General features: G+C 48.4%; 3 protein-coding genes across 8 annotated transcripts in view; 2 read left to right on the top strand and 1 right to left on the bottom strand.

Moving 5' to 3' along the window:
* Positions 1-2,926: 2,926 nt before the first annotated feature.
* ZNF341 (zinc finger protein 341) lies at positions 2,927-28,406 on the bottom strand. 4 transcript variants are annotated; one of them, XM_067554482.1, is made up of 15 exons: positions 28,346-28,406; positions 23,685-23,795; positions 22,526-22,713; positions 19,618-19,770; positions 18,575-18,814; positions 17,133-17,328; positions 16,666-16,750; positions 15,614-15,804; positions 14,979-15,172; positions 12,867-13,075; positions 12,563-12,659; positions 10,346-10,478; positions 9,069-9,180; positions 7,646-7,716; positions 2,927-4,951 (listed from the first exon to the last, which is right to left on the bottom strand). In XM_067554482.1, the coding sequence occupies exons 1-15, from the start codon at positions 28,374-28,376 to the stop codon at positions 4,437-4,439; spliced, it is 2,526 nt and encodes an 841-aa protein (XP_067410583.1). In that variant the 5' UTR covers positions 28,377-28,406; the 3' UTR covers positions 2,927-4,436. The 4 variants fall into 4 exon arrangements, 3 of the variants coding, with proteins under 3 accessions (XP_067410583.1, XP_067410585.1, XP_067410584.1); XM_067554484.1 differs by lacking the exon at positions 2,927-4,951 and adding an exon at positions 5,444-5,539; XR_010921036.1 differs by lacking the exon at positions 2,927-4,951 and having other exon boundaries at positions 7,681-7,716; positions 9,069-9,905.
* Positions 28,407-31,890: 3,484 nt separating this feature from the next.
* On the top strand, positions 31,891-44,744 carry PXMP4 (peroxisomal membrane protein 4). 3 transcript variants are annotated; one of them, XM_067554488.1, is made up of 4 exons: positions 31,891-31,978; positions 36,651-36,713; positions 37,508-37,706; positions 38,574-44,744. In XM_067554488.1, the coding sequence occupies exons 1-4, from the start codon at positions 31,953-31,955 to the stop codon at positions 38,835-38,837; spliced, it is 552 nt and encodes a 183-aa protein (XP_067410589.1). In that variant the 5' UTR covers positions 31,891-31,952; the 3' UTR covers positions 38,838-44,744. The 3 variants fall into 3 exon arrangements, with proteins under 3 accessions (XP_067410589.1, XP_067410586.1, XP_067410587.1); XM_067554485.1 differs by lacking the exon at positions 31,891-31,978 and adding an exon at positions 33,358-33,559; XM_067554486.1 differs by lacking the exon at positions 31,891-31,978 and adding an exon at positions 34,448-34,579.
* Positions 44,745-58,678: 13,934 nt separating this feature from the next.
* E2F1 (E2F transcription factor 1) overlaps positions 58,679-69,819 on the top strand; it is a 20,149-nt gene continuing 9,008 nt past the window's right edge. The window contains exons 1-5 of the mRNA XM_067554489.1: positions 58,679-58,920; positions 64,123-64,213; positions 65,403-65,622; positions 67,808-67,960; positions 69,807-69,819. The exon at positions 69,807-69,819 is cut by the window's right edge and continues 102 nt beyond it. Coding sequence (XP_067410590.1) covers positions 58,681-58,920; positions 64,123-64,213; positions 65,403-65,622; positions 67,808-67,960; positions 69,807-69,819 — 717 coding nt within the window. The 5' untranslated portion in view covers positions 58,679-58,680. The remainder of the gene's footprint in view (positions 58,921-64,122; positions 64,214-65,402; positions 65,623-67,807; positions 67,961-69,806) is intronic.

A 69,819-nucleotide genomic window follows, 5' to 3' on the forward strand; every position in this document is an offset into this window, starting at 1 on the left:
CTTTTCAAAATCATATTACATGAAGCCCTGTTTGTATTATCTCTCTAAAACCTGGATTATTTTCAGTACAGGCAGATTGGACAAAACTGTTTTACTATCTCGCTCAGATATTGAGTGGCTACCCTATGATCGCAATGGATTGAGAACAGATGTTAGAATGGAAGGCCATTTCCTGGATGCCATAATATACACAGGAAGAATGAGACACCCTGTGTCTGAAAACACCATCCTAAAAACCCCACATTCACTAATGTCATCATTATGATATGTTCTGTACAAAGTATGCCTTGTGTGGTATTATTTTAAAAGTCTTGATCAGCTAAACACAATCCAATGGGATATTAATATGTGCTACCTTAGTATGTGAAGTTATAAAATATTGTAAATGCTACTAGAGCGTGGTGAGGGGAGAACCACCTAAACCAGCTTTTCAGGTACGACATTGAAGTGGACAGACATGCTAATGGCCCATCAAGGAACGATTCCACTATCGGGGATTGCTTGCAGCGAGGCTTCACTGTAGGACGCATGTTCACAAGCGGGTTGCTTGACCAATGGGAAGCACCAGCCACATCACATGCATGGAATGTTCTAGCAAATAAGCTGAAAGAGACTATACAAGGGGGTGCATGACATCACTAGTGGGCTCTACTTCCATTCAACTGAACATCTGAAGGGCCGTCTGGAAGACAAAGGACTTTGAAAGGGGGGAAGGGAGTCCCAAACATGGTAGATTGCCCAGCCTGCATGTAAGAAACTGCTTGTACCAGCTAAAAAGGGTGAGACATTGCTAATTCAAGAGCTTGTTAGTGTGTAGAATTTAGACTGCAACCTTATGTTTATTTCATTTAGTAACTTCTTTTAATCTCTTTACATTTGCCACTTATAATCACTTAAAATCTATTTTTCTGTGGTTAATAAACTTGTTTAATGTTTTATCTTAACCAGTGCATCTTTGAGTGAAGTGTTTAGACAAACTGCTCAGTAACAAAAGCTAGTGCACATTCCTTCCACTGTGAGGGAAGGACAGACTGGATAATAATCTCCACTGGTCAGGCTTTTTGACTAGGGTAGACCTGTGCCCCTGCGCTGAAGAGCCAGCTGGAGTTTCACTAATGTTGGTTTGTGAGTGGGTGGAAAGCATTCATTGAACTAAGTTGGATGTCTGGTGCCACCTGCGGCTGGGTTGGGTGACAACAGGGTCTGGAGAGTTTGTCTGTGGGTTACCAGCCAGAGAGAGGTTGAGAGCTCACCCCAAGCTAAATGGTTGATAAGGGTACCCAGCAATTCCATAACTCTTAGGCTGTACCCCAGGGTTCTGCATACCATCACACACCCACATACCAGTTTCAAATCAGGGCTGATTGTAATGCTGCAGTAGGTGCTAGCGGCCACATAATTGCGCCTTACAGTGTGGGTAGATAGAGAGGGAAAGCAGGAGAGGTATATTTAGCAAACCATTTCCTGGGGTTGTTCCTCTGTCTGGAAAGCTGGGTATTTAAAACAAATGTTTAGGCAAATAAAATCTTGCCCTCTGAAATGGATGAAAAGTTTCATTCACAGTGCTTGAAGGGAGCAGGACAGAAGCAGCAGGAAATATTGAAAAGACAGTATGGGAGTACTTCAGGAGGATGGAACTGAGCAAAGGGAACCTGTAGTGTGGGAAGCAGGAAACCTCCTGATAGGGAGAGCCATTAGACTATGCAATAGTCTCCCAAGGGAAGTGGTAGAGGTCTCATCATCCCAGTTACTCACTAGATTGGACGCAGCCCTGGAACATGCGCTGTGAGGGAACCATCTTACACAGCCTGCCCTGGGATGGACAAGACATCTGTGTTCTGCCTCTGTCTGTGCATTACTGCCTCTAGTTTAGCATAATACATCACAAGGAGACAGGAAGGATGCCCCTGAACTACTTGCTGTGAGCAGGCTGCTGCAGAGATGGGACCAGAAACTTGTGGTCAGCCAGGTCCAGAAGTACATTGCACGGTAACATTATTATTACGGCGCTGGTTGCCAGAAACTTGTGCACCATTTCAGCAGATTTTCCACACGCTCTTCTCATGTATTAGACAAGAAGGGGGCAGGGGAAGGAAACTCCACTGCCAGGAGCTTTTCTGAACACTGGCCAATCCCAAAATGAGTATCTGCAACACTAGAGCCTTCCTACAGACAGCGGAACAGTGAGCAGGTCCAGGCAATGCAACATCTTGGGCTCTTGGGCACACTGCAGCGCTAGGGAGGCCAAGCCTGACTGCTGGAAATGCAGATCATTGGCCAGACTTTACTCTGTTTGAATCCGGTGACTAGCACCGAAAAGATATCCAAGAAGGATGCTCCATCGAGGGTAACCTAAAATGGGATTAGACAAAGAACAGGGAAGCTGGAGTAGGACTTAATCCTGCCCTGGCCTCAAGGGAGGACCAGATGGGAAGTGAGTTTTCTCATTCAAGCTCCCCTACCTAATGATTGGGGCCTTGCCTGTGGCAAGTGAAGTATCTGTTTCAGCCATGCTGTGCTGTTATCAAATCAATGGGAGGCTAAACATGGCTGGGCAATGGAAACTCACCTGCAGAAGGGATCCCAGCAAGTCAGGGAGGGAAGAAGTCACAGCCATTGCTGCTCATGTCCTACCTGCTCTGTAGAGGCAGAACTTTGGTCTCCTGCACTCTCAATGTGCAGGAATGCCCCTTTCACCAGCACTAAATGAAGTTCATTTTTAATTAATTTTACACCTGCCTGCACTGAGCTTCTCTGGGTCGGGGAAGGTTCAAAGGGGGGGTCCCTCTTGTGCTTATTAATCCCACTCCATAATCCGTTAGAGCAGCTGAGTGAGGGTCAGGGGACAATCCCTGTGGAGAGGAGTCAGAGGCAACTGCCAGTCTCTGCCATGGTTATACAGAGCACTAACAGGCCTTGCCTCACATTATTCAGAGGTTTGCACCTTCTGCCATAGCCATGTTGCCCCATCAACACCTTGTCACATCAGCTCAAAGCAGTGAAACTAATGCAAAACACAGCAGCCAACCACCACATCTCCCTTTCCCTTCCAAGGTCCTGACAGGAGGAGGAAGATTTCTGGGCTCATTCATTCACCACAGGTGCCAGGCCCCCTACTTTCTTCTCATTGTCGATGGATGTTTTCCTTCAGCAATCACCTGTTTTGGAGGGGGTGGGGAGAGAGATACGTTTGCTAAATCAGGATTATCCCAGTCACATGCAGGGGTTGAGGAAGGGGAATGGGGAAAGATCCTCTGTTCATGCAATCAATGATCATGTGCTGGATTGAAAGCTGAATCACAGTAATATAAAGGACAAACCTGCTCCAGGGCTCACTGGCTGCCACACTGAGCTTCCAACAAGCTGCTCACGGCTTGATGCTGCTTTTGGAGTTTGGCCAGTCTGGCAACACTGGTGAGCCTTGCAATTCTAATCGTTAGCAGGGAACGGAACAAGTGGATGAACATGGGGTAGCACTTAGACCAACGGACGGGAAGCCAGGAAACCTAGGTTCAAGGCCTGGCTCTGCACTGCCTGTGTGAGCTGGGATGCTTCACTTAACTGCCGCACTTTGGTTCCCCTTGCCCTGCTGGGCAGGGGGAGGAGTATTTGGCTGTTGTGAAGATTAACTCATTTGTGTAGAAGGCATATTGAGATTCTTGGATAAAGAGTGACATAGAAGAGTTAAAATACAGGGACAACCATGGAGAGAACTTTCAAACAGAAGAGCAGAACACACGCGGCTGGACACACAATTGTGGGCACAATGCCACAGCAGCTCCACACCCCGATTTCATGTGGAGCAGTTGCAGCATCAGAGCCATTGTGTTTACACACACACACACAATACAGATAATACAGCCTTTCTGCTAACATGCACAGATGAGAACGAGAGATAGGCTGTGTCTATTAGGATATTTATGAGCAATGTTCCCAAAGGATATCAGGATGCACTTGCTTCCAGTAGGAAGGATGATGTGTTTGCACTTGGACACGCCCCCTCTCCATACACTGGCTAATACGAATTTTAGAATAAAAACATGAATGGGGCAGATTGTGAGTTGCAAAGTCTTCTGCTCATGAAAGCATTTACAATTTGTTGTAATGGTCTTTACCGTCCTTCCCATTTGATTCAGGGCTCCATGTCACCCTTCCCCTGGACTGACAGATGCCGAACCGGAACAAGAAAATGTAACCATTCCCCTCTGTGCTTGCTGGCCATCACTGGGTTCTATGGAGCCTGGGTAGGTGGAGATGAAAGCCACTGTCTCCCCCACCCGTCTCCATCCCTAAGCGTTTTGGTCTCTGTATCACGGTGATCCAGAAACTTCAGCCCATCTTACCCTGAGTCTGGCATCACCAGTAGTAAGAACTCTTGGGTGAAGAAAACGTGGGTCTCCCTACCCCTCACCAACCATCCACAGGTCACAGTATTATCAGTCAGTTGTCTGAATGTAAACAGGGACAGCCAGCATGGCGCACGGCCCATCTGTGCCAGTCTGCAACTCTGCCAGGGCAAGACTGGACGCGATGCTGCTGGCCTGGCCAGGGACTACAAGGTCTGAATCTACAGCTTCTGACCCGCCCACCACGATGGACAGGACTGCGTCTGACTCCCGAAACTGTTCTTTGTTGGGGCCACTCTCCTGGGGGTTCTCCTCCTCTGCACTGTCCTTCAGTTCTGCCAGAGCCAGCTGGCTGGGAAGAGGAAGGCCCACCTTCCGCCCCCGAGCTCCCCGCTTCTTCTGGGACTTCCTGAGCTGCAGCTCTTTATCCTTGGGCGAGTTCAGCCGGCACTTGTGATCCTTCATATATTTCTGGCGCGTGAAGCCCTTGCTGCAGGTGGGGCAGCGGTACCTGTAGTTTCCAGTGTGCGAGCGCTGATGTTCCACCATGTGGGCCCGCCGACTGAAGGACTTATTACAGTACTGGCACTTGTGGATCTTCATTCCTGAGCAAAGCACAATATGAGAAAGAGCTTAGTTGCAGGACCCTCCTTACAGGGTGGATGGACCCGTTAATCACACTGCAACGGGGCTCGATAGTCGTGTCTGCTCTTCAAAGCAGAGTAATTTTTTTACTATTGCTTGGCAAAAACAAGAAAAAAAAACCCACCCAAAGCTCCTAAAGCACTTTTTTTTTGGCACCGTTTTACTGCTTTAAACAATCAACCCTCCAAGAGATCAGATATTTTTCATTTTTTATTTTTAAAAAAATGCACGTAAGCAGAGAATGTGTATGGCAGGTTGGAGCCTGAAGTGATTTGGAACCCTAATTTCAGGGTTTATAATAAGGACAGCATTACTCCTGCCCCTAAAGGGAGTTCTTAAAAGTTGAGCAATATATAGTGAAAGGAATTTCAGGAGGGCCCAATGAAAAGTGAAACACATGCTCTTAAACTTAAGATTTTTCTGGTTTAGGAAGCGTAAAGAAAGTGAACTGATTTTTTTGTAACTCAATTTTATTGGAGGAACAAACTGAGGTGCCCCATCAGTTGCATCTTCAATGCATACTCCATCCAGTTGGTCTGTTCAGGGCTCTGGACATGACAGAGACAGGAGAGAGATCTACAGTTGTGCTACTTGTCGGACAAGAATGGCAGAGCTTCTTGGGAGCTTGTTTCTAGGAGTGTGGATGTGGAACTCAGACAAAAACTCATCTGAATTCCAAGAGATTATTTTTTACATAGGGACATTATTGGGTGTGGGGCAGAAAGAGCATTCTGGTTATTAATATGCAAATGAGCACACCTAATATCTTGGCTCTGCTTCAGAATTCCTATATCCCAACCTGGCTATGTTGTTTATTATTTATATAGCCTCAAATAAGCATGGATCTTAGACACAGCTGCAAACTGAATGAGGGCTCTCCCAGGAAGGCCTGCAGTAGCAGAGGTAGAAATCCCAAAGCCAGGGGATGTTTGGAGAGCTAGTGAGTGACACTAACACGTTTAGTTTTACTACACGGGAAACTCCTTATATTAGACTGTGGAAAATCTCCTCCAGGAAATGGTGGATGCCTCATTACTCAAGTCATAGCTGGACAAAGCAGGAGAGAGTATCTTTCAGGGAAGAATCCTGCATTGTCAGGAGAATGGAGCAGATAGGATTTCATAAGGGCTTTGCATCTCTTGCTTTTACGGATTCTAGGACAATGTATTTAGTGGGCAGAAGTAAACGAGTGTTATCCAGCAACAATGCCAATAAGGGTAAGAGTCCTATTCATCATGCTAAAAAGGGGGCTAGTAATCCACTTGTGTAATGCTAAGCCAGCAAGAGTTAAGCAACCAATAGGCTGGTTGAACTAAAGGCAACCTTTAAAGACATATTACAAAAGTATTGAAATGGTAAACAGGGCCATCCCTTGTAGATAGTTATCAAAGCCAAGTTAAATTGACTAGAATATTTGAAATGTGGGCCTGTATTGACAGAAAATCAGAAATAGAAACTAATTGTATTTGTCTGTGTTTACCTATATGTTGTCAGAAGTTTAACAATGGGATCTAATTAGCTTGTAGTTTGCTAAACTTCTGTTCCTATCTGTAAAATTTCATTACTATGTTCTATGAGTTCAGAGACCAAAATGGGATAGTAACATTTAGGTGGACTCTGTGATGTACTAATATTATTTTCTTCATTTCTCCTTGAAAATTGTGATTCCACATTGTAAAATTACCTGTGAGCTGCTTGAATGGCTTAATGTATTGTCTGAAGATCAAACCGTTTGGCCCACTTTCATCAAAACCTGCGTGGTGGAATTACCTGTCAGCACCCAACTTCTATAACCTTCAGCTTTAAAGGAAGTCGGGCCTGACCCTGTTTTATCTGCTTAAACTTTGACAGGGGAAGTTCAAGTTGCAAGACTGAGATCGCCAGGTGTACGTTGGATTATCCCTGCAAATTCTCATGGAAGAATTTGAACAAACTCTACACCTGGGTTGCCTACTGGACTATAACCTATTGAACTGATTCTAGAAGGACTTTTACAAATCAACAGTTTCACCATCTCTACTATGAAACCGACCTAAGAACTTTACTCATAGCTGTATGTATAATGATCTTTAACCACAGTAACTCACTTTCTTTTCTGTTTTAAATAAATCTTAGATTAGTTAATAAGAATTGGCTGTAAGTGAGTATTTGGGTAAGATCTGAAATGTTCATTAACCTGATGGATAATGTGTCTGATCTTTTGGGACTCGCAGAATTTTATATATGGTGAATAAGATTTTAAGTAATCCTCACTACATAGATTTGGCTGTCTGGGTGTGAGCCAAAGACTGGATAAAGGGAACCATGTTTTAACTTCTTGGTGACCAATAAGGTATTATAGAAGCTGTTTGATTAAATCTAATCTGCCTGGTGAAATCTAATTATAGAATAAATCCCCAGTTTTGAACTCTGTCTTACTCTTTGCAGTTTGCCCTGATTGAGCAGTCTCAGTATAGGCTCTCCAGCGATCACGGTCACAAATCGCTTGATGGTTCTTAGGCATCTTACCCTTGCCACTGCTTTGGTTGAAAAATAAAGCCAGGAGATGCATGCTGGCCTGCTGCCTAAAGGGGCTCTCAAAGCACTTATGTTGGATTCAAGCAGCATTTTCATTCAGTGACTGGCAGCAGGGGGACAGCTCCAGTCCCACTTACCCGAATGGGAGAGTATATGAGCTTTCAGCTTGTCTGGCCTGTTGAATTCTTTATTACAGCCGGTGTGGCTTCTGTAAGAATAAAAATCCCAGGAAAACCAGCATGAATCGATTGGGGGATGGTGAGGACAGAAAGAGGTACATATATTAGTTCTCAGACACGATCCCTCTCCACCCTTGAGCCACTGAGATCTCTGGGTGTATCCACTGGGTGCGATGACATGGGGCCCATAATTTCAGCCTTCCAGCTGTGGCACAGGAGAAGTGTGCTGCAATGTGGATGCGCATGGCTTCCACTGGAAAGTCACACGATGCCCGTCACCGGCCCATTCAAAGTGAGCTGCTTCAAAGCAGTTGCAGGCAGAAGCAGTGTCAAGAGTGTTGCAGACTGACAGGGATGGAAGAGGAGTGGAGAGAAGCTCATGTGAATTGAGGCCACTGAAGAAAGACCAGGGTTATGCCAGGGGCCTCTCTCTTGTATCTGAAATGTACCCATTGGTGTTGGAATGTGCAGGGGCCTCTATGACTGGAGTTCTGGCCCCGGCATTAGCAAGGCTCTGATGCTATCTTGCTCCATACTATCTGGGAGACAGAATGTATCTCTGGGTACAGTCTGTTATCATAGTAACTCATGTCTTCTCAACTACCCTTCAGGGTAGGGGATGACTCCAGCCCAAGCAGTATGAGGTGACTGTCCCCACACTTCAAGCTGGATGCCCCCACCCCTAGAGACCTGGACAGCTATTGAGAGGCTCTACATTTTTTAAAAAGATGCATTAAGTGTACACAGTGCCACCAAAAGTTATCAGAATGTGTGCCCCAAGACCTCTATCCATGCAAAAAGCAAGGGATAGCTTCCCCATCCTGTCCTGTCAACACGATGGGTGGGAAGGGCTGTATCTCGGTCAAAGGTTTAAAGACATTTTGAAGTGGAATGAAGAAACCTTTCCAAGTGCTTCACGCACTAGGCAGCGTTGCCTTTGAGGCCGAGTGCATGGGATTTATATACATTCAGGCAACCCCTTGATAAGATACAGCACTTTTAAGTGCTCTACCAGTGTGACCTGATGAAACCTCACAACCTCGCTAGGAGGCAGAGAGGATGATCAGCCCCAGCTTACACAGGGAGAAACTGAGGCAGAGATGAAGGGCCTGTGGCAAGTCAGTGGTAGGAGCTGGGGTTGGAACTCGGGACTTCCTGGTTCTCAGTTCCCTGCTCAAGATCACTAAAGCATGGAGCCTCCCTATGAAGCGGTGGAGTGTCTGGTGACACACGACATGGGCTATCCACGCACCCCGAGAGCCTATAACAGCCCTTTTACGGGGCAGACTGAGCGAGACCTCCCTGCCCAACGCCCAATGAAATCTCAGGAACAACCAAAGCCAGCTCTGCGCCTGGCTGCCAGGGGCCACTTGGTACGTACGAGAAGGGACACTTGTACTTCTTGAAAGGCTCATGGATCAGCATGTGTCGCTTCAATTTATCTTTCCGGTTGAAGGCTGCGTCGCACACAGAGCACTTAAAGGGCTTTTCACCTGCGCAGGAAAGAGAGCCGCAGTCAGGGAGACAGGCTGCACGTGGCTCCAGGGCTTATCATTGTTCTAATAATCCTTTAGTTCCTCCACTTGGGCAGCAGCATCTGTCTCCGCTTTGCTGCTCTACAATGTCCCTTGGTTTCCCTGTTGCCTGCAAGCTGGGTCACCCACTTCAGCCCAGGGACTTGAGAGCCAAACTGTGGAAAGGCCTCTCCATTAGCCATCCCTGGCACAGAGATCTAGTTGCAGGAGGATGCCCTACTGATGATGGAGCCAAGTTTATTTCCTCACTCCCTGAGCTGAAAAGTGTGCTCAGCTTCAAAGTGATTGTGTGAGATTGCCTCTGGCCAGTGCCCAGCATGGCAACAATGGGCTCCAAGGCGATGGCTTTGTGTAAAGCCAGAAGCTGATGGGGAGATAAAACTCAGGGTAGGGGGCAAGGGAGACAATGGCAGATAACCAAATCCCTTCCCAAAGGGCATGTCCGTCTGCCACTTTCCGAAGACAGCGCAATTTCTCCAACCTGCTGGTGTCACTTGCAGCCCAGTCTGTGACAGGGCGGTGAGAGGAATCACAGGAAAACATCACCTTCCAGTAAGGCTTACACCTTGAAGTAAGCCTCAAGAGGCCCATCACCTCCAGCCTGTCCTCGTGTAGCAAGGCTCCCCAGAGAGAGATCCCCCCAAACTCCATCAGTACCAAGCACGTCTGGGTGTGCCCTGATGCTGAAGTAGGACAGGAAGGTCTGAATCACAAGCACAGAAAGGAGCAACTCCTCACTCCCACACCTGTCTCTTTAATTCCTCCCTGAAAGCCCCATATGTCAGCAACGCTCCCTCTGGCCAGTGGTTGGATGGGCACAGCTCCCACTGAGTGCTCCTCCACTGGGGCCAGCTAGCTTCAGCAAGCCTGAGAAGGGAGGAGGCCAACTGTGTGCTGACAGGAGATCGCCAAGCTGGCTCAGCAGCACGATGTTACTCTGAAAAACAGCTGGCACCAAAGATTGTGAAAGACCCTGCTTGACTTCGGTTAGCCTGGAACGGCATCGACAGAGCACTCAACCCTGAGCCTCAGTAAATACCATCCTGACAGTTCTGCCCCAGGGGGTGCTCCCCAGAGAGAGAAAGGAGGCCCGAGAGGAGAGGGCACGTGAGGAAGCACGTACCTGAGTGGATGTGGGCGTGCAGCTTGAGGTAGTGCTCCCGCCGGAAGAATTTCTTACAGATCTGGCATTTGAACTTGCCTCCTCCTCCGTGTGTGTGGAGGTGCCGCCGCAGGTACCTCTCACAGGGGAACACCTGTGAGCACACAAAAGGAGGGGTCTGTTACAGGCTGCTCCGCCCCTTTTAAAGCCTAGGGAGCTTGTGGTCAGCCAGCCCCATTCTGCGGCAGAGCTCCATTAAAAATACGGTGGGGCCTGGGAGTTTGCCAGGGGCTTACTAAAGACTGTCAGTGCAATCAATCAATGGCGCCCTGAAGAAAGGGCCTGACTGGACTGGGCATAGCATTAATCCCTCCTGGGCTGGGGAGACAGGCCAGCAGCTCCCAGAGACTCAGCCGTAGGGGGGGCGAAGCTCTCTCTATGGGCGCACATGCATGCGCAAGGGGTGGGGGATTTTTACCTACATAAAAACCAAGGCGTTCTGCTGCCCCCAGTAATGAAACCCTATGATGAGGCTCTCTGCTCAGGAGAGAAGCTTAGCGGTGCTCTGCAGAACCCGAAGAGGAAACCACAAACACAGCTTTAAGACAGCTTCAGATGCTAAAGCAGCGCAGGCAGCAACCCCTGCAAATACCTTTTATCACAAGTAGAAAATATCTGAGAAGCGCCTCCTCCCTGCCGGAACCCACCCCACCCTTTCCTGGGGTTAAGACTGAGACCAGCCATGGCTGGGACACACCGGCTCTTCGTACTAACAGTGCCATGCCCTTCCCAATCATCTCCCATCACAGATGTCCAAAGGGCTTCTCCATTAACAGGTGACGTCTGCCAGGCCATCACAACTAACAGTTCACTTCACAAATGGGGAAACTAAAACACACAAGTCCAATGATTTGCTGAAGACAAGGCCACCTGTCTGCATGAGAGCTGGGTGGAGAACCCAGGACTCCTAGCTTCCCGGGCTGTGCTCTAACCACTATGCTCTGCTCCCTGCACACAGAAGCAATCTTAGTAACTCACAAACACAGAAGCAAAAAAAGTTGCCTAGCTAAAGGGCTTTTCAACAGCAGGAGTCACAAGCTGCTATCCCTGCGTGTTGTAAAGTCCCACAAGGATGAATGGGAGAGGGGGAATGGACAGTCCTACATGTAGACGTGAAAAGCAGCAAGCTAACCCTAACATGGCCAACACCCTTGTGCAGAGAGCACCTGTCTCATTGGGGGACAAAAGATGACATGTAAAGAAAGATGGGTTACTAACCATGGCGGGTGTGCGTTTCCCCTTCCTGAGCTACCTCAGTACAAAGTGGTCACTCCTCTGAGATTGTTCCTGCCCCCACTGCAGGATTTTCATCTCCTTAGCTATAAACAGAGGAGCAAGGGTCCATATTTTAGTCTAGATTTTCAAACAAAACGTATTAGAATTCAACGCCCACAATTCTGTCCCTCAACCCCCTGTGGTGATGTGCTGATCAGAACGTCCTCAGCCAAAGGCTGTTCCAGGAGTCCAGCTCCAGTTTGTCCTTTCCAAGGACACTCGGCATTCATCCCGAACTGGAGAGGGCAACGGTGGGAGGGGCACAGAGAGGTTTATCTTGATGGGAGACGTGAGAGGGGTTAGCAAAGTTCTACAGGAACCTCGAATTCCTCCTCACAATCCTTCTTCCTGTAGGCAGGACATGCATGCTGGTTCAGTGTGGGAACAGGCTAATGGTCACAGTGAGGCTGAAGGAGAAGGCAAGAAAACACCAAAACCACCTTAAAGCCGGCCTCACTCTTCTTGGCATCCCTGACTCTGGGAAGTGAGGCAGGCCAGCCTGACATCCAATGTTCCAGTGCTGTAAAAGGGCCAGATCCTGCCCTGTACTGAGTGTCCTCCACTGTCAATAGAGAATTGGGGCTCAGGGCGCTCAGCCCTTTGCAGGATTGGGGCTCAGTATGATACAGGGTTGAGGGGACAGCAGGAAATTGGAGAAGAGTTTACTGATCAGTGAATGGGGCGCAGCAGAGAAACTGGCACTGTGGGGAGGAACATACTCTGCTCTAGAGAGACAAGGGAACCAGAGGCCAGAACACGGCCTCCCCCTCTCTTGAGAAGTCCTAGAGGACCTGCCAGTCTGTACTGAGGTAAGAAGGGAGAGGAAAGGGAGACAAATTCCCCACCCCCTCAGACACTCAAACATCTCTCCAGGGTCATCTCATGCAAAAAGCCCCCACCCACCTTCTGGCAGTGAGGGCAGGGGAAGTTGTGCGTTGCCGTCTGCAGATGGTGCTCCAGGGCTTCTGGGGTGGAGTATTTATTTACACACTTGACGCATCTGAATGGGGAGAGACAGGAGAGAGCATGAGAGTGAGGCCCTGCCATGTCAGTCATCTCACGCCCTGCCTCTGCAGTCAGTTATTCACCACGTGCCGTCTGTATTCGGTTTTACCAAGGTTTGGTTAAAAACAGTAACAGAGCACCTGGTATTTTGACAGTAGAAATAACCTCCTCTCCCATCTCAACCACTCTGATTGCTACGTACTTGTACACGGCCACGTCCTTCTTGGGGCTGTGCTGGGGCAGCAGGTTGTGGGAGTACTGGTGGACGCCCAGTTCATACAGGGAAGGGAAATCCTTGGTGCACAGATGGCAGCGATAGCTCAGCTCCTCCTGGTGGTTCTTGATGTGCTCTAGAAAAGACTCCAGCTTCTGGAATGTCTGAGCGCAGCTTTTCACCACACACTTGTATACCTGGAGGAAGAGGTAGGGGGTTATGGGAGGAAGGGAGAGCTATGAGAGTGATACCCATTGGCGATAAAACCAGTGTGATTCCCCTGCCAACAGATGCGGTATACTCCGTAAGACTCAGGACTCCTGTATGCTGTGGTGGGCTCTGATATTGTCTCCGTCACCAAGTCATCTAGGGTGCAATCTGATATTGTCTCCATCACCAAGTCATCTAGGGTGCAATCTGATATTGTCTCCGTCACCAAGTCATCTAGGGTGCAATTTTCCAAAGCGTCTAAGTGATTGAGGAGCTCAAGTGTCGCTGAAAGCTACTAGGAACTGTGCTCCTAAATTACCACAGTTCTTTTGAAAATCCCAACCCTGACCTCTGTGCCTCAACTTTCTCCCCCTGTAAAAGGGGAATGGTGACATTTACCTTACTCGCTGGAACCGGGGGGTTTAATTAAACCACTGCGAGATCCATGAATTAAAGATGCACGGGGAGATTTCAAAGCCACAAATAGTAGTTTGGTGCTGAATTCTCATTGACTTTCATTGGCAGTTTGGTGTCTCACCTCCCTCCATGCCTTTGAAAATCTTCCCCACTCCATACATTTTCAGATTACTATTGCTACTAATTTTGTCCTCTCTTGCTAGACCCATGGATCTTCCCCTATTTTGGATAGTGCTAAATAAGCCTAGCTGTTTTACAAACAAAAGCAGCAATTTGAACCCCCACAGCATCTCACCATGCCACCACTGCTGTTTATGCAGGGTCAGTTATGAGAGCAGCACTCCAAAAGCAGCACCCATTGGATAAACCTTGCCCAGAGCCAGCTGCAGGAGGACATTCCATTGTTAAATGGGTGAGCTTCCTTCAGTTCAGAGTTTCTTGGGGCTAGTGGTGGAAGATTTTAAATAAAACAGCAGGGCACCATAATGGTCAAATGTCCCAATTAGTTACATTGTAACAATGCTGCTGTGGGTCAAATTTTGGGTCTAAAGAAATTCACAGCACCTACTACAGAGCAGCACAAGAATGAAAGTTAATGTCACTCTTCCTTAGAGGTAACCCATGGGGTTGACGCTCCAGTCCCACTGTGCCCACACAGCAGGAAACCCAGCCGTCTCCAAGCCCAGGAAGCCCAAGCGGACTAGAGCTGCTCAGTAACACACATACTGACTGGTGGCCAGCTTCTTCTCCCATCTGGCAGCCAAGACTCTGGGAGTGGGCAGCCTCGACATTACCACAGCCGAGGCTAACAGGGACCCCACAAACAAGGCAACAGCCCCACCAATAAATCCAAAGGGCCCTCCCTCCCACAGAGCTGCCTCTTCTTATGATCAGTTCTATGGATCAGAGCTCCTGCGGGCTAGGTGTTGTAAACAACAAAAGCTGCGGTCATTGCCTAAGACACACAAGAAATGAGCGGGACAGGCCAGAGGAGGGAGGATAAGGGTAACGGAAATAAGATCACGTGGTTCCATAGGCAGCTTCTCCATTACTTGATGGTTACCGACCATTTTAAAGTGTTGTGGGTTTGGTTTCTCCAGCTGTCCCCACTCAGCCCACCCCGTGGCTGATTTCTTACAGGCAGCACAGCAGGGCTGGGGCTCTGCTGGAAGTTGCTCTTTTCCAATCCAAGCCCCCAGAAGAAGAGCCCAGAAGCACAATGCAGCACTGCAGCGGCCGGCTTTATGACATGAATGCACTGGAATATAACAGAGCCACATGCACTCTGTAAAGACAGGCATCTCCTCCTCGTGCTGGGGAGAACCTCACAGCCTCAGAATCTGCCATGCTCATTTCACATCTACCTGACACTCACTGGGAATTGGACCAGGGTCACATGGAGCCAAAGTAACGCCTCAGTCCGAGTATCGACTGCGGCCCAACAAACACAAGTGTCCACAATGTGTCACCCACCTGCTCATTCTTGTGCTGTGTCATGTGCGATTTGAGCTGGAAGTAGGTGTTGAACTTGCTGGGGCAGAACTGGCACTGGTAAGAGCTATCAATCAGGACAACCTGCTTGGCTTCCAGTTTGCCAACCTCGCTCTCTTCTGCAGGGGCCATGGGCTGAGGCTGCTGGGGAGGGTTCCCGGTGGCCTGGCTTAAGCCTGGAGGAACGGGCAGAGGGCACGGAGAGAAAGACAAATTGAAGCATCCTTGAGGTCAGTTTTTGAACAACTTTGAAAACTAACCAAGGCCCAGGCCCTCCATGTTGAGGCAAGCATCAGCTACACCAATGGATGCCAGCTGGAAACTCCCTGCACACGAAGGGAATTCTGAACTGGCCAGCTGGATCAGACTTCACCAGCCTGAGCAGTGCAGAGCAGCCAGAGCTCACAGGGTTACATTAGCCCACATCTGATCTGTGCATTAGTCTGTTAGATGCTGCTAAATGCTCAGTCTCCAGGTGGTGGCAGCGCTGGCATTAACGCCAGAGAAAGCTAGGCCAGGACAGGAGAGAGCTATGAGTGGGAAAGGGCCGGGGGATTGAGGAGAGTTCAGAAATTCTGGGAGTGACATTCTGTAGGTCACTCCCAAGGGCACTGCACCTGTGCTCTCCTCGTCCTCCTGCTGGTTGGGGTTCAGTGCCATGACCTGCACAGTGATGGAGTTGCAGGAGATGGTGCACCCGAGGCCCGGCGGCCACACCTTATGGGTCTGCATGTGCTTCTTCACGTTGGACTTCTGTGCAAAGGCTCGACCACACACGATGCACTGGAATGGCTTCTCACCTGTGTGACTGCAGGGCAGACGGCAGCACGTTAGTGACGACCAAAGACAGGAGGTGGTGACCTGCAAGCATGGATCATGGGGGCAACTGTCCCAGGAGTCAACTGAGAACCTTGCTGCTTGGCAGGTAAGCCCCTGGGCATCCCAAGCAAAGGGCGGGGAACCTGATCAGTTGGTTTCAGTGGAATTGGTGGGCAAGGAGGAGAAACGAGTCTTACACACAGAGCACAAAGTCTCAGCCCAGGAGTTATTTGAGGGTGGGAAGGAGCTCTGCAACGGAGCTGGAACATTTATCAGCATGTTTTTCTGCACTGACCCAATAAATCACTTGACTATCATTGCCTGGCTTAGAATAAAACTCCTTTCTTCTGCTCCAGCACCAGGGGGAACTCTTCTTGTCCCACCACTGTGCTTCCAGCCTGTGGAGAGAGGAACCCTGTCCTCTTCTCTCTCTTCCCCTCCCCAAAGCACAGGGAGAGAAATCTTTCTGCCCTTCCTTCCTGTTCCAGGGCTGGAAACCACTTCTGATGCTTAGTGGTCCCCACATGATGAGCCCCAGGATGGGCTTGGCGTTTAAATGACTCCTGCTAGCTGCTCATCAAGCTTTTAAATCTTTGCTCAGAGGCTGAGACTAGAGCTTTCATCCTTCCTCTTCAGGCATCACTCTGGATTTTCGGTCCCACAGGGCAGCTGGAGCACCCAGATAACAGGACCTATAAACGTTCACGTCAGCCAGTGAGGAAAGAGGACTCCAAAACCAGCTCAGGCTCAAAACGTAGAAGATGCATTTATAGCTCACACCTCCTATGAAATCAACAGCCCGCCCTGCTCAGCCATTCCCACCGCGTCTGGGTTAGCATCTCACCGTTACCTTCTGATGTGCTGCTGCAAGTCAAAGTTCTTGGTGAAGGCCTTGTCACAGTAAGTGCACTTCAGTTTGGGGGACTTAGATTTCCCTGAAACAGAGAGAGTGCATAATAGGAATTAGTTACCCCAAGTAACTTGCATTCAGAACCAAAGAACATTTGATGGGATATGACTGGCCACAACACAAGAGTTTGTCCCAATGGGACAATAATAGGTGCCAGTCCTACCATGTGTGCCCATTATGAAGGATTATGGCATAGTACGGGCAAATGGCAATATAACACGTAGGATGTGTGTACATTTCAAATTGCTATCTACCCTGGTCTGGGTGTATTATGTATAGCATCATAAGAGTACACTGTGCTGTACATTTGCTAACAGAGTCGCAAGAGCTTCCGGTCTAAAAGCACAATGCAATGCAGACATTATGGTCCAGAGGTTAGAGCAGAGGCAGGTGGTAAAGAGACCTACCTTCCTGCAGCCCGCCGTCATTTTTGGAACGCCTATTTTTGGAGGTCGAGGTGGAATCAAAACTGGCGACATTTCCGCTGGCTGCATTGGTCAAAGGAGCAGCAGTGTTAGGGCTTTTGGATTTGAAGCCCTGCTTCCCTGGGCTGTACACTGGAGGGGAGGGGTACACGGGACTTTCCACACATTGACTTGGCACCTGGAATAATGCAATCACTGTGAAAATATGCTTGCTAATTCCATGTTAAGGGCAGCCACTTCCATCCTTCACCTTTGACAAAATGGAATACACTAGTCTAACTAGGAGAAGTTGCCATACCAGATCATTGGTTCATCTAGTCCAGGGTCCTGCCTAACTGGATCAAACTTCTGGTCCATCTGGTCCAGTAATCTTTCTCTTTAACCAAAGGGAGGCTAAGCCAATGCACAAAGGGCAGCTCTCAGGCTGAACCTTACCAAGTATTCAGGAGTTATTAGCAAGACCTGGACATCAAAGTATAAACTCTCCAAACAAAGAGCTAGCTAGTCCCCAGTTAGCCCATGGAACTGCATCTCTGCTCTGCAGAGCTGGTCACCCTCAGCCCAGTCTGGATTCAGACTAGTGACCTCAAGTTGGAAAGCTCTATCTCCTGTTACCAACCCCAGGAAGATTTCTGAAGGACGTTTTGCTGTGCAGATTCCGTTTATTCACACTGACGATATTATTGGGAAGCCGAAGAGTGTTGCTAGCAAAGCAAAAGTAACGTAAAACCATATACCTCGGGTGCAGTAACTCACCTTCACTCACCAACACGCCTGGATCAGATGCCAACTGAAAAGGGCATCAGGATAAGTTTGGCATGTCCTCTCCTACTGCATCCTCTCCAGTCCTGTTTCAAGGTCTCATGTAACATGGCTGCCACCACTTCCCCTGGGAGACTATCTAGCTGTCTGATGAATCTCACTCTCAGGGCATTTTTTCTGATATTCAGACTAAGCTGTCCTATGCTCAGCTTCGTCTCACTATTCCTAGCTTGATCCCTTTGCACTGCCACGGCCTCCCCAGCTCGTACCCCTTCCAAAAGTCGCAGGCATTTGTAGGAGATCCACATCTACACGTGTCCTGCTCTTTAAATCTCTCCTCATAAATCAAGCCCTCCAGCCCCTTACTCATTTCTCGAGTTCTTCAAATTCCCTTCAGCTTATTGACATCTTTCTGATCATTATTTTCCCACAGAGGAAATACTCATCGATTACAAGACAACCTAACACATCTTTCCCTGACTCCAACTGCTACGATAAACGGCAGCTCTAATCCAATTGACTCATGAGCAGCATCTTCTCCCCAGCTTGTGAAATGGGCCTGCAGAAGCCATAAGTGTTGTGTGCTGGTCAGAAGGTAGTGCAGCAGCTGAGGGATGACCCATGGCCATGCTTGCAAGACAAGGCCAGGGACACGGCTTTACCTCTATGGGCGGATAGGGTTGCATCCCCAGTGTCTGTATCTCCACTGTGCCGTTTCCTGCCATAGGAGCAGGTGCACTGTACACTTCCACCACCCGGCTGCCGCCGGGGCTGGGCTGTCCGGGTGCTCCCAGGCTCTGAGTGGGAGGAGGCGGTGGCTGAGGTGGGGGAGGTGGTGGAGGTGGCGGTGGAGGTGGGGGCTGGGAAAGGTAGCCGGCTCCACTGTGCATACTCAAGCTGCTCTGAAAAGCAGAACAAGAGACAGACAGAGAAGGCATTGAAAATGCAGCACAGGTCCAGCCGCCTCCCACTAGAGTTGCAGAACCCTCCCTCATGACATCATTCATAATTCACAATCGTATCGGCAGACACAGCAAACTCTGGGCAAAATGCACTTTTTAACACAGATGTGGGCACCTTCCGAATACAGTATCTAGTCTCTAAGGAAGGAATGAGCGATCCGATCACCGACAAACTGCAGGATCAGACTGACAGGGCATGCAGCAGCTCCGTAAACGGGTACTTTTCCCCGTTGACAGACATCTTGTGCTCTAGAATCCAAGCATTTGTTTCATTTTCTTTGTAGCCCTTCAGGGTATAAAGAAACCCCTCCGAATGTGAAAGAGCATAACCAGCGCAGGAACGCCGGCCCAAGTCCTCAGACAGCATTAAACAGCAGCTCCGAGAGAGGCAGCCCATTGATCTCCCTGGTCGATAACTCTGAAACCTGAGAGTTACATTGCAATATAAACATTCTTTCACGACTGATCATAGCACACAAGAAAGAAGCAGGGATGATCATATTATGAAGACCTGCACAATCGACTGTGAGAGGCAGTGTGAGTGAGCAGATCTTGGCATAGGCCCATCACTTTTTTCCAACCTGACCTCTGCTGTTGTTTTTGAGAAGGTGCCCATGCTCCCACATCAAAGCAGCTCTCTGAACTCTGCAGCTGGCACTGCTAGCCAGAACTCTTGGCTCACTCCGCTATTCAGTTGCTGTCTGCTGCGGACTCAGTCTCTTTGGAAAGCACACTCCCCTTACCTGCACGGAGGGCTGCACCGTGGGCATTGGTTGGTCCAGGGACGTAAAAGCGGACATGGCTGACATCAGCACCTCGTCACTGACTAAGATATTCCCCTGCACGAGCGTCTGGATCAGGGGAGACGGGGGAACCGTGATGTACGTGGAAATTTGCTGAAAGAAGGGGGAAAATAGCATTGGGGCTCAACATTAGAACAAGAGAAATAATCTCTGAAATGCCCAGAAATGGAACAAGGATGTGCTCTTTACTAAACCAATGAGTCTCTGCTATCTACGGCTCTCCTCAGCCGATTGGCCACGCTAGAGATCTATTGGTTGCTACTGTTTGTATCTTCACCTTTGGGTCTACCCGCCATCCTTTGACAGGGAGACCCTGTCACAAACAAGGAATCACACTGGAACTATTCACAAAAATGAGGACTAGACCTTTCCATGCTTTCGTTCATAAGGAATTATTGTGGGGAAGCTCTCTGGCCTGTGCTATACAGGAGGTCTGACTAGATGATCACAACGGTACCTTCAGGTCTTGGAATTTATGAATTAATCAATCCTGGGAGAGCCAATGGCTCAGCGGATTGGAGATGGGACAGGGAGGTGGCTATGGGTTTACAATTCAAACCACGTTGGTTATTAAAGGTGACCTGGGGTACAAACTGCATTAAGACCTTCAGCTGTTCTGTGCTGAATGCTCCAGCTAAGCAGCTGATGTGGAGAATTCAGAAAGGTCAGGGACTAGATGGCCAGGAAGACTGTATTTCCTTCTCACCCCTAGAGGTGGTCCTATCAAGTCACAGGCAGGGCACATGGGGTGGGGGGGCAAGACAGGATGGGGAGTGACAGATTCTCCTACTCTCCCTGTTCTGTGGTTAAAGTGAGGACTGATACCTCCAGAGCTGGCAGCGCCTTTCTCCAGCACTAGATTAACTTTAAGGAAAAAACCACAATTTTTTTTAATTACTGGAGAATTTTATCTTTTTGGTGGATTTGAGGTGCAGGAAGTGTGCTGTGTGCATGAGGGCATGCAGGAACACAGTGGCAAGAGAACAGCTGCATGGATTCAGTTCCTGCATAAGGTAGATTTGGGGGAGCAGGAAGATTTGGTTTTTTGAATTCCAGAGAGGATCTTCTCCCCACACACTGTCACACTGTGGTATATGGAGTCGTGTGTGGTGACTGGGAGCTGAAAGAAGCAGGGGGCAGATTCAGCCCCCTCTGACTGTGTGTAGGAGCCAGATGCAGCTAAAGGGTGGGAGTGAAGCCCATCCTCACATGTGGAAAGTGGCAGCCAGCTGTGTAGGAAGCGGAAAACTGAGTGGACCCACGATGCTAGCACCCCAAGCTGGAACTGGAGTCTCACCACAAAAGGAATCCTACAAAAAAGAATCCTACAAAAAGTGGAAACATGGATGAACTGCTAACAAGGAGTACAAAAAAATCAATCAGTTTGTAGCATCTAGAGGATAACAGTGTTATAAGGAATAGCCAGCATGGATTTGTCAAGAACAAATCATGCCAACCAACCTAATTTACTTCTCTGACATGGTTACTGGCTTAGTGGATAGGAGGGAAGCAGTCAACACATCTTGGTTTTAGTAAGGCTTTTGACACAGGTCCACATGACATTCGCATAAGCAAACTACGGAAATGTGGTCTAGATGAATTTACTATAAGGTGGGGCAAAACTGGCTGAAAGAGTAGTTATCAATGGTTTGCTGTCAAACTGGGAGGGTGTATCTGGTGGTTCCCCGAGGAGTCAGTGTTGGGTCCAGTACTATTCAATATTCTTATTAATGACTCAGATAGTGGAATGGAGAGTATGCTTATAAAATTTGTGGATGACACCCAGCTGGGGGGCGTTGTAAGTACTTAGGAGAAGAGGAGGAGAATTCAAAAGGAGCTGGATAAATTAGAGAACAGGTCTGAAATCAATAACATGAAATTCAATAAAAGACAAGTGCAAGGTACCGCACTTAGGAAGGAAAAATTAAATGTACAAGTGCAAAATGGGGAGTAACTGACTAGGTGGTCATAATGTTGAAAAGGATGTAGAGGTTATAGTGGATCAGTATGAGTCAACAATGTGATAAATTTGCTAAAAAGGCTAATATTGTTCTGGGGTTTGTAAGACATAGGAGGTAACTGTCCGGCTCTGCTTGGCTCTGCTGAGGCTCAGCTGCAGTTCTGTGTCCAGTTCTGGGTACCGCACTTTAGGAAAGATGTGGACAAATCGGAGCAAATCCAGAGAACAAGACAGATAAAAGGTTTAGAAAACCTGACCTTTGAGGAAAGGTTTAAAAAACTGGGCAGGTTTAGTCTTGAGAAAAGATGACTGGGGGGGGGGGGCCTGATATCAGTCTTCAAATACATTAAAGGCTGTTATAAAGAATACAGAGATCAATTGTTCTCCATGTGCATTGAGGATAGGACAAGAAATAATTGGTTTAATCTGCAGCAAGGCAGCTTTAGGTTAGATAATAGGAAAAACTGTCCACCAGGAAGGGTAGTTAAACTCTGGAATAAGCTTCCAAGGGAAGCTGTGGAATCCCCATCGTTGGAGGTTTTTAAGAACAGGTTGGACAAACACCTGTCAGGCATGGGCTAGGTTTACTCGGTCCTGCCTCAGCGCGGGGGGCTGCACTTGGTGACTGCTCAAGGACCCTTCCAGCCCTGCATTTCTATGATTCTATACTAAGAGATTAAACTCTTTATTGACCCTCTGTTCAGGAGCACTGAAGCATAGTAAAGAGATTATATGAACTTTGCAAATAGATTCCAAGAAGTAAAAACAAGGCCTCCCAGAGGAGAGATTGCTAGCCAGCGGTAACTAGATTCCATAATCGTTCACCCCAGGGTTCTCTTGCCTCCAAAGTCAATGGCACGGAGACCCCCAACCACGGCGCGTAGCTACCTGCCGATTGGCACTCTGAGCCTGCTGCACTGACGTGATGGACGGAGTGTACACGCTGTTGGTAGCCAATGAGACAGTGGCCAGCGACGGGGTGTTCCCCTGGCATTGCTCCCTCTTATGGTTCATGAACACCGGCAGCGAATTGAACTGCTTTTTACACTTCCCACACAGGAACACGTCCTCATCATCTGCAATCAGAAGGGAACGGATCATTGATCTGGCTTCAGGACCCTTCTCCTCAGACTATGCAGCTACCTTCAAATACAATTAGGGTCAGAAAAGGGATGACACAAATGGGTGCCTGCCTGCTGCTAGTCCCACAGAGCCATCATCGCTAGGAGAGAGTGAGCTGAATTTTATTCTACCTTGTGCAGCTTCAGCTGTTTTGTCAGCTGAGCTCTAGCTGCAGAGTGTCTTACGGAGGATGCAAAATAAGTAACGGAACTTTGCATTCCTCTAGCCCCTTCCATTTGAGTAAGTCAAAAAGGCTTACGTGGATCAGTCTGGGCTCAGTTTTTCGACAGATCAGTTGCAATGCATGAAGGAGGGAGAGGCTGATGAGAGCGTTCATTTGTGTGTGTTTGGGGAAAGGTCACAGAATAATTCTGCATCTTCCAAGTGAGCCATGAGAAAACACTGGCTGGCCTACGCCTTCCAGTGTTGCAGACAGCAGCTCTGGAGATGGGTATTGTTGATAAAGGGCTGAAGTGAAAAGCCAGAATTTCATAAACATTTAAGCCAGCAATTACCATGACTGCTCGCATAAATTAGCTACACAATGATTTGGCTGAAAATCTGTCCCCAAATACCTGACCACTCATTGCAGCAAGAGTTGTCTGTGGCATACAGACACTGCCCCTCCTTTCATGCCTTTACTGAGACCAACCCCAAACCACCCTCTCTTCCCCTGGGCAACTGCACAAAGTCTGTGACAGGCAGCGCATAGGGCGTTCTGCAGCGTCCATCTCCCCTTCCATGCAGTCTCGTTTAGCTAAACAGGCCACGGGACCTTTGGAATTGACACGTAGCAGTGACTCTCCACAGACAAATGCTCTGCCAGACCATTTCTAATGGTCACTGGGACAGAGGGTGCAGCAGGAAATGCAGTCCACCTGGGAGTCTCTTTCTGGTTGCAGGTGCAATGAGGAGTGGGGCTCACCCATGGACTGGATGGTGTTGGAGGTGTTGACATTTTGAGTGGATGGATCTGGAACTGCTCCTTGACCATCCAGCAGGGACTGAACAGCCAGCACTGTCTGATTATCCATTCCTGAAAGAGAGACAGAAGCAAGGGTTAACAGGCCAGCACACCTCTACCTTGGGACATCCAAGCAGGCTCATGGGGACAAGAACTGGTTCACTGAGTTTGAAACCTCACTCTGCACCATCTGAATGTATCCTACAGTAAACACAACTTAGACAAGTAACACTGAAGAGTGGCCCCTCTCAGGAGCACCTTGTCTTCTCTTTAGGGCTGGTCTACACTACAGAGTTTTGTCAACCAAACAGTGGAGGTGTACACACTGAAATGCTCCTCCCATCGATGTAACTCCCCGGCTATGCCGGCATAATAAAACCACTTCAACGAGAGGTGTAGGGCTTATGTCAGTGTAGTTAGGGCAAGGCAGTGTCAGTGTAGACACTACCTTCCTTACACAGGCTGTTGGCTGTCATTCTTGTCAATTTCACAGCTCTGCTGGAGATTGCTGGGATATTGACAAGAAAACTGGGCAGTGAGGGATTGGACCCTGTTCCTGACTGGGAGTGGGGCAAGAAGCCCTGGAGACTTCCCTTGGTTCCTGGCGGGAAATAGGAGGGGAGAAGCCCAGGCAGCTTTTCCACCTGCTCCAGGAGCTGGGGCATCCATGTCAATTTCATGGCTGCCCAGCTCCCAGGGACTTCCCCGGGCTTCTCGCCTCCAGGGAAGCAGGGGGTACGGGGGAGAAGCTGGGGTAGCTGGATCCCGCTCCCCAGGGGCAAAAAGCCCCGGGCGGCTTTCCCCAGCTCCCAGCAGGGAACGGGGAGTTGTGTAGGGCAGCCTACCAGGAGCCGGTGGGACAGCTGGAGTCTCGTCAGGGAACTGCCAGCAGAGCTGAGTCCCTGGTCTCTCAGCTCCCCACACTGCCCCTCTTAGGTTGGTGGAAGCGCTCTTGGTGAGGATGCACTCCATCAACCAAGAATGTTAGTGTGGACATCAGCCACCGCAGTAATTAATGCAGTGTCTGCAAGTTGACCTAAATCTTTGTAGTGTAGATAAGGCCTTAGTTCTTCTTCCTTCACTGAGCCCTCCCCAACACACCTACCTTATGTGCTAATTATCCTGAGAGAGAAGCCAGATACTCGGAGCAGAAAGCCAGTTCATTTTTCTTTATATGTCATGGAAGGAGGGGTAAGAAGAGGCAAGAGAAGATCTGGCAGCTGAAGGAGAGAGTGGGTTTTTGGGGACGCTTGTCCCAGGGAGAGTGAAGGATTTTAGCTGCAGAAGTGGATCAGATCAGTGGCACTTGTCACTTGCAGGAACATTTGGAATTTCATAGATTTTAAACTCAGACTCTTTTAAGGTCACCATGTCATACATAGGGAACTCAAATTGGTACAGTCACTCAAAAGCCATGTGGTGAAGTGGTTGAGACTTGGGGTATATTGCGTTAAGAGATCTGGGCTCTGGACCTGCAGTGAGCTTGCTTAAACTCTTTGCTAACTTATAAGGGACAGCAATGTGCAGCTTTCTTCTGGACAGGGTTCCTTCCTGGCTCTAGTCAATAACAAGGATAGCAAATTACATGGGAATTGAAAGAGCACTTAGAAGAGGTGAAATTTGAACTCCTAATCTCCTCTTTCCAAGCTCACAGAACTTTCCCTTTAGCTACAGGAGGGGTTCTCAAACTGGAGGTCGGGACCTCTGAAGAGGTCACAAGGTTATTACAGGGGCGTCGCAAGCTGTCAGCCACCGCACATGCCATGACAGTGGCTGTCAGCCCCATGCACAGCTGATAGCCAGAGCCCTTCAGAGTTGGGTGGCTGGAGAGCAGCAGCTGCTGACTGGGTGCTTTGAAGACAGCACTGCCCCAAACAGCAGCGCAGAAGTAAGGGTGGCCTAGCATGAGAGAGGGTGGAATGGCATGGGTGGGTCATCCCTTTTTTTGGAGGGGGTCGTCACAGCCTGACATATTTTCAAAGGGGGTCCCAGCAAAAAAAGTTTGAGAACCCCTGAGCTACAGGGACATTTGCAAAGAATCTATCAGTCAGTCTCTCAGTCAGCATCTCTCTCATGTTAGCCTCCCCAGAACCAAGTGATGGCATTCACACTGCAGCAGATTTGTCATCCAATTAAAAATGATAGTAAACAGGGAATCATCACTGAGCAGGTGTGTTTCAAGTGTGATCCTGCAGGTATCAGTTCTTGACCCTACACTATTTAACATTTTTATCAATGGCCTGGAAGAAAACAAAATCAACGCTGATAAAGTTGCAAATGACATAAAAATTGGGGGAGAGGTAAATAATGATGAGGACAGCTCACTGATTCAGTGATCTGGACCATTTGGTAAACTGGACACAAGCACACAATGTGAGTTTTAATACAGCTAAATGTAATATGTACTTCTAGGAACAAAGAATGTAATCCATATTTACAGGATGGTGGACTCTACCCTGGGAAGCAGTAACTCTGAAAAACATTTCAGGATCATGGTGGACACAGCTGAACATGAGCTCCCAATGTGATGAAGTGCCCAAAGAGCTAATGCAATCGTGGAATGCATAAACAGTGGACTCTCAAGTAGGAGTATAGAGGTTCTTTTACCTCTGTACTGGGCACTGATTGGACTGCTGCTGGAATACTGCGTCCAGTTCTGGTGCCCACAATTCAAAGATATAGGTATATTGGAGAAGGTTCAGAGACAAGCCAAGAGAGTGATTAAAGCAGAGGTCTTCAAACTGTGGGGTGCGCCCCCCTACGGGCGCATGCAGGGAGGGAGCGCCACTGAGCACCACTCTGCCCCGAGCTCTGCCCTGAGCCCCTGGCCATAGCTCCCAGCTCAGCCACAGCCTCGGCACCTGACTCACCCCCGGCTTGGCCTCTGGTCGCAGTGCATGGGCTTGGCACGTGGACCCCGCTTCGGCCACTGGCCCCGACCACAGGCCCCCCACCATGGCTCTGCTAACAGTGGCTGCCTCTAGCCCCGACCATGGCCCTGCTCCCAACCCCAAATAGGAGAGGCACAGGGGTGTGGACAGTGATAAGGGGGGGTGCAGGGTAAAAAATCTGGAGACCACTGAATTAAAGGATTAGCAAACCTGCTTTATAGTGATAGACTCAAAGAGATGGTTAAGGGGTGATTTGATTATACAGTAATCTATAAGCGTATTCATGGGGAACAAATGTTTAACAATGGGCTAGCAGAGAAAAATATAACACAATTCAATGACTGGAAGTTGAAGTGAGACAAATTCAGACTGGAAATAAGACATACATTTTTGACAAGGAAGGTAATTAACCATCGGAACAATTTACCCAGTGTCATGGTGGATTCTCCATCCCTGACAATTTTTAAATCAAGATTGGATGTTGTGCTAAAAGATCTGCTGTAGGAATTACTGTGGGGAAGGTCTCTGGCCTATGTTATATAGGAGGTCAGACTGGATGATCAAAATGGTCCCTTCTGGCCTTGGAATCTATGGCTCTCTTAGCTGCCCCATCCCTCCCTTACCAACTTGATCCGTACTGCCACTTACAGCACATAATGCACCAGTGTCACACATGCTGAATGCAAGAGCCATATTTATTATGGAGGGGCTGAAAGGGAGCTGGCTCCCAGTCCTGTAGAGAGAGGGGAGGTGCATCTGCTCTCAGAGCCCTGGGGGCTTTCATTTGGTGTCTCCCCCACCTGCAGCCTGGGTCTCTTAGGAAGAGGGGTACGATGACATCTCACTAGAGGCAGGGACTCTCTGGAGAAGGGGGCTGGATCGCTCTGGAATGGGGGCATCAGAGGGGTCATCCCTGGTGGCTGGGTCTCCCAGGAAGAAGTGGGAAGGGGTCTCCCAGAAGTGGATGGGGGGACAGGAGGAGGGGACAGGAGGAGGCACTGCTCCAGATGGGCAGGGTTCCCCAAGGGTGGGGGGACTACTCCAGGTGGGCTGAGTCGCTGGGGAGGATCCTCAGGGGCGAGGAGACTCCGAGGGGGGCACTGCTCCAGGCAGGCCAGGTCTCTGGGGGTTCTCACGGATGGGAGGTCACTGCTCTGCACGGGCCGGGTCTCTGGAGGGGATTCCCTAGGGTGAGAGGTCACTGCTCCCTGCGGGCTGGGTATTGAGGAGGGGGGGTTCCCAGGATGGAGGGGTCACTGCTCAGGGCGGGCCGGCTCTCTGCAGAGGACCCCGGGACGGGGGGGGGGGGTCAGCTGCGGGCGGCCCAGGTCTCGGGGGGGTCAAAGCTGGGGGCGGGGCGGGGCGGGCCGGGTCTCGGGTGCAGGGGGGGGTCACTGCTCCGGGCGGCCCAGATCTTGGGGGGGGTCCCAGAGGGGTCACAGCTGCGAGCGGCCCGGGTCCCGGAGGGTACCGGGGGGGGGGGGGTCACTACTCCGGGAGGATGCAGGGGGAGGGTGACGCAGCCTCCTGCTCTCAGTCTCTGCGCGGCTGTTCCAGGAACCCTCCCCTGGCAGGGCCGCCTGGGGCGGCCCCGCCACCGACGAACCCCTGTGCCCTGCGCAGCGGAGGGAGGGGAGACGCCCGGCGCGGAAGAGCCGCGGCCGTGGCTGGCGCTGCAGCGCCCCCGGGAGGTGTCGGCCCCGCGTCCCGCCCGGCCCCGCCGCCCGCTACCTTCCAGCGCCTCGAATATCGTCTGCGCCATCTTGGAGCCGCGGCGGCCGGGCCCGAGCCGCCTGTCCCTGAACTGGCATTGTGGGAACGGAGGTGCCGGGCCGGCCGCCAGGGGGCGCCCCACGGCGGGGTCTGTGGGGGATGGGGTGTCCAGTTGGAGGGGGAGGGTAAATCCCCTATGGGAGAGCTGGGGTGTCCCTGGCGAAGGGGGAGTCAAACTGGGGGGAAGGTAAACCCCAATGGGGGAGCTGGGGTGTCCAGATGGGGGTAAAGCCCCAATGGGCAATGGGATGTCTATAGTGAGTAAGCCCTATATCTGTATGGGGGTAAATATCCTAGGGAGGGAAGTAACTGTGGACAGTGCAGCTGAGCAGGCTGGATGCAAGGGTAGGTTATCGGCATTTCAGCTGAGCTCCGGGACGTGTATTTAGCAGAGTGCATGAAATGCCCTAGGTGTGATTAGGGTGACCAGATAGCAAGTGTGAAAAATCAGGACAGGATGGGGGAGAATAGGGACCTATATAAGAAAAAGCCCCAAATATCAGGACTGTCCAGATAAAATCAGGACATCTGGTCACCCTAGATGTGAGCAGCATGGACCTTTCTGTATCATAGAATCAGAACACAGGGTACTGAGCAGGAGTGAACTCCAAGGATTGTATTGCTATTGCACTTACACCACAGAACAGCCACATTAGAGAACTCAAAAACTTCAGAATCCCAGCCCTTTAATGGACAGTTGCTTGGCAGAATGAAAACCTAATTGTTCATGCTGAAAACAGTTGAGGAATTGAAGCCAGATACAAGCAGGGATGCAAATAACCTTGTGGACATTGCCTCATATGCAAAAGTTTAACATTGACCGTTCCTTAACTAAGTATTCGATGCCAACAACGCAGGCCTGAATCCTAACCTGACTCACTGAAATTGGTTTATTTGTTTTACCAGTAGCTGGTGTTCTGGTCTAACTATGGAGGCATGGGTTATAACTCCATAGTTAAAGTTGAGTAAAGTAAGGGATTCACACTTTGTTGTGTATTGAAAAACAAAGCATCTCCTCCATGAACTCACATCTCTTTTAAAGAATGAATTTGCTGAGCATGTACATATAAATCTGTGAATTAGTTTGAGTTATGATTATTTAGAAACTTGGTCCTTTAAGAAATTTAGTATCTGGTCAGTCTTTTCTTTGGGTCAGAATTTTAAAGGTATTTAGGTGCTAAAGATGCAGATGGGCACCTAGTGGAATTTTCAAAGGTGCCTAGGGGTCTAACTCCCAATGATTGCAGATGTTTCAGCCTCTAAGCATGCACACTGCAGCCCATTCTAGACCCTTTTATGGATTTCACCCTAAGTGATAGCAACTGTGTCTATAATTACTATAATTATATAGGCTAGACAGGATCAAGGTAACAGTTCAGGTTTTTAATTGGGGTCACTGATATCAGAGATAACCCAACCACCCCTCCTTTACAGCTAATTGATATTCATCACGTCTATTGGTTGTAATGACTCAGTGGTCTGAGTGAGAGTGGACATTTGTGTCAAAATTTCTCACTGGTAGATTAAGACTCAGCTTCTATGGCTGAATACTAGCGTGGGTGTGAGTGCTTGAAATAATAATTACTGTGCTCTCTAATGATAGCACGAGGGGAACTACAAACACCAAAGAGCATTAATCATGATTGTGGTTACTGCATAATGTCACTAAAGGGCAGAGTTAAGGTTGTTTGGGTGTCTTAATTGTGCATTTCTTACCTTAACGTTTGGATTTCTTTTAAGTTTAACCCTAATTGTGAATAATGCCAAAATTTATAACGCTTGGTTTTGGAATAATTTCAACATCCCTATAATGTTATTTACCCTTAAGTACTAGATAGTCTCAGCCTTCATTCTATTTTAACATTGTTTTTTTGTCTGGGGATAATGATGGAGTTCTCAAACTGCTTCATTTTGCAGACCACTTTGTGAAAGATCCAGCTTCCCTCCCACCATCCCAGTGCCCCACTGCTTCTTTCTCAAAATATTTCAGTATGCAAGCCACCAGGAAGGGCCCTTCAGGCTATAGCTTGACCATTTATAGTCAAATTCTGGTACTGTTGAAGTCACTGGTAAAAGTCCCAGTGGCCACAATAGGACCAGCATTTGGCTCTTAGTGGAAGGATGTCCAACAAAGCAACAAGTAATGCAGTGATGGTTTCTAAGGAGCTCAAGAACAACATCAGCTATATTTACTGTTAGTAAAAATAGATACCCATGTCTAGGATACTTGCTGATGCTTGTATTTTCCCTGTTGAACAGAAATTGCTTGTTGGTTCAATTCAAGTATTAAAACCTGCAGCTGAACAGCTTTTTCCTCACCCTGCAATTGTAAGGAGAGGATGACAAAGGTTCAACCCGAGGGCTAAATATGATCCCTATATGAATCCTGAAATGATTATATTTGGACCTTTGGGTGCTCCTGGTTTAGGCCCCATTTACATTATAGTAAACTTGAGACCAGTGGGGTATTGGCAAGGGTAGGGAGGGGGAGGGCATTATTATAGCTGATGGGGGTTGAGGTGCTGGATTCTTTTCCTTAACCTTGAGGAGATGACACAAGGGAAGCTTGTGCTGCTGTTGAATTTGATACCTTTTTGGTGTTTGCCCTCCAGAACATAGTAGTTGTGGGATGATTATGTCATAACAGCACAACATAGCAAATGAATAAGATGATGAGGTAAATTTTCTCATACAACAGAGGGGACCAATAAAATGATGATGTACAATTTCTCATACAATAGAGGGAACACACTGGTGAAACCCACTAGTCCTGTTGTGTGCTGCAACAGTTAAATTGGCTGATTCCATGGTTCAGGATGATGATAAAATTGGTTGAGCCCACCATGAAATTGGCTGGCATTGGAATCAGGGCAACCTAGGCCTGCTCTACACTGCCAGCGAATTTTGGTAGCAGTCAACCAGAGATGTGCAAGCTACATAGAGTAGCTTAGGTATCTCCCATCCACTTACTAACTTTTACTTACCACGGCATCCCCCTGCACTGCATCAATGGGAAACGCCCTCTGATTGGCCCAGTGTTACTCTTCTTGCTGGGGTGGATTAACGGTGTCAATCGGCGGGCACTTCCAGAATCGACTGAGTGAGTCTCCACTGCCGCTCAATTGATCCTGCGGAATCGATCTTGCACTGCTGACAATTCTGCCGGCAGTGCAGACATACCTCTAGCCAGAGCTAGAGTAATGAAATTGACTAATCTCACCACATTCTTAGGTATTATTATTTTATTATTGTTCTGTGTTTGTACAGCACCAGGCACAATGGGGTCCTGGTCCATGATTAAGCGCTATGGTAATACAAATAATAATAACAGAGTAACTGACCAACCACAGGGGCTTCCTGGTAGAATAGACAGATCCCAGATTTATGCTAGTGAAATTAGTAGATCCTGGTAAGGGTCATAATGGGGAAACTGGCTAATTTTAAACAGGGCTGTGTCAGTAGATTTGCCTGGGGGGGTAAAGAGATGAGCAACAAAAATGATTAGATGTATGGAAAGACTTCCACATGAAGAGAGACTGAAAAGACTGAACTATTCAGAGAAGAGATGAATAAGAGGGCATATGACAAAAGGTATACAAAATAAGAAAAGGCAGAGAGAAGGTAAATGAAGTGCTTCTATTAAACTTTTTCTATACGAGAATAAGGGGTTAGTCAATAAAACTAGGCTTGTAAGGATTAGAGTTTTATTGATAAATGTTGGTAAACATTGATTTCACTGTACATACACAAACTGATGGAAAATATTCCCATCGATAATAACAGAAATTTACAGTTAGGCAAAATAAGAAAAACGTTGCTTGAGAACTTAGTAGAGTCCCACCTTAACATGTATAAAATGTGTTTTAATGCCAGCATAAGCAGAGCTGATTTAAGGATATTTACTTTGCATATTTTGCAATGTGTTGTTGACCATTTGTGTTTTAACAATTTATAAAACTTTAACGTTTTGAATCTCACCATCTATCATCATTAATTAGTTTGCTCCCTTACCCCCCGCCCCAATAATTTCCTACAACAACGAAAGTTTAAATAGGTAAAAATAAAAAAGCGTAAAACCCATAATTCTGTGCAACTACAAAAATTAAATAATCTAAACTATGCTTAAAAATGAACATTGATATTAACTGTCAAAATTATAACAAAATATTCTGTCAAGCCTAAAAAGAAAAAAAAGAATGCATTTACAACAGACTAAAAGCCCTTTTTAACATGGTGCACAATTAGCCTGGGGAACTCACTGCCACTGGGTACCACTGAGCCAACGCATTTCATACAATTCACAAGGAGGACCAGACATTTAATGAGCGCATCCATAGTTATCCTGGAGACCGTTTTTCTTTTAGAGGGCCAGTGAACGGTCTCACTTCAGGCCACAAGCCCATCCCTGGCTGACAGAGGTTTGGCAGGTTATTCCATTCATGCCCAGCACAGGGGTGTCCAGCCCGTGCCGCCCCTGCGCGTATGGCACTTGGCGAGGCCAGAGACAGGGCATGAGTCTGGGGCCCCGTAGCTCCGACCCCCACTGGCCATGGCCGGGGCCCCAGCGGGGCTGTGCTGACGGGCCGGACTGGGACCCTAATGCCTAGGACAGCGCTGCATATGGACGGACTTGGCTCGCCAAACGGCCCCTCACAGTAATGCCATCCAGCCCACCCGCCGGGCAACAACAGTAACACCCATTGGAAGAGGGTTGCCTCTGCACTGGCCAATAGCCATAGACCTGGAGGCGGGGCGGAGTCTGTGATTGGTTGCAGCATAGTGACCTTTTTCCAATAGGAAGACAGCTTTCGATGTCCCGCCTATTAGGGGTAGGACGAGTCTCCCATTAGTCAGGAGCTTTGATCGACAGTTGAGGCAGCCTATGGGAGTGCGATGTGCCGAGCTCACTCTGGCATGATGCGGATTGCGGAACCTCTCTTTAGTGCCTGCTTTCCGCCCGGTCCCTACATGTCTTTGCTCCCCTGCCAGTGGCTCTGTGCGCTACCAAAGCGGTCCCCGTCACCCGTGCCGGGCTCGGTTGGTACGGAGCGGCGCGGCCATGGGGGCCCAGGCTATGCTCAAGACCCTGCTGTACACTATCAACTCCCTGCTGCAGCAGCGCAGATACCGCGCGGCGCTGGCCGTGCTCAAGGGCTTCCGGAACGGAGCGGTGTAAGCCGAGGAGCGCCCCGCCGGTTCCACCTGTATCCCCCGCCCGTACCATCCTGCGGGGCCCCTCCCTTGATCCCCCTCCCCCCCCCCCCCCCGCTGGCCTGTGAGGGTGGCTTTCTCCAAGCCCTTCTTCTCCCCTTCCCCCGACCTCACCTGTGAGGGGGGCGCCTCTCTTCCCTTCGCCCCCCCGCCCCCTCCCTGGGCTGGCCTGTGAGAGGGACTCTCTGCTCCAGGTCCTTCTTCTCCTCTCTCCCCACCCGTGGGCTAGCCTGTGAGAGGGGTTCTCTCCTTCAGGCCCTTCTCTGTCCCGCCCCCCGAGGTAGCCTGGAAGGCGGGGGGGGGGGGTCTCTCTTCAGTCCTCCTTTCCCTTTCGGCTGTACCTGTTGGGGGGTGGGTCGGCTCTCTTCTCCAGATCCTTCTCTGCCCCCCCCCCCCTCCTCCCAGTTGTGTAGGCAGCCTCTCTCTTCCAGGCCCTTATCCTTCTGCCTCTCCCCAAGCTGTGCCTGTGAGGGGGGCCTCTCCTCCAGGCCCTTCTCTTTCCTGGGCTGTGCCTGTGAGATGGGAGAGGGATTTTGTCCCTAGGCCCATACTCAGGGTGTCTCTAGGATTGTCCCCTTCCCCACCAGGGTCCGCTGGGATACAGGTGACTTCTTTGGGAGGAAGCGTGCATTTCGGGGAGCAGCTTCTGTAGCTGATTTTGATTAGCGCTTTACAGCTAGTTCTGGCAGTGCTTCAAGCGAGGTGGATCACAAGGGGTCACAGACACATGCCAAAAAAAAGTTTTTTTTTTTTTTTTTAAATCAAGCTGTTCTTGAGGATTGCACTTTAAGCACATTCTTACTAAAATTGCTCCTCCCAGGTTATGTTATGATAGACCCACCCCCACTTTTTTCATGGGTAGTGACATCAGATCGTGGCCTGAGTATGTTGCAACATGATGCCACTGCCTGTGTCTCCATGGCGTCACTTTACCGTATCACAGCACAACTTGTTCTGGATCAGAGGGCTATGTTTAAAAAGGTGACCTCCTTGTCTGTTTGGGAGAGGGATGCAGCTGAGATCAAGTCTACAGCTGGCAGCGTAGGGCTTTCATTGCTTGACAGAAAGGGTTTAAAGCAAACTAGTCTCTCTGATAGTTCCAAATTTGCATGTGGGTCACTAGTTTTTGAACATACCCACAAACCAGCCCCTTGATACAAGTATCTGGGTGTATTATTGTCAGCAGAGTGCTTACCATGGGGTAGGTGCTTTACAGACAAGTAGGGCAAGTCTTCTGCCCTGTGCAAAGAATTTGCAATCTGTGTTTGTGTCTTAGCTGATACCTTTCAGAGGAGTTCTAGCTGCATTCACTTGAGCTGTAACTAAAGACCATTCTTTGTACAGATGCTTTAAAAATACTCAAAAGAAGGGCTTAATTTCTAAAGGGGGGGGCCAAAACTGCTTCCACTGACTTCAGTGGGAGCAGAATTAGACCTTTTATCTTTATTTAGGGAAAAAAACATATACTTTGGTCTTGTCTGCATAGTGCTGGCAAAACACATCCAAAGGCTGTGATTGGTGAAGTGCACTAATGTGTTGTGCTCTAAGTGCCCTGCATGACCCTGCTGGTGCACTTAAAAGGTACTTAGTTCGTGTTAATGAGCCGAGTGTATACAGGGCAGTTAGAGTGCACTAACGTGTTGCACTTTACAGATCACACCACTCTGGTGTGTTTTGCCAGGCTGTGTAGGCAAGCCCTAAGTCACAGCTTCCACTTGTCTGTAGTGAGTGGATAGGGGAGTTATGGTCAGGTAGCCAGAGACTCAGTCCAAACTTGTCAGAATGGACAGTGAGCACTAAGGCAGCAAAGATGAGGTGGTTTAGGGGAGACTTAAAACTATATATTATAATGTACTGTTTTTAAGACTACATTTTTAATTTTCTCCCTTTGAGTTACTGATAAAATACTTTCTCTATTTTAAGTCTAATAAAAACCAACATTTTCAAACATACATGCCTAAAGTTAGGCAGCTAAAGCCGTATTAAAGCATACGATTTTCTGAGGTGTTGAGCACTCATAGCTCCCATTGGTTCCAGTAGAAGCTCTGGTTGATCAGCATCTCTGAAAATCAGGCCACTTGTTCAGGTGATTAATCTTAGGCAAAGTGTGAAGCTTTGTCTCCACCCCATGTGCAGACACTTTGGGTTTTTTTTTTTTTTAATCTGGGGAAAATAAATTCAAATTAAGTGGGGAAAATAGTGTAATCCTAGGAAATGTTAGAAACTGGAGTGAGGACTAAATGACTCATGTTTTTGCAGCAGTAATTAAAATAATTCAAATCTTAGACTATAAAGCCCATATCCATCACCTACCAAGACTTAATCTTGGAGCATGAGAATACTGTAATAGTAAGAGAAGAAACATAAAATGAGATGAGTTCTGAGGCCTGACTTATGTTTTCTCTATCTTCAGGTTTTAAGTTTAGCATTCCAAAGTCGTCAAGCAGGGACCTGTGTAGGATTGTGGGATGGAGTTAAATTTTGGTTAAAAAATGGACAGTGGAGAAGGCCTGTGGATCCACACTGAATTATTTTCATTATTTATTTATTTTCATTATTCATTTATTTATTGCAATATTTCAAATAGGATAAACAGTACTTAGCTGTGTAGTTCTGAGCTCTTAATAAAGGTGACTAGCTCCATGACTGATGCGTTCATAGGGTTTTTTTTGGTTTTGGGGTTTTTTGGTAAAGGAGCTAGCGCTCTTTATCAAGTGCTCAGAGCTAGCATGTCTTTATTTACTTCATTTGAGGTGTTTGCTTTTACTTCCATTTGGAATGCATTGAGTCTAATTATCTTTGTTATATTTAAGTTATAGTCTCTTAGCCTGTGACTGTTTGACTGTAAATGCCCTGTAACTAAAAAAAATTAAGCTACCTACCCACTGATAGAATTATCAGATGTATTGATAATTTACTTAAACTGATCAGCCAATGACTTATGATATATTTCCACTATAATATAAGGTTTAAGAGATCAATAGTTGGATTACAGTAATAAAAGCTCTCTGAAAACATTGTGTGTATGCATACAATAATTTTTCTCTTGCAGCTATGGAGCAAAGATCCGTGCCCCCCACGCTCTGGTGATGACCTTTCTTTTCAAGAGTGGAAGGTATGGACATTAGCTTTTCTTTCTGGCATTCTCCGTAAGGCTGAGCACATGCTACAGCAATCTGTCTTTTAAAAGTGAACCCTTTGAAAACACCAGGCACGTTCAGATCAAATACTTGTTTTCATAACTAAATGAGAAAATCTCACAATGTGACTCTTTAAAAATGCAAATGGCAAGCAGAATGCAGCCTGCAGTTTCAGCGGCTCAGGAAGCTGGTGTCTCATTGCCGAGCTAGGCTTTGGTGATATTGAGGATTTCTCCCAGAGGGCCAGCCACCAGTACCAGCTACTAGGGCAGACAAAAGGAGAACTGCCGTTTGCCCCAGTGGGACTTACCTTGTTTCAAGGAGGGTTAAACTGCACCAATGCAAATTGAGTAGACAAGGAAAGCCAGGGGTGGGGCGGGATGGGATTGTACTGATGCAGCTGCTCCAATGGCTGGCTGTCAGTTTCTGGAAGATGGTAAATCACCAGTGTAAACGGAGACCTAGACTGGATTCTGATCAGTAATCTAGCAGTGAAATGAGCCACCCTCACAGCTTTGTTGTTGTTGAGCCCATTCAGAGAAGATTTTGTTATTTGTATTACAGTAATGCCTAGGGACCAACCAAGAATAGGCCCCAATGTGCCAGGTGCTGTAAATACAGTTGTAGATTGTTCCTGACCCAAAAAACTTAGTCTATGTAGACCCCAGGCATGCATCAGGAGGGAGAAGGGGATGTAAAAGACCAGCAGAGTGAACAATGTGATGGCCACGTTATTGGTTTACTAATGCTTTTTTGTTCCTTTGCTCAGTTTAAGAGAGAAACTGAAAACGATTGCTCAGGCCACATACACTCATTCCCGAAACCTGGCGTATTTTGTGTTCACTTACAAGGGGCTGATGGCACTGCAATCCCAACTGCAGGGAAAGAACTTTCAGTTGCATTCCTTCTTGGCAGCCTGTGTTGGGGGCTGGTTAGTGTTTGGTGAAAACAACCATATCAACAGCCAGGTAAACAAATGCATTTGTGGAGTATTATCTTTCTGACCTTGCCAAAAAAAATCAACACGTTGTGTAGCAGCTAGTTTGACTAGGATTTAAACAAACAAAAAAAGACGGATACTGCAAACAATGCTGTCATGTGATAGGGCACTTTCCATATTTAGGTCGTTTACTGTCAAAGCCTAGAGGAAAACAGTTTGCATCAGTGGGTAGTGTACCCCACATTGCGAGCTTGGTGACCTGGCTTGTATTCTCAGTTCTGCCACTGACTCGCTGGAAAGCCTTGGGAAAGTCACTCTGCCGTGTTTCACACACAGAGTTGCACTGGTTTAACTAAAGTTGTGGTTTGAAACTGATATGGTTAAACTGGTGCAAAATTCTCTTTGGATGCACTTGATTTGATTTAAACCTGGCTTATATTGGTTTAGCTGGGGTCAGTAAAATGTATGGTTTCAAGTTCTAGCAGTATAATCAGTATTAAACTGATATAAATGGGCCCATGCAGTTTATCTAAATTGGATTTAGATAAATGAAGATGCAGGACCAATTGACTGAGCCCTTGGAAAGTTGATTTGACTCCACTTTGTGAAGCATTTTATCAGCAGTGGCATCTACTGCTAATACAACGGATCTTCCAAGTGATAGCATGTTGTACCAGATGAAACCTTTTGCTCAGTTGAACTAGGGTGCCAGTGGACAAAGCAGAACAGTAATTGTGTTAGGAGGATACAAACACATACTACAACATTAAAGGCAATTAGATAGTAAACTACAGTCAGACTTTTTCTATGTCTTTAACTTCCAAGTTGCTTGATGTGGTCAGGTTTGCTAGCCATGTTACTAGCCTAATATTTCTTGGGTTTTCCCTTTATGTAGATAAACATGTACCTGCTCTCTCGTATCCTGTTTGGTTTGTCCCGACTGGCAGTGGAGAAGGGCTATATCTCACAGCCCAAGCAGGACCCCTTCCCAGTCTTTGCTGCTGTGACTTGGGGGATTGTTCTGTGGCTCTTTGAATATCACCGGCACACTCTCCAACCCTCTCTGCAATCTTCCATGACTTATCTGTACGACGACAGTAATGTATGGCATGACATTTCTGACTTTCTCATTTATAACAAAAGCAGCACTCCAAAGTAATTTGCTAATCCCCAACGATCTTTGAATAATAGCACATTCCAGCAACAAGGAGGGAAGGATTTTCTGCTGCCCTTGATCAAACCACTTTTTATGATTTGCATCTGTCAGACAAATATCCCTCTCGTGTTTTGGCCAAAATGTTCTGGGTAATCTATTGATCTTTTTTTGGCTCACTGTTGGCCACACAGAGATTCCGTAGAAACCTGTCCCGGTGCCATGACGAGTGTGAAATGTTCTGAAAATAATTTGGTTTTGAAAAAGCTTTTCTACAAGATATCTTATGTTCCCTACATTGTAATAGTTCATTACTTTTTAAGAAACTAAATGCACCGATTTTAAACATTGACAACTCGAAAGTAAACTGTGAACATAGTTTACATGATGTTGAAACAAAATATGTTGTAGGGAACTAATGGAATGATCGTGCTATAAATGCCTTTCAAGACCACTGTATTAGCAGTAGAAGGAATGCAGTGATATCTAGACACACCACTCAGTATGTTGGATGTTTGTGAGCTGATGAATGTATCTGTCTTCTGCTGTGAAATCTTTCTGTGAAGTACTGGAAATCTAGACTAAACAAGCTGCGTTTTTAAGTGAGTTTTTTTTGTGCAGTTTTCCCCTACGTAGATAATAGGATATTTGATTTTAAAAGTATTGGGCTTCTTTGGGACAAGCATGGTACCTCATGCTTTGAATGACCATTTATGCTCAGTCTTTGTCATTCCTTTGGGTTAATTACTTCCCCTATTTAAATACTAGCAAATTTTAAATGGTTTACAATTTTTTTTAAAAGGACATTAACTTAACACTAAAAATAAATAGCTAATGAAGCATGTGACGTACTTTCAGATACCAAGGTAACGGGGGCTTTATAAACAAAAGAGAAATGATTAGCAGTACTAATGAGGTCTCTTATTTAGGGGAAAGATGTAGCATATCTTCAAGCTATATTTTTCTCAGTCCCAGCCTTTGTCCACACTGGGCATAAAACATACTAGCTACACCCATATTTAAACACCATTGTAGCAAGCACAGTTTTGCTTTTGGTACAATTGAGACGTTGGGTTAAAATACAGTTGGTTCTTCCTTTTTTTAATAGTACAGTGCAAACACAGGAACAGTCCAATAAGCTGGAGCAAAATCACATTTGACAGATTGTCAGAATAGCCATTTTATCACACAGCGGTGTATGTTACTATAGCTGTAGCAAAGTTTTAACCAGGTAGCTGAGAAAGAGACCTTCAGTTTAATCAGAATAAATAGGACTGTTAATCTAGAAGTGCCGATTAAGGAGTTAATGTAATCAATAGATGATTTGATCATTTTAAGCATCTGTAAAACTTTTTTAAGCTGTTACTCACAATTGCAGAGTCACATTTTGAATTAGTGATACTCAAAGAATTGCTGCTTCAGGACAGTATTCAGACTGAGCTCTAAAACCACTGCACAAACCATTCTTTTAGAGTCATTAAGCTGCCTGTGCTTACCATTTCCCCTCCATCTCTGAAAGATGAGAACACTGTTTTCATAATCCACAAGACACTGCTGATAATGATACATCTGCTGTAAATGATCCTTTTTTCTTCCTGTCAGGACATGCTGCACTCACTTTTTTTCCTGAGCTGCTCTTGTATCTTCAAGCACCTTTCAGAGTCCAGCTCTCCCTACATCCCCTCTGTGTTCCCATCCAGGCCAGGTTCCTTGCCTGCTCTCCTCCATCTCTGCCACCTCATCTTCCTGATAAGTTCATTTTCCATGACTCTTTGCAGTCATTTGCTTACCAGTTTACCCCAAATTCCATCCATCTTCATGGTACCAGTGAAATGAGACGTATGCTAGATATCTTCAGTCTGAGCTGGTGTGACACTTGATCATTCAAGCTGCCTGCTTGGGCTGTTTGCCTTGTCCCTCTAATCCCTTTTAGTATATTTCTGTGTTTTTCTTTGTTCTTCTATTTTTATTCTCCCTCTCCACAGAATGTCAGCTGACCCTCTTCTGTAGTTTAACTAGGTAGTGGCTTACATAGTAACCTGGCCGTCCTTCAGGACTGAAGCCCATTTGGGTGAGTCAGCTTGCCTAGACACAAACCTTTTCATTTCTATGCCTTGGACTGTGAATCCCATAGAGTAGAGAGAACTAACCAAATCCACTGTAATAAGATTTTACAAGATAGGGATTGAAAAGATTTTGTACCCATCCTGTCCAAATCCATGGTGTTACCTTACATCCTCCTTTCAGGGAACCGGATAGAATCTGTGTAAATTGAAGCTGATCTTAGCCAAAAGATTAATACTTTACACTGGACCCAATCGAGAACACTCCATTAATTGTTCAAACTACTAGAACATATACCGAATACTTGAGTTGGACCAGTGATCAGTATTTCATGTGATTCATGCAATTATGGTTTGCAAAAATTAGTGATTAGTTTTGATATTTTCTATAGAAAATATCACTCAAAAATGTCAAGGATTTTTTATTTTCTCAAATTACAGGCAAATTCTTGCTGTTTTAAAATCACGATCTTCCTCTAAATAGGTCACTGATACCTTTGCATAGTTTGTGTTCTGTCAGCAGACTGCTGCACTTTAATTGTAATTAAAGTGTCTTTGATAATTTTCAAACTTCTTAGTGTAGAAAAAAAGATGGTGTTTTGACAAGATTTCAGAAAACCCCTTCCAAATCTATGACCTGACAGCTATGGTATAATTGACCAAAATTCTGAGATTTATAAACTGTTAACATTGATTGCCTCATATATTACATACACTTGTATAACAAGACATGAAGATATCACCCTTCTAACAAAACAGCTCATGTAGGTGGCTAACTTCTTGATTGTGTAAGACAGTAGCTTCTTAGTGAAAAAGCAGGTTTATTCCCCCTAAAAATAAAAACTAAATTTCTGTTGGAGATAATTATATCAGATCTTAAGTGCTATAGTTACCTACAAAACACTTGTGGTTAGGTGTTAAGCTGTACAGGGAACTGCGTGTTGCTGTTCACCTGGTCATTTTTATGCTCTGGCATTATCCATCTCTTTCTTGACTGTAGAACAAAACTCCATGTCAGCTAGAACTTTAGCATCATCTCAGCAGTACCTGCAATAATCCCTTCTCCCCAGGAATCTATTGCTAACCTCACTTTCATAGTAAATCATATCTGAGACTCAAGCCATCTGTAGTTCTGATTCACAGAGCCAGCTGCTGCCATCAGAAACCAGATTGGAATCTCATTACAGTAGCAAGTTCTGGATATCAGTGGTCATTAGCTGTGCTTTTTAAAGACTGTTGTTTTCCTGCTATGTGTGGGTAGAACATTAGGCTGCAAGTCACACCCTTTCCCAGGGACATAATTGGAACAATTCTTCATTGGTACCAGCACATCACTCTACTACAGCCAGATAGATGGGGTTGAATCTCTTATGCCACTAATCTGACAGAACAATACCAGTGTGTAATAGGGAAGTGAACTAGAAGTAATTTGTCTGTCTGTTGCAGACTTTTGAATACATATGTTACATTCACCCCCCCCCCCCCCCACACACACACACACTAGGTATTGTCTGGGGAATTCCGTCTTCTGTTTGTGTTCTTCCTTTTATTAGCATTAAAACCAAATATAAATAAGGAGATACTTGTGAAACCACCTGCAAAACCGTCAACCACACAAGAATGAAAAAGGGGGACACCATTTTTCCAATCCTGATCCCTGCAAATCAAAACACTTGAAAAGAAATCATGTTTACCTCAGCCCAAAGTTGGATTGTTGCTTCTAACCAGGGGCTAATTCAGTGAGATACCAAGTGCCTCCTGAGAGGACATTACCATCTCACTCACTGCGATGTCCGGGAAGGCTCAGCACTGTTGTTAAACCAGGACTCCCTTGCAAACAAAGCTGTGCAGTAGCAGGTTGGTGTAGCTCTGGTGTGTCAGTGTTCAGAGCAAAGAGGCAGAAGCTAGAGGACATTTTAAATATGATACTTGAACACTCTTCAAAGATGGCTTAAATCTTCCCCAAATTGGTTCAGACCATAAAGGAAGCTAAATATCTGCGCCATCTGAATGCTCAGGAAAACCACATATCCTAACATTACACGATTTAACTATGTTTTCACAGACCAAGCTTTCTGTGAAAAACATTTTCATTGACCAAGCTACCGTTGCACAAGGAGGTAGCGTTCCTACACTGATGGGAAAAACCCCTTCCATCAGTATAGGCTGAGTCTACACTATGAGGTTATGCCAGCATAATTACAGTGCTGGGATTATGGTGGTATAGCCCCATAGTGTAGACATGGCCTTCATATTGCAGAGGGGCACACTGCCTTCAACCCCTGAAAGGAAGAAATCTAAATGGATTCAGGATATTTGAGTGACTTATGCTACTGACAATTTGTCTGGTCCTTGGATTGTACAGTACCTAGGGCAGAAGGGCATTTCTGAAGGGGAAAATCTATGACTGTCAATTGTCACTTTAGATCTTGCCACTTTAGAGGCAGGAGAGAATTCTGAGAAGTACTTACAAATATTGCAATTGTTGTAACACATTAATCTAAGTGCATGCATAGCATATTGATACACTAACTACTAACTAGTGTGAGTAGCTATCCAACTACTCAATATATATATATATACATACTGGGCCGGATCCTCTGGAATGGCCAAAGAGCACAGATCAGAGGGTGGTGTGAAAGGAGCGTTCCATGACTTCCTCCCCCCAGCTCTCTGTGTTAGAGTAGACCGCAAACTGTGCTAACAAACTCGAGCCTTGTTGCAATGGCCACAAAAGGTCAAAAACAGAGCCCAGAATCAGCAGCCACGTTCCCTTTTCTCCATCCACATCCTTCCATCCACTCCCCACTGCCGGAGGGTCACCCTTACACGCAAGTGATCCTACGGGGCTGATTAAGCCACCCTTGTGGGAGGCTTACACTAGTTGTGCAGGCAAAAGCAGCCCCTTCAATCCTGAGGATTTGACCCATTGTCTGTGGAATTAAGACCACTTACTATCAGCTCCCTTAGTGGAAATTCCCTTCTATTAGAAGAAATGTCTGTGCTCCAAACACATTTGTACTGACTCAATACAAATGTGATCCCTTGATATCAATCAATAAAATGTTTCCTATTTGCCATCTGAAAAGTTCTTTTCCTGGGTCAAGCTGACCTTGATGTCAGTTGAGTCTGTGCTATTTCTAATATTGACTTTGAAATACAGCCAGCGTAAGAGAGCATGACTTGCTGTGAATTTTAAATACACGGATCATGTTGGTTTTACAATTAAAATTAGTATTCTGTAGCTTCAAGGGCTTTTGCTGTCAATTTTCTACATTTGTATGGCTGACTTGTAACATGGGCAAGGGGGGGGGGGGGGTTACCAAGTTTAACAGATGTTCTAACTAGAAAACTGTTTCTATGCTTTTCATTCTAGCTGTGCCTATTTTTATTTACAATTACTGTATGAGAAACTGAGACACACTGAAATCCTGGCTAATTTTTGGTAATACAGAATGCATTAAACACAATCTCAGATGATTTATTTTAGTTAAACTGGTTAGAGTGCTTATGGGAAAGTCTTGTTTTATTGTAAAACAACAGCATTGCGGTAAAGAAAGAGATGGTATTTAGTGGACATATCTGCCTCAGCAGCCATAAAACATCTTTTCCATACTATGGACAATGTGTCAGTCCCATACAGATGTCCTGCTTGCCTCTTTTGAGCACGGTTTCTGTATAATGCATCTTTGGATAGTATAATTTTTTGCACTCTTTAATAAAAAAAGTGATGGTCTATCTGTTTTAAATGCTTGTGTTAAGCGATTGAAATTGGTGTTAATTTAGGTGATGTTTAATTACTGAGTATCCTTAATGTCATATAAAGATAAACTATGCAAAGAAAGTATAATCCTGGAGTCATTTTTGTTGCACATTACCCAATCCTACAACCATCGCCAATTAGACCACATGGATGGAGAGGTTAGCCTGTCTGCCTGTCATACCAGTGGTATTGTTGGCTGGCTGGGGGAGGACACTGGCTGGAGAGATGAGCTGGGGTTAAAATTGGTAGCATGAATCTTCTCACGTTTTAGCAGCTGTGGTGCTGGCAGCAACACACCCAGCTGCTGCTGTGATTCATCACCATCTAACGTCACTGCAGGAGTAGGCTCTCCCGGGCTATACATGATCAGTACAGAATGGGAAGTGTGACTTTGTCTAGTAGGTCTTAGTCTTGGAAATAGTAACAAAGAGGAGTTTTAAAAGACCTGCTTTCAATCAGTCTTGCGCTGCATCTTGGAGATGGCCAGGCCTGGTCTTCAGTAGGCTGCAGTCAGGAGCGATTGCCAGAGGTCAGCTGTGGCCTAAGTCAGCCCGGCCTGTGGAGTGGTCCAATCGCCCAAAATTACCACAGCAGCACACGTGGGGGAGGTGGGTCTTTCAGTCTTGGTTCTTTCCTCAGGTGCTAGGCCTGGTCCTTGCACAAATATTTCTCCTTGACAAAGGCAGACGTGGAGGAAGCCTGGTCCAGTAGGTAAGGCACTGGACTGGACATTAGGATTCTGTTCCTGCCTGTTCCACTGACCTGCAGTGTGATCTTGAGCATGTGACTCCTTTTCTCCAGAGATAAGATGGAGATCTTCATGCCTATTCCAATTTGAGATCTACAGAGGGGAAGTGCAGTTTGGACACCAACTACCTTGCAACTGCAGTTGTTAGTTAGCAGGACACTAATTGACAGTGAAATAAAAAAAGCGATGCTTACTAGTAAACTAAGGCCCTGATCGCAGAAGGAATTCAGGCAAAGTGTGGCTACATAGTACCTCTAACCATAAGACCCTTGCTTGTTTGCTACTGTAACAGTGCCACTTCATAGACAGGGTTCAAGATAAAGGATTTTTACAATTTGGGCTGTTTTCAGCCCTATTTCAATGTGATCTTCCTGTAAAATGACCCACAGCATTGTGGGGCCTTCTTTCCCTTCCCATTTTAAAACACCAAAGGCTGTTACCAACCTACTGATCCTGAGGCTTTGATTAAGTGATGTGGTTTTGCTATGGCATGCTGTCCACCTGATGGAGAGATGGTGGATATTGTTTTAGGGCTTGTCTACACTTGAAATGCTACAGCAGCACAGCTGCAGCACTTCACTGTAGACACTACCTGTGCCAATGGGAGGGGTTCTCCCATTGGCATAGGCAATCCACCTCTCCAAGAGGCGAGAGCTAGATTCACAGAAGAATTATTTCATTAACCTAGTGCTTTCTTCAGCAGGGGTTAGGATGGTATAACTACATCTCTCGGCTGATGCAAGTTCCCAGTGTAGGCCAACCCTAAGACCTGGTCTACGCTAGGAAATTAGATCAGTATAAATACAGCACTCAGGGGTGTGAGAGCCACACTGCCAAGTGATGCAGTTAAATTGACCAAACCCCTCGGTGTAGACAGCTCCAGGTTGACGGGAGTATTCTGTTGATCTAGCTGCTGCCTTTTTGGGGGGTGGATTACCTGTGCCAACAGGAGAACTGCTCCCATTGGCCTAGGTAGCATCTTCACTGAAGTGCTACAGCAGTGCAGCCCTGCTGCTCTAGTGGTTTGTGTGTAGATGAACCCTTAATGAGTTCCATAAATGCAGGGAAAATCCCATTCTAAAAGTAAGGTTGGGCTGGGCAGAATCCATCAGCACTAGACATTAAAAATGCTGCATTATACAGTAGGGTAGAGCACTGCACAGCCATCAGTTTTACCACATACAGAACATGAGTGAGCATCTGACCTTCATTTGTCTGGAGAAAAATACGCATGCACCAAGGAGTGGGACTCTGTAAAAGTCCCGCTGGGAAACAGGCTCTAGGAGTGATGAGAACTAGCCAGGGGCTAGTGCTTTCTTTGGCCAAAGTGTCACACAAAACTGAATTGATCTTCATAACCACTCATCTGCTTCCCTAAGCCTCAGTTGGGGCAAAGAAGAGACCCATCTAGTCAAAGACTGTCCTGGGAGTTGGTGGCAGTTGTGGGATTAAAATGGGTCCGAGTGCCTCATAGGCCCAGGCTCATTCTCCTAGAGCTCAGCAAGTTGTTGGAGAGTACATCTACACTACAAAAAAATCCTGGGGCCTTGAGTCTCAGAGCCTGGGTCACCTGACTCTGGCTCGGGGGACTTGTGCTACAAAGTTAAAAATAGCCACATAGCTATTCCTGTTGAGACTGGAGCCTGGGCTCTGAAAACTGGTGATGGGGGTGAGTCTCAGAGATGTTGCTATTTTTAACCCTTTAGCTCAAGCCCAAGTCAATTGACCTGCGCATTGATACTCTCTGCCACGGAGTCTTTGTAGTGTAGACGTATCCTAAATGACCCAGAGTGTAATATTGGTCAACCTCTTGCAATCGCATATGAAAGGTGGTAAATATAAGTTCTGCCAGGGGAAGCAGCTGGGAAAGTCACCTCCCATACTGATGATGTAGTTCCAGCAAAATAGGACGGTGACAGCTCAGCACAATCCATATGGTAATCGATACAAGTAGCCAAAGATCATGTTAGCAGACAATGAAACCAGAACTTAAAGCAGCAGCCTAAATAATAATTGTATTGGCGGTAAATTGTAGTTCTAGGGCATCTGTAATCCAATGCCTTTGAGGCACTTTGCACAAAGAAACCCCAGCCTAGAACATAAGTGAACCTTCTTGGGTATTTTTCTGTATTAGTGATGTTGTGGCAAGAGCTTTGGTAAATAGCATTGGAAAGCCCAGTTTAAATGGAGTTCAGCTGGAAGCATTGAGATCAAATAGCATGTTATTCCAGAAATCAGGATTCTATCTTTCCTCAAGGTACACATTTATTTTGATGGTGTCTTCAGTTTTTGATGTATTTAATTCAAGACTGGATGTCTTAAAAAAGAAAGTTATGCTCCATTTGACAAGTAACTGAGCTTGATGCAGGCATGAATTTCTCTGGCCTGTGTTATCCAAGAGGTCACCCTAGATGATCATAATGGTCCCTTCTAGCCTTAAAATCTATAAGCTAACAGCCCTGGGCTGACTGATGGTATGCCAGGTTTAAAGCTCATGGAAACAGATGTGGGACCCAGCCCGATAGGAGTTCTGCATGTTAAAGCTAGGTCCTTTAAGCTGATGCAATTCCTGGCAGGTAGCCAGGGCAGGGATCAGAGCAGCGTAGTTTAGAAATCCGCTCTTATTGAAGATGTCTGCAATGTTGATGACAGTACTACGCATTTTCCCATCCGAGTTAGACTCTAGGACCTTTGGCAAATCAAGTCACTTAGACTTTGTCTACACTAGAAAGTTTTGTTGACACAAATTACAGCAATGATCAAAAAGCACTGTAATTACATCGCTTGCGCCTGTCCACACAGCACTCATGTCACCGAAGAGCATCCACGCTTGGTGCTCTAGCGTCGACAGTGAGAGCAGTGCACAATGCATCATGAATGCAGGTTCAATGTCCCATGAGGCAGTGATTTCCATCCCATGGGTTTCCAAATGCATTTCGTGGCATTTTTTAAAGATCCCAATTTCCTGAGCACCCGCCATCTCTATTTGAAAGGATGGGTCCTGCACTGCTCTCCACTGCTGTTGTCAGTGTTCAGAACGCATCACAGTTGGTCATGCAGTATGTCATTAGCTCCCAATCAGAACTGGAATCTGAGGTGCCTGACCTGCTGTGTGCCATGCAAACAAACAACATCGGATTACTGTTTGCATTCATGGAACACCTGCACACGATGCACTGCTGATTTTGGGCACGTGAAACAAGCACTAAGTGGCGGGATTGCATCGTTATGCAGCTCTGGTGTGATAAGTGGTGGTTGTAGAACTTTCGAATGCACAAAGCCACATTCATGGAACTCTGTGTGGAGCTCGCCTCTGCCCTGCAGCACCAGGACACCAGAATGAGAGCTGCCCTCTCGGTGGAGAAGTGCATGGCATCGCCATGTGGAAGCTGGCAACTCCAGACTGCTACCAGTCAGTCACTAATCAGTTTTGAGTCAAGAAGTCCATCACTGGAGCTGTGTTACTGCAAGTGTGCAGAGCCATTAGTCACATTCTGCTACGAAGGACTGTGAGTCTTGTAAATGTGTGTGAAATAATGGACGGCTTCGCAGCAATGGGATTCCCTAACTGTGGCAGGGTGATAGATGGCACGCATATCCCAATTTTGGCCCTGAACCATCTTGCGACGGAATACATCGATAGAAAGGGGTACCTCTCTATGGTACTGCAGGCACTTGTGGATCACCGTTGATGTTTCACTGACATCAACATGGGATCGTCAGGGAAGGTGCATGACGCACACATCTTCAGGAACACTGGCTGTACAGAAAGCTGCAAGCAGGGACTTTATTTCCAGACCAAAAGATTCCAATGGGGGATGTTGAAATGCCCATAGTGATCCTGGGAGACCCTTACTGCCATGGCTCATGAAGACGTATACAGGCACCAAGGAGCACCTCAGAAACAGGCTGAGCAGGTGCCCAATTACCATTGAATGTGTGTTGCAGATTAAAAGCTGACAGGTGATGCCTTTATGGCTGGTTAGACCTGAATGAGGAAAATATCCCCATTGTTATAGCCGCCTGCAGTGTGCTCCATGATATTTGTGAAGGTAAGGGTGAAAAGTTTCCCTCTGATTGGAGCACAGAGGCAGGTCGCCTTGTGGCTGCATATGGTGTCAGAGCTATTAGAGGGGCACAGGGAGGCCTTGAGGAACTATGTTGACAATGAGCACCAATAAGGTGCTGTACCATGCTATGATTGCTATCCAGCTTGCAATGGGTATCAGTGTGAGGTGCAACCACTGTGTGCAAGAGACAAAGATTGCTTATTCTTCACAGAGTATGTCTTTATTAAATAACAGTTATTCACAACACACATGAAAAGCTGGGCTGGATGGGCAGTGTGATCTATGACAGCTGCGTGTAAGTCCAGCTATCATTCTGGAAGCCATCTGAAGGGATGGAGTGAACAGGGTATCGAGATGGGCCAGAAGTTTGGTAGGAATGTGTGGGTGGAGTTTGGGGAGGGCATGGAAAGCAGTTCTGTACTGGCTGCAAGTGGGGGCGAGCATCATGAATTCAGTGTGCAGCGTAATGAGTGACTTCAGCAGCTCTGTTTGCTCTTCCATTGCTTTTATCATGCACTCGTGACCTGCTATCAGTTGCTGCTGGTTTTCCCTCCTCTCCTGCCTACCAATTTTCTGATTTTCAGACACACTATGTCTCCAGGCCCTTTTTAATTTTTTTCCATCTCAGAGGACTGGAGGAGTTCTTGGAACATCTCCTCTTTGCTCCTCCGTGGTTGTTTTCTTATTAGCTGCAAGTGTGCACAGTTTTCCAGTCAAGGGCACATCTGTCGAAGCACAATAAACAATAGCATTGATGCTTTACTGTGAAATACACCTTTCTCACTGTTCTGGCTTCCCATGTCAGCGAACGGACCCAGTCCCCTGCTCCACATCGTCCTTCAACTCGACCTCATCTACGACTTCTTCATACGGGTCCACGGAGGTATCCATGGGTCTCTTGGCAGTGGAGGTGGGATCGCAGCTGAGGATGGCTTCCAACTCCTTATAGAAGCAGCAGGTGTTTGGCTCTGCACCAGAGTGATGGTTTGACTCCCTAGCCTTTTGGTACCTCTGTCGCAGCTTCTTTATTTCTGCATGGCCATGCAGCGTGTCCTATTCATAGCCCTTCTCTGCCATTAAATGAGAAATGTGACTGTATGTATCATAGAATCACAGAAGATTAGGGTTGGAAGGGACCTCAGGAGGTCATCTAGTATCAAAGTTCCTTCAGCTGGAGTGGAGCTGGGACTGTACAGCCTCTTCTTCCCCAAATGGCGATCAGATCCAGGAGCTCTGGTGTGCTCCAAGCAGGGTGTGTGGAGCTGCCCTGGTCAGCTGGGAAGATGAGAAGTGAGCTCGGCATGCCAACCAAGCAGGAAGTGAAATTACAGAAATTCCTAGGACTCTAAGGAGGGAGAAGCAGATGGCTGCAGAGCAGCAGAGTTCAAACGGATGGACATTGAGGGATACTTCCTAAAGGCCCTTTACCGCGACGGAACCAAGCGCGGTGTCTACACTGACGCTTTGTTGCTCAAAGTTTGGCGCAAAAAGCTCTATACCTCTCATGAAGGTCATTTTATTTTGTTGCCAGATATGGGGAGTTGGTTCAGCGGGGGGTGAGTGCAGTGTGTGCACCAGCAGTGGATTGGTGCAAAAAGCTGACTTGGGTTCACAAAAGTCTCTAGCGTAGACCAGGCCTTAGTCTCTCTGCTCAGTATCTGCCAAGGTACTGAGGCACCTAAACCCCAGACTGAGGAGTCGGCAATCCACAAAATATCCACACAGCGCTGCCTAACCTTGCAGGCAGCTAAACCCATCCAGTTTCTCTGCTGTAAAAGTTCCCTTGGTGCCTATGTTTCTGCCTCTGCGCATGTGCTCTGCCTTACTGTAGGGAACCAGAGGCCCATCTCCCATGTAAGCCCCAGTGCAACCCAGAAACCAGGAAAAGACAGCATTCCCCTGCTTATCTTGTCTGCAGGGCCTGAGCCAAGTGCACCTACTGAATCAAGCCCCGTTCAAAATGTGGCCAGGGGAGGAGGTAGTCGTGGTGCTTCCCTTTAGCCTAGTGGTGAGAGCACTCAGGTGGGATATGGGAGGCTGGGTTCAATCCTCCCTCTGATGGGGAGAAAGTATTTAAAGAGGGGTTTCCCACCTCTCAGGAGAGTGCTCTGACAAGTGGGCTATGGGAGATTCTGGCACGGGGCTTCCTCAGTCTCTCCTGTTGAAGTTATTCCACGTTGGATAAATAATTATATCATAAGAGCAGGGCGACTGGGCCCTGGGTCTCCCACCTCCCTCCCAAGTCACTTCCTGAGCCACCTTGCTACAAAGTCGTCATCTCTCTCTCTCTCTCTCTCCCAGTGACACCCAAGTTCCTTTGTGGATCTGGGCCTCAAATGCACATATATAAAATGGGGATAACAGCCCCGCCCTACCTCAAAGGATGTTGGGAAAATGAATGCATTAAAGATTGAGCGGCACTCTGTTACCGTGGTGATGGGAGCCAGGTAAGTACCATAGATTGATTCCATGACCAGGGCACTTTTGTGTGTGTAAGTTGGCATCCCTTCAGCTCAGTGTCTAGAAACACAAGATCAGCTGTATCACTTCAGATCATGCATCTAGTCCACTGTCTGCTTCCAGCAGTGGCCAATACCTGATTCTTCAAAGGAAAGGAAAACAAAAAAACCCCGCAAACAAACAAAACCACCAAAACAATAATAAATAGTGCATAAAGCCAATTGTTGCCCAAAGTGGGGCGGGAAGAGCCCATCCTTGTGCAATGACAAGGCAGTACATTGTTAAAAAGACACTGCCCCCATTTCCCTGGGTCTGCCACTGTCTGTCCCAGAGGTTAAGCAGCTCTACTCACCCTGAATAAGCTGCCACATGGATTTGAAAATAAACTTTTTAATTCCACTTGGCGTTTCTGAACTTCCTGCTGCTGGGGCTGCCTGGCTGGGAAAATGACATCTTTTGTGGCACTAGCAGTAACAGCTGGTGCACCAGCTGTGTTCCCAAACTGCACATTCAGATCATAAGAAAGCTACAAAGCCTCCTGCAGGAAAGGAGGAGCAATCTTGCCTTTCCACTTTGCCCTAGTTTTTCCCATATGGAAAAAACCATTAATTAATGTGCATACATCTGGTCTAACTGTTGCTTGTTCTTTGCAATAGCAATATTTAGGGCCAAATGCTGTGCTGAGATCTGCAGAGAATTTGTCCTGTAGCATTTACACAGCACACTGCAAAACTTTAAGTAAACTGCCTCACATCCCTGGAGGTAGGAAACTGTTGCTATCCCCCCTTTGTTACTGGGGAAATTGAGACAAAGGGAGGTTAAGCAACTTGTCAAAGGTCACAGCGTAAGTCACTGGTACGGCTAGCATTAAGAATTTAAGAATCCCTCTAGGGTCCAGCTCCATGCTCTGTCCACTAGCTGACACTGGCTCTCCTCTTGCATTATTTCCACCCCTGAAGTACTGAGCACAAAGTCCTAAAGTATGAAGCCTGTTAAGCAAGTACAGTTGAACTGCATGCCAGATTCTACTCTAGACCCAGTAGTCAAGGAGTTAACTCATCTCCTGCCTCCTTCATCCCAGCCCTGGAAAAGGTTGGAGTTAAAGAGGCAGGGCTTCTGCCTAAGGATTTGGGCAGGAGCTAAGGCCTAGACTGAAGCCCTTCTTGGTATCTAGTGAGTGGGCAAGCAGCAAGCTGCTCTATCAGCGGTGTTAAAATATGGCTTCTGAAGCACAAAGTGACACAGTTTAGCAGGCTGTTGTGCCTTACACCTTACCACATCTGAGCCTAGAGTTGAATCCACCTAGCAGCTGACTTGTTAGGAGCCAGCTTTCAAACACAACTCCCTTCTCTGTGCAGATGGGGTGTGTCTCCAGCTCAGAGCGGCAAGGCTGGTTTTGTTTTAACCCAACTGGCTTTTCCTGTGTTTGTGTGAAAACCCTTTCTTGTTTGCAATCAGGCAGCAGGTGCAGTTGGTCGTTTGCTGTGTGTGAGAGAGCAGCCTGTATGAGCCCATAAATCCAACAGTTCAGAAACCTGCTTTGCAGGAGGCATATTTTACCTCTGCATTTTTCAGCCCCATTTTCTTGATCTTTAGTGCAGGTGCCACTGTATTAACTAGGTGGCTATCAACCTTTCCAGACTACTGTACCCCTTTCAGGAGGCAGATTTGTCTTGCATACCCCAAGTTTCACCTCATTTAACTACTTGCTTACAAAATCAGACATAAAAATAGAAGTGTCACAGCCCTCCATTACTGAAAAATGTCTTCCTTTCTCACTTCTACCATATAATTATAAAATACATCAATTGGAATATGAATATAAATATTATACTTACGTTTCAATGTATAGTATATGGAGCAACATATGCAAGTCATTATATGAACTTTTAGTTTGTACTGACTTTGCTAGTGCTTTTTATGTAGCCTGCTGTAAAACTAGGCATATACCTAGATGGTTGATGTACGCCCTGGAAGATCTCTGCATACCCCCAGGGGCACATGTACCCCTAGCTGAGAACCACTGAACTAGGGCACTGCCATCCCAAAGTGCTGTCAGGGCTGTGTAATGCACTCAGACCTCCAGGAGTGGACAAGACCCTCTGCCAAGAGTCCACTTCAGTGTACTCCTTAGATTTCCAGTACAATCTTGCTCAACCTGTAGTTAAGATCCGTGTCTACTAGGCTTCCTTTGTCCTCTTCCTCCTGAGTTATCCAGGAAACAGTACCCGCAGCTGGTGTGAGAGGGTCACTATGCTGTGGGTGGGTCCCTCTTTCAGATGAGAGAGGAGATGCGGATTCTGACCACTGATGATCAGTAAAGATCTCATGGCACTTTTTGCGAGAGGCGTGGGGGTTGACCCCCAGACCTTAGTCATATTCCTATCCTGGTTATTGCATTTTGCCTCCTTCGAATCACCTTTGCAGTCTCAGTTACAGACAATATTTTTTCACTTTTCCTCCTAAATTTTTGCATGATGGGGCTGTGCGTCATTAAATGGCTGCCGTGTTCCACACCATAGGCAGCTGTGTTCCAGCAGTGGTTAAAGTGAGTCTTGCCAGAATTTTATAAAACATTTTGGGATTCGTTCATGTCTAAGCCTTTACGTTTGTGTAAGTTATAATTTCAGGGAAGCCACAATTCATAAATATGCTTTCCAGTTAATTCTTTTTCGAATTCTTGCTGACTCTGTAGTACAGCTTATCAGCTTCCTACACATTGAGATGCACAAGGAGGGAATGCTACTATCTATGTCATGTTTTGTGGGTGTATTACCAAAGCCCAATGCATATTTACAGATATTAAAGGAGTCTGCTGTTATCGTTCTCCTATTCTGCCTTTTTTAACTCTGGCGTGTCACCTGCTGAATAGTACATATTTCATGGAGGCACAAGCACAGAAAAGGCAACATATCTCTGATTTTCCTATCATTAACTCTTGGGAAAGGAGATTCCAGATTGGGGTCTAGTGAGTATATGCTGGGCTTTGTCTCGGCCAACACCAGGAATTAAACCAGGGACTGCCAGGGCTCGAAGCATGAGTCTGTATAGCTTGAGCTGAAGAGACATGCTCTCAAGTTGAATGCTGTCAAAGACCCATATTCTCTTTGGATTGGGCACAGAGTGGAGACCAACAACGCACACTAACCAGGAGATACAATTAGAGCAAGGGACTGGTAGTCAGGACCAGTCGTGCTACAGTCCCAGCCTCTGCCACTGACTTGAGTGCTCTTGGGCAGCACACAACTTCGCTGGGAGCTCCTGGGTCCAGCTCCTGTGAATGTTCTGGTCCCTTCAGTCACTTCTTGCTCCCCAGTGGAACATAGCTGTTGAGGAAGGGCATGATCATAAAAGGAGAGGTGTATTTCTGTTAGCTAGGGCTACTCTCATGGAGGGCTTTGAATATTTGGGCAGAAATAGTTTGCTGGGTAGCCAGTGCAGAGAGTAGACCTCTGAGGAGTTCTAGTCACATAAACCTACGTCTAAGGACCCAGGTTGTTGCATTTTGTGACAGCTGGAGCTATTTCAGCATCTGTGGTGTCTTTCCTAGATATGATGAGTTGCAATAACCGAGCCTGAAGATCAGGAACATGTGGCTCTCTGTCCAGGTTTGTATCCCATAGGATGGGGCACTATTTTCTGACCAGTCACAGAGGGAAGCAAGTGTTTTTTTGCCACCATGGCACTTTGCCATCCAGTAGCTCTGAAGTTTAAAAGAACCCCAAGGCTGAAGACAGACTTAATCTGTGGGCAGGTGCCCCCATTAGTGGAGAATGCTATAGGGGAGGCAAGCTCTTCAACGTGCTCTCCTCTTCCTACCAGTATGACTGTCATACTGTCTGGATTCAGCACTTGCCAGCTGCTCTTCATCGAGGAGCTGATTTTTGGCCAGGCAACGAGGGAACTGGGAGACGGTGCTGTTTGTTTGATGTAAGAGAGAGGCAGAGCTGGGCATTATCTGTGTGTTGCTGGCATTACCCCATGCCTTCTCACCAGCTCCATGCAGGTGTTGAATAACAAGGGATGTTGAAGACCTTGGAAGTGGAGGAGCAGTTGCCTATGCCATGCTCTGGGCTTGGTCTGTGAGGAGGGACCTGAGCTATTTCAGAGCATTGCCATCCACTCCTGTAGCTTCTTGCAGCCCAACAGCAGAAGTATTTGGCCATCGCTAACATCAAATTCCAGAGAAAGGCCCAGCAGGATGAGGATGGAGGTATTCCTTTGTCGATAGGCAGGAGGTGGCCATCCATCGGAGCAGCAAGGGTGTGTCCATAACATACCCTGCCCTGCAGTGTGATGGAAGGGAATCCAGAACACAGGCAGCCAGCATTGGAGACTGGTTTTTGCTGCTTCCCGATGACCCCCGCAGCCCACCCTAAACAATTCCTCCCCAGCCTGGTTCTGAAACTGAATGTATTGATTAAACAGGCTTGGATTTGGATAGCTTTCCTGGTGATGTATTCAAAGATTATGGTCTGCCCCCAAAAAGCAGCTACATTAGGAGCCCCTAGCGATATCAGCACTGTCAAACTTTGGAGCAGACATTCACAGCTGCTGCGGCTCTACTATTGGTAGCAATGGTGGAAACTATAGAGCAGACAGGGTGTAGGCAGTTTTAGCATTGAACTCTGCTCTGAGTCCTAATTTTCCTAGGGTGGACAAGGCCCTGAAGGTTGGCCTCCACTCAGAATGTCAAAGAAAGCCCTTTTTGAGGCAGATGATGTTTATAACAATTACAAACCAACCCTCAGCTAAACAGAATAATTGAAAAGCAGAAGAGTCTGAAAAGTCTGAAAAGCCTGTGACTTGCAACCAATTCTGTCCATGCACCTGTAACGGTGCCCCTTATACATAGCTATATGTGTGTATGCATGCATGCATGCACATTTTTTGAAGTTCTGTATTTCTTTGCCCTCAGTTTCTATTATTAAATATAATTTCATGGCAACTACAGCTGCTGGCATGCCATCCCGAGTGGACACCTAGTCCAGAGTATCACTGGATGGAACTTCAAGACTCCCTGAGCCACCCCTCTGGATTAAAGAGGATGGACAACAGCTGCAATCCTTATCTGAGGTGAAACTCTCTGGTTTCTGGCAAAATGTCTCCATGGTTCTCACTTAGCAAAGCGCTGAAGAAGAGATGTTGAAGAGGCAGTACTTGCTACAAAACAACACAGAATGTTTTTGGAGGTGGTGGAATCTCCATCCTTAGAGGTTTTTAAGGCCTTAATAAAGCCCTGGCTGGGATGGTTTAGTTGGGGTTGGTCCTGCTTGGAGCAGGGGGTTGGACTAGATGACCTCCTGCGGTCCCTTCCAAATCTAATCTTCTATGATTCTATGTGCAAATGTCTTTAAAAATTAACAGTACTCCATCGGATGTGTGTTGGAAATGTTGAAGGTAGGCCTTGAGATGCATGCAGGGGTAGACACAAATAATGCGAAGGACGGGTAGATGGAAGGTGAAAAGAGGTGTGGGGAAGAGGAGGGTGGAGAGAGGAAAATCGCTACTTGGGGGAGCTGTGGGGAAGGGAGGGCAGAAGGCAGTGGAAGGGCTCGGAGGATAAATAGGAAGAGATGGTGGTTGGGGGAAGAGAGGACAAAGGGGAGCAGTGAAGCAGGTGGAGAAGACAGGAAGGGTATGGGAGCCACACTTGAGGGCGAAGAGGAATCACGGACAGCCAGTGTGGGGGAGGGGTTCCAGCAGAAGGGGAACAAGGGGAGACGGAGTGGGTCGAGGGGGCAGGAGGTCCAGGGAACTGGGAGTGGGCGCGGGAAGCTGGGGCTAGGGGCAAGCCCCCCGGAGAGGAGGGAAACGAGCCCTGGCGAGGCGAGAACCGGGAGCCGCGGGAGGGTAGGCCTTGCCATTGGCTCCCCCCCCCCACAGGCCCCGGCACTAACCCCCGGCTCCTCCTTCCCTTTGCAGCCCCCCACACACCCGACCCGACTACTTGTCGCCCACGCCGCCCGGCCCAGCGTCGTCCAGCTGATTGGCCGCGCTCCGCCCCCTCTTGCGACGCGGCTACTGCGATTGGACGGCTGTCAGCACGTTCTTCTCGTCACCGCGCCTCCTCATGGCCCCCCCTCGTCGTAGCCAATAGGAAGGCGGAGCTGTGTATCAATCCGGGAGCTGCAGCCAATGGGGAGGCGGCTCCCCGCCGGCGAGCGGCTGATGCAGCCAATCGGAGCGCAGATGCTACGCTCCGGCCGCTTTCGCGGCAAAAAGGATTTGGCGCGCAAAGGCGTGCGGGGCCGGGAGGGACCAGCTGGGGCCTGGGGACAATAAGAGGCGCCGGGCCGGGGCCGCGTCGTGCGGGGGAGCCCAAGGACCCCCCAGCGGGGCGAGCCCCGCTCTGTGCCCTGCGGTGGCGCCGCCCTTTGGCCCCGGAGAGGGGCTGCTCAGTCTCTGGATGTTCCGGGGCGCTGCCTAGGCGCCCTTCGCTCCCGGCCCCGCCGCCGCCCCGGGACCCTGGCTGGCTGTGCGTCCTCGGGCCTTCTTCTGCCCTTCCTGAGCATGGGACGCGCGCCCCGGCGCCAGCCCCGTCTCCTGGCCCGCCCCGCGGCTGCCGCCTCGCGCCCGCTGCTCAGGGCCATGGCCCCCTGCCCCTGAGCCGGCGCGGATCTGCCGGCGGGCGAGGGGAGGGGAGAGCCCCTGGCGCTCGCGGGGCGGCCAGGGGAGCAGGGCCAGGGCGACCCCGCACTCTCCGCCGAGAGCGGGGATGTGAGCGCCCGCCGCCTCCTGGATCATGTCTCTGGATGGCCCGGGGGTGGCCCCGGACGGTAGTACCTGCGTGGCCGACTTGGAGACGCTGCTGGGGGGCGCCGGGGCCTTCCACGTGATGGAGCAGCAGATCGTGATCATCTCCACGCCTGACGCGCTCCCCACGCCTGAAGCGGAGAGCGAGGCCGAGCTGCTGCTCTTCGCCACCCCGCAAGCCCCCCGGCCGGGCACGGCGGCGCAGCGACCGGCCCTGGGACGTCCACCGGTAACGCCACTTTAGCTCTCTAGATTGCAGCCGCCCGGCAGCGAGGTGGCGCCTCGGTAACATCGCTACTCCCAAGGGATCTCCAAGCGCGGGGACTTGGCCGGCTGAAAATCAGGCCCGGGCCAGCCGGAGAGCAGGCGTGTTCCTTTTCCTGCGTGTGTGTTATCCCGACCTCTTCCCTTTCTCTTGGTCACTGCTGAAAGTGTGTGTGTGTGTGTGTGTGTGTGTGTGTGTGTGTGTGAGAGAGAGAGAGAGAGTGTGAAACGTGGCAGCTTTTTAAGCGTGCAGGGCAATGCTGTCTGTTCCTGTGATGATGCTATAAAGACCCCTATGAATAAAGCTAAGAAAGGCAATTGAGAGAAACTTTGCTTCAGTGCAGGGTGACCCGATTCCCCCGGATACTGGACTTACTGGCTCTGCCCTTATGAAAATGAAGGGTTTTCTAATGAGCTAGGCCTCGGTTTTGTAGGTCATTAAAAGAGAAGGCACTTTTGCATTCAGCTGTCATAGCTCCAGCAGTGTCTGGCATGAGGTTAATCCAGGTAGCTGCCCCTGGTTTAGCAGCTGCTCTTGGTCTTCCGGCTTCATGTGATAAAGCTTCCGAATGAGGGAGGAACCGGCAGCACTGTGAGTGAGGCCTGAGGGGAGGTTGGCTGCTTTGTTTTCAGAACTGCAGTTTTCTGAGTCTTCCTGATTCAGCATTTCTGCTGTTAATCATTGATGGTGTGAGGTAGTGAGGTGGAACAGGTTCAAACAGGACATGTAAATTCTGGCTCTGAAATATTAGCTGCTCACTAACATATAGAGGTTTTTAAGGCCCGGCTTGACAAAGCCTTGGCTGGGGTGGTTTAGTTGGGGTTGGTCCTGCTTTGAACAGGCAGTTGGACTGGATGGCCTGAGGTCCCTCCCAACCCTAATCTTCTCTGATCTAGGAGTGCCTGGTATACCCTGGTACAATGGAGAGGACTGGTGATTTCTTGGCATGTTTTCCTAAGCAATTATTAATTGGGGTGGGCACTCTGAGAATGACATACACCTGTCCTCAATATGTCTCAAAGCTCCACTTCAGAACTAAATCCATGAAGTGGATCCTTTCTCTACAGACTTCTTGGATTGTTCCCAGATCTCCGTGTGTTGTGATTACCCTTTAACATCCATGGCTGTAGTCTGCAGTGTTCTAAATGCAGAGGCTTAACTTCCTGCTTCAGGGTATTAAAGCCAGAGTCCTGCCAAATTCTGTTTGTCCAGGGTGGGTGGGTGTGGAGACACACACTGTCAGGCATGTAACTCTAAATAATTGTTAGAGCAAGCTGTCGGGAGCAGGGATTCTCTTCTACAGCATCAGCACAAGGGGGCCTTGATTGTGATTGGAGCTTCTGAATGCTGCTGTAATCTAACAAATAAAGACTCTGCTGTGAGCTATGCCGGGCTGACCCTTGCACCCCTCAGACACCCATTGTCTTCAATGGGGCTCCAAGCAGGAGTCTGCCCTTGAAGCTCTTGGTACAAAATGAGGTCTAACAGGGCAAGGGTGAACCAGCAGAGTCTTCCCAGTCTTTTTTTGGTTGCCTGAGTTGTTTTCATAAGGCCGATCTAGACACTTAAATGACTTATACTTGCATCTGCGTTGAGACCAAGGCTGAAGGGACGAGGGCATGCAGTTCTCCTCCAGATGACTGTTTGATGATGGGATCTTTCTTGCGCACTGTTATGTGCACTTACGGGGATTTTAAGGGATTTATCTGGCATTGGCCATGGTAAGCGAGTGGATCCCGGCCTAGATGGACCATTACCTGTCCCGGCGTAAAATCCCCAGGCTTTCATTTCAGTAGAAATGAGGCTGGGGATGGAGGAGAAGGCCACAGAATGTTCTGCTAGTTAAACATGCCCTCTTGCAGAGGCTCATCGCTGTAGTTTTGAGGGGCCTACAGCTGATCCTTTTCTTTAACTGTTGGCACTGCTGTTTTGGGTCAGGAAACCAGAATGAGTTTTCTGAGTTTGGTGTCTCGTGGGGAAAGAGGCGGTGGGGATGGAGAAGGGAGTGAATGGTCCTCGGTGCTGGAGGCGCTGCTGGTTTGGGCGACAGGACTGCAGCTTCCTGGAGGGCCCTTGTTTGTGAAATCCCAACACCTGGGCCGCTTTTCTCCCCACTGTTCACAAAGTGCTCGGGAGTTTCCTCTGAAACAGTCCAGCTCTGGTTCTTTAATAAGCAATCAGCAGCCCCGTGCCTCACGGCTGTTCTGCACTAGCAGCTCTGGCAGGGCTGCAGCCTGGCGCCGGGGGGGCACCGAAGTTCTGAACACCCTAGTCTGTGTGAGTGATGGGGGCAGAATTCTTGTTTTGCGTGCCCAGAGGGTGCTTCTCAGCAGTGCCTGAGATTTAGGTATCTTAACCTGACTGTCAGCTGTCTAGGGTAGCGTGAGCCACCGCTCGCTCACTCTTCCGTCACTCAAGTTCAGTTGCTTCCTGCCACGTACGCATCACTGGGCCTTTGTGCAGGAGGGAGTTGTCTCAACCATCTGTTTCTGTATTGTCAGGCTGTTCCCCTGCAGTAATAAAAGAGGCCCCAATTACCGAGTCTCCTCCTCCTCCCCAAATGTCTCCTTCATGAACCAGACCATCTTGTGCTAGATGAGGCTAGAGGCAGGTGCAGTTACAATATGTAAAGTCTTAAAGGTCTCTTGAGCCTTCAACTTTTCCTGCCTACACATGCTTCCCAGGCGGGTAGCTGGAGTGTTGGCCCTAGATGGAGCTTTGCCTGTTGGCACCGCTGGATGATCAAGTCAGATGGTCCGCTTGGGGCTATCCTGGAAAGCTTTGATTCCCCAGTTGGGTTGTAGTTGGGATCTCTTTTTGCGCAGCACATGAGCTGGGAACCCGTTAAAGACCCACCTGCTCTTCCTCCTGCTAACAAGTCCCATCCCATTAGTAACTGAATAAGACACCCAGTGAAAGACGTGCAGACTGGGGCCTGGTTTACACGGCTGGTGGCGTCAACGGGAGATACGCGAGTTTCAGTACATTGCTTGTGTGTCTCCTGTCAACTTACTAACTTTCCCTTACTGCGGCGTCACCACTGCATCGCATCAATAGGAAACGCCCTCCGGCCGACGCAGCGTTACTCTTTCTGGGGTGGGTGGATTTACTGCATTGGCCAGAGACCACTTCCAGGATCGATTGTGCAAGTCTCCACTGCCCACTCGATCGATCCCGCTGCATCGGTCCGTGGAGCCTGACGCAGCAGCACCTGCGGTGTAGACGTACACTGGGTCTCTATGGGTAATACTGTCCGAACCTTTGTGGTGTGCATGGAAGCAAAGGGATTGTGCTATGGGAGAACAGCAGAAAAGATTGCCGGCTGCTAGGTGGGTGACTCAGACTGGGCGTTTGCAGCATGATGAGTTATCAGACACCCAGCACTTGTCCCAGCTCACTCTCACAGCTGCTGCTTGTGTGAAGCAAGTGGGCGAATGTCTCCCAGCCCTATTTTGGTTTCCCCTTCTCTGAAGCATCTCTTCTTCGCAAGGACTCCTTGGTTTTGCAGTGTTCCCAAAAGGCTGGTGTCGAGATGCTGCTGACAGATTTCTGAGACTCTGGAGGAATAGTGCAACCTTCAGATGTGCTTAGAAGCCAGTGCAGTGTCTTCTCTAATTGGGTCTGTCTCAACTCTAGGGCATGGGAAATGATTTTGATCTCTAGCTTGGTATTGCCACAGCACTGAAAATGTAAAACCAGGCTCCTCACCCCAAGCTCCCCCCCATCTGTTCCCCACTGAACTCTCATCGCTGTTGAGCTGTGATAGAGCCTTGCCCCTTGCTGCATCGCTGGCCATGGGCCTTCACAATACCTGCTACTTCCACTGAGTGGCAACCTGAGACAGAACTGAAGGCCGGATGTCCGAGGAAGAGTGTTGATAATGCCAGTCGCCAGAGTCCCTAAGAGGAAGGGGGAAGAGAGTCGCGATGGCAGGGTGGGTGCTTGTTGCATGCCCAGTTCACGAGTGGCACTTGGACGCTATGGTGATGGGTGCCGTGGAAATCCCTGAGATAGGGTGTGTAACCAGCGTGCAATTCGAAAGGCTGGTATCAATAGTCATATGGAGGCAGAAAAGCATCCTCTCCGCCCTCTGGGGGGCCTTTGCGTCTCAGCACCAGGGAGACAGGCTGCTGAGGGAGGTGGCCCCACAGTGTGCCCTCAGCACCTTTGCTTTTTGAGCATGGAGTGAATTGTGGAAACTTTACAGCAAGGACGCCTGCGACATAGAGTTAACAAACTGTGCTGGAGCCCTGACAAAGCGGGGGGCCCGGGAGAGAGAAGGGGAGCTGGGAGGAAGACGGTGGCAGTAGCGGAGGCCTGAGGGAGCAGAGGATGACTCCCCACAGAGGCCATCCCCTTCCTGCCTCCCCCTACCGGCTTGGCTTTGGCTCCTCGTGGGAGGCTCAGTTGTTCAGGCAACCCGCTACCCAACTCCCACCATCACGTGGCTTCAGCTCTGCCTGGGACTGTCTGCAGCCCTGGCCACGTGCTGCCCCGGCCCAGTGCAGCATCCCTGGCTCCCCTCCATGCTGACCTGGCACGTGCAGCTTGGAGGACGCTCTGCGGCCAGGGAGGGAAAGGAGCTGCCTGGCCCGGGACTGGTAGATGTCTGGGAGATGCTGTTAACCAACCACTGCACGGGGGGCAGCGACCTCCCAGGTAGATGGGAGTCTCTTACTGCCATGCTGATGCAAGTAGTCTCCCTGCCGCAGGCATTGCTCTTGCCCTGCTCTTTGGCTGGTGTGTAGGCTTTCCCTTCGGTTGGCCTGCAGTTCAAGGCTTTATCTAAAAGCCTTTGCTCCCACTCCAGGGAGAGCTGGCCACTCTCACTGCTCCGGGGGTGGTGGTTTGGCTCCATGATGCAAAGTCTAGTGATGCTCTGTTAACGTTCGATGTTCAGTGTCGGCCGAGCCATGCTGCTCTCTGCTGAACCCACCAGCCCAGCTGCTGAGCGTGATGGTGGCTTCTGCCATAGACACTTGCCCACTGGGAACTAGCCTGAGACCAAACTCATATTGCCAAGGCCAGCCAACAGCTGACAGATAGCCAGAGCTTTCAGTTGGAAGGAAAGTGGCTGTCCCTGCTGGATCTCAGCTCTAGGAGTAATCTGGAGGGGGAGGTGCTCTGTGGCATCGTGTTTCTTCACAAGCCTTCCTTCTCTTGCAGGTGAAGAGGAAGTTGGATCTGGAGACTGATCACCAGTACATAGCAGAGAGCATCCAGACATCCCGAGGCAAAGTGAAAAACCCTGGCAAAGGTACAGGTATCGCTTCCTGCTGCCTCTCCTGATTCAGAGCCCTTACCCAGCCGCTGCATCCCCCACCCAGAAGGGCTAATGGGACCGAATCCCCAGCTTCACGTCTGAGCTGAGCTGTGGTGGTTGGGACCATGGGGCATGGAGTCTGTTGCCCTCAGGAGGAGATCAGGGTCTGTGGTGCTGCAACACTTTCCCCTTTTCCCACTACAGCCTCTGGCCTGTTCCATTGCTTGGAGCAGAGCTGGCTCTAGGACTTCCCGAGCCAGCCCAGCTCTAGTAAAGGGCAGTGGGTGTAAATTCAAGCCTCTTGAGTGTTAAGTCCTGCTCTGCTTGCCCTGCTCTGTGGGTTAACCATGAAACATGCGTGCCCTCAGCAGCTGAGTCTCCCGCACCGCCCATTCTGGCTTGAGCTTTCCAGTTGCCTGTCCAGGAATCAAGCTGCAAGTTCTTAGTCGTGTTTCACGTATCTCTGGAATTGGGCTTGGGTTCTGGGGTTCTTTCTGGTGCTGGTGATGCTGCTTCATGCTTTCTGGTCTGCCATGGTAGGCTAGAGCTCTTGGGAGCCCGTTGGAGCATTTGTTTCATGCCATGATATTAACTCCCGGCAGCAGAATTAACCCGCTATGTGCAGAGCCTGTGATCACAAGCCTCGCCTGGGCAGACAAACTGCCCAGATCTGTGCCAAGCTGCCCTGCAGAGGGGCTGGACTTCAGTAGTGGATGTGCAGCACGTGAAGGCCAGAGAGGCAATGCTCCGTCTCAGGTGGCTGTAAAGGGAATGTTGCTGATGGCACAGGGCTGGACTTGGGTTGCTAAAGCAGTAACTGATTTGGCTCTGGGTGTTGTCGCAGGGATTGAAAACTGGCTGAAGGACTGTAAGCAAAAGATTGCGATGGCAAGGAGATAGATCCCACTGTGCGCCAATGTCCAGATATCAAATGGAAATGAGTCTCGCTAATACCCATTTAGATTTGGGAGTAAAGAGGTTAAACCAGTACATAATGGCAAAGAAAATATAACTCTGTGTAACTGGGTCACACTGAATCCTGATGTTAGAGTAAATCTGGAGCTGGGCTCAGAGCCCCTTCCCAGAAGGCGCCAGGCGGGTGTGCAGAAGGAGGACTCCTCATTGAGCTTTTGTATTGTCATGTGTCCATAAATCTGAAACAAGCAACTTTAATTGATGGCAGGTGTGAAATCTCCTGGGGAGAAGTCCCGCTATGAAACCTCTCTGAACCTGACCACCAAGCGGTTCCTGGAGCTGCTAAGCCAGTCACCGGATGGGGTGGTGGATCTCAACTGGGCAGCGGAGGTGCTGAAAGTGCAGAAGAGGCGGATCTACGACATCACCAACGTCCTGGAGGGCATCCAGCTGATCACCAAGAAATCCAAGAACAACATCCAGTGGCTGTACGTACCACTGCCAAGCTCTTCTTTGTGCCTGGCCACCGTCCAGCACAGCTAGCATGATTGCAGCTGGTCGGGGCTCTTGAAGTACATCTACATGGCAAGCGGAAACCTGCAGCAGTGAGTCTCCGAGCCCAGCTCTATGCACTATGGCCTCGGGCGAGAGCTTGGACTCTGTAGCCTAGGGAACAAGGTGCGTGTCAGAGCCATGCTCTAGCCCGAACCTCTGCACAGCTGTTCTTAGCGCTGTAGCTCGAGCCTGTAGACGTGGGTTCTGAGGCTCGCTGCCACAGGTTCCTGCTCTCCATGTAGATGTACCTTTAGGCTCCCCTTCACACTTAGTATTCCCAACCTGTCGAGATAAATGCGGCCTGCACCAGTCAGATGCACAGGTCGCTGTGTGATCTCAACTGGTGCAGTTCTCCAAAGCTGGGAGGCTCCTTAACAGAGCCTGGGTCAGAGGCTATAGGGCACGAGGTTATGGCTGCATTTTCTGGACGTACATTTAAATGCTCCAAATGTACTGTTCTTACCATGTGAAAGTGCTTCCATTGGGCACAGAAGTGACTGTTTTCTTCCCCTTTCATTTTCCTCCACCGAGTTCTCTGGGAATTCCTCTCTGGGAGTTTGGACTTTTGAAGGGGCCAGTTGTACATAACTCCACAATTTGCTGATCCATGAACAACCCTTTGCTGTCCTCAGATGCCTGCTGTCTGAAGCCTCAAGGAGCTTCACAACAAGCCTTGCAACCTCCTTGGGAGCGGAGCTGGTATTATCCCCATTTACAGATGGGGAAACTGGCACAACAGGGCAGTGATTTGTCCAGAGTCTCACAGGGAGTCTGCGACCAAGCCTGGAATTAAACCCAGATCTGAGTTTCAGCCCAGTGCCTTAACCTAAAAAATGTTTCCTACAGAAAACGCTCTTTAAAAGAGTCCTAATTTGCCTTGCCCTGAGCTCAGACATTTGAGTGTGGGGGCGGAATGGTTAAAGCCTTTGGATACAACCCTGAAGGTTGTGGGTTTGAGGCTGGCTCAACCTGTTGCTGAAAGTTCATCGGGCTAGAGCACTGGACTGAAGGCAACCTGTGAGGACTCTGGCTGCATTCATCCATTGGCTCTGATGCTGATACGCTTTAACCCCGTCAGCCTGAGGAGCTGTTGGTTCAGAGTGACTTTGACTAAAATCAGAATCCACTTAAGCCCCCCCATCACTCCCAAATCAGAGCCGTACATTAAGGGGAAACACGTTGGTCTGTGTTTTAAAGCAGTGGCTCAAATCTGTTGCCTACAATCATGGGTACAGGGGCTGGGTCCAGAGCCCTGGAGAATGGCTCTATTGAACTGGTGGTCAGACGTCTGCCCGTGGCTGGAGCTCTGTAGTCAGTTCCAGGCTCCAACAGGCCTGCATCACGCGTGGCTGTTGCATTTGCACCGGCAGCATCTGAGTTTCAAGGCTAGCTCCAGACTGTTCCCTCTCAGGCTGGCAGCGTCGCCTCCATGGTGAGGCTGGCAGGGCAGGAGAGGAGGCTGTGCCTGCCCCCAGGGTGAATGAGTATTGAGGCTAGCCTCTAGCGCGCAGCCGTGGGGCTGGAGAGGGAAGGAGAGACTCACTCAAGATGCTGTGGTGCAAAGTCGCTGCCCTTTGGGGAAGGCAGGTGCTTGGAATGGTGGCAGTGGGGACCCTGTGTTTGGGGGTGAGGAGGACACAGTGATAAGGGAGGGGATGTGGGCCTGTGCTTCAGGGCAGGCCTGCGCTTTCCTTTGTGTTGAGAGGCACTTAGCGCCCTGGGTGTGACTGAAAACAGATAGTGGCCATGGCCCTCTGGGTCTGGCTAGCTGGAGCCTCTTCCCCAGGCCTCTGTCTTGGGCCTGTCAGACTGGTCCCAGATGGCCACTGTACAGATGGGATTCCCTGCCTCACCCTTCTCTGTTTCGTGGCTGTGTTTCCTGGTTTGCCAGCTGACAAAGGGGTCTTGCCAGAGAGCACAGCCTCACGTGTGTGTGTAGGTGTGGCACGGGGATGCAGAATGGGTGCAGTAAGGAGGCAGGTGGCTACGGCGGGGGCCTGCCCACCTTACTGGGTGCACACCCATGCCCAGGACCGCTCTGCAGAATGCCCTGGTACGTAGCAAGAGTAAAGGCAGCCTGAACCTGCACACGACTGACCTGTGTGCTCTGTTTCCTAGGGGCAGCCAGTCTGCTGTGGGGAGCACCAGTAAATGCCAGGTGCTGGAGAAGGAGATCCATGACCTTCAGGTGGCTGAGCGGCAGCTGGATGACCTCATTCAGATGTGCACCATCCAGCTCAAGCTCCTCACGGAGGATCCTGAGAATCAGCAATATCCTTGTCTGAGTGGGGCTGAGGGAGCCACTTTGATACACAGTGAGATCTGCGAGCTGCAGGGCCTGTTCTAATAGCTGCACGGGTCCCACGCTGCAAGGTAGTCTCCAGGGGCTCAATTTGCCAGGCTAAGGGAGGCCTCTTCCAGGGGTGGGTGGTGGTGTCTTGTCTGGGCTACCTCCCTGCTGAGCTGCTGGAAAACCCTGTGCCTGGCAGACAGTTCTGATAGCTGGCATGAGGTGGGGCTAGAGGGCCCGCTCATCATCACCTTCAGGACCAGCAGTGGGGTGCAGGAATTGCGTTCCTTGCTCTGTGTGGCTGGGAGCATGCGCTGTGGTGTGAGTGAAGCCCAGCGATCGTTGCTTTGGCTGTTGTACGGTCTCCACTGACCATCTCGTTCAAACCGTGCAGAGCTGTCTGTTGTCCCAGTTCAAGTGACACCCGCTGACTCCCAGACGGGGGGAAATGGGTAACTTGATCTAGCCTTAAAGGGGGAAAGCTAAAAAGTCTTAGTCTCTCTACCTGACACTGATGACCCCAAGTGGAGAAGGGCTTCAGAGCTTGGACTCCTCCTGGTTTATCCTGCTGATTCACTCTTTGCATTTAGCTCAGTGTGGGCAAATCCTTTCCATTCTGCCTCCTGGTTCAGCAGTGTCTGGGCTATGAACGCTGGGAGGAGGGGAGGCAGGTTGTGGGGCTCAAGCCAGAATTGCTGGTATTTAGATCTCTTGTGTCATGGAAACATCTCTGTTCACCTCAAGGTTTTGTAAAGCTTGGAGGAATTTGAAGCATCTGGGGCTAGATACTTCCCCTGTGCTGGCCAGTCTGCAGTGAGGGTTCCTGTAGGCTTCTGGGGCTCCACGGGTGTGTTTGCATGCTCCCCTGCAAGCCACATGCCATTTCCACTCTTCTCTTTCATGGCTCACGGTTGTTGCGTGCCACGGTTCACATTGCGATCTGTGGGCTGCTGTTTCTATGCAGAGGAGTCATTCTTGTTAGTGGAGGATGGGAGATGGGGTAAAGCCATTGCTCTAGGTCCTTGGCAAGCAGCCGCTATTCAGAGTCACATGGAAGATCATTTCAGTTTCACCCTTGTAGGCAACCTGATCTGTCTGGTGTTCTACTAATTCCCCATCCCCTGTCTGCTACCTGATTTCTCATCTACTGTGCAACCCAAGTGCTGCAGTTGTCAGAAGTTCATGACTGCAGCTGGTATTGCAATGCACGAATGCTGCATCTAGGCCTCTGCAAATGCCAGTGTGCTTAAATCACGAATCCCTTGCCTGAACCCCCGGCACAGACTTAAGGCAACAGGATATGAGTGGCTTCTGGACCGGGTACCTCAGGCGTCTGTCTGAATGATTTGTGCTGTGTGACCGGGACAAATTCTGGCTTCTGCAGAAGGAGTTTATAGGCTTTGGACAGGGACACGTAGGTGAGGACAGGTAGCCTTAAAGCTCAGTTCCTGTGTGTGTGGAGATGCCATAGTTACGCAATGGATACCTGGGACCAGTGATGACCACCCAGGTATCAGGTGGGGCGTGGGACAGACATGAGCATCTCTATAACACCGGGGAGCCTAGGATGTTCCTGCATCGGGTGCAGTCGAACATGCCAAGCTTTGAGCCTCGGAGGTGCCCCTCTGTCCCAGTCACTGCACAGCCGGGAGTAGGTCACTGCCTGGTCTGTGGGAGTTCAGTGCTTTGACAGCTGCTTGTGGCTAGGCTCTGGCAATTCCCTGGCTCCTGAGTCCTGCTAGCAACTGTGCCTGTCTCATAAAGCTGTCTCTGGAAGGGACCAGCCACCAACCAGCCTTCCCATGAATGCTCCTTGACCGAGCGTACCTCCGCTTACGTG

Source organism: Emydura macquarii, unplaced genomic scaffold (assembly GCF_026122565.2).
Source record: "Emydura macquarii macquarii isolate MOO-44397 ecotype Brisbane River unplaced genomic scaffold, CSIRO-AGI_Emac_v2 contig_1483, whole genome shotgun sequence".
Taxonomy (NCBI): domain Eukaryota; kingdom Metazoa; phylum Chordata; order Testudines; family Chelidae; genus Emydura; species Emydura macquarii.

What these genes read in the sequence shown, in the direction of transcription:
- PXMP4 (XM_067554485.1), top strand. Translation starts at nt 33,447, where the DNA reads ATGGGGGCCCAGGCTATGCTCAAGACCCTGCTGTACACTATCAACTCC. An exon ending in GGCTTCCGGAACGGAGCGGT is followed by an intron (nt 33,560 to 36,650) that starts GTAAGCCGAGGA and finishes TTTCTCTTGCAG; the next exon opens with CTATGGAGCAAAGATCCGTG. An exon ending in ACAACCATATCAACAGCCAG is followed by an intron (nt 37,707 to 38,573) that starts GTAAACAAATGC and finishes CCCTTTATGTAG; the next exon opens with ATAAACATGTACCTGCTCTC.
- ZNF341 (XM_067554482.1), bottom strand. Translation starts at nt 28,376, where the DNA reads ATGGCGCAGACGATATTCGAGGCGCTGGAAG. An exon ending in CAACACCATCCAGTCCATGG is followed by an intron (nt 22,714 to 23,684) that starts GTGAGCCCCACT and finishes TTCTGATTGCAG; the next exon opens with ATGATGAGGACGTGTTCCTG. An exon ending in CCTGCCCTCACTGCCAGAAG is followed by an intron (nt 10,479 to 12,562) that starts GTGGGTGGGGGC and finishes GTGTGCTCACAG; the next exon opens with GTGTTCCCCTGTGAGAGGTA.